Source organism: Pieris napi, chromosome 3 (genome assembly GCF_905475465.1).
Source record: "Pieris napi chromosome 3, ilPieNapi1.2, whole genome shotgun sequence".
NCBI lineage: Eukaryota > Metazoa > Arthropoda > Insecta > Lepidoptera > Pieridae > Pieris > Pieris napi.
Window position 1 is genome coordinate 5,132,091 of NC_062236.1, and position 71,151 is coordinate 5,203,241.

Here is a 71,151-nt window from a genome sequence, read left to right on the forward strand (position 1 = left end):
CCGGATGTTGCGGCGTGCACATACAGGATGGAGCTTTCCCTAGTAAACTAAATTTACCAACAATTCTATTTAGAACCTGCACCCGCCTACGTTTATTGAATTTCCTTTGATTATTTATTCGGAATATTCTCTTGCATGTGGTATGTACATGTAAACCAAATGTTTACGACCTCTCCACACTCGCTTACATTAATAATGAAAAAGATTCTACGGTTGGTCTAAAAAAAAATTGGCGTTAGTGGGTTGAGTCTTTCTCAGGACCTGGAACAACGAATCCCTCTAATTTTTGCTTTCTAGATAAACTAACTGGAGACTCATAAATAATTAATATCTAAACAGAAACAGTTGCTGTATTTATATAATTTCATAGCACAATATTATGCCAACATAGTACAATTTAATTCTATTTTTTCCTTATACTAACAAAGGTCCAAAGTCCAAGTTCACACTTCAACATAAAGGTCATCTAAAACACTTTTACCGCCAACAAAATGGTCTCAAAACTCGGAAACAATGCCAGCTTTCAAATTCTCATGAGACTCCGAAGGCTCGTTATCACAGCTTGTATTTGTTCACGCCAGACTGCCAAGTACCTACCCATATTCTCTTATTCACTCGAGACGTCAGCACACAAATGGAATCAAAATAGAGGTATAATAGTATGTAGTAAAATTTAAGTATTATTCTTTAATGTTGTAAATATGTTTAATTTATTATTATATTTTATTTAATTGAAATATTAGCCTTATTCTAATACTCGAAAAACATATAAATCGTACCACTTAGGGTCTGTTTCACAATGTACGGATAAGTTCTGCATAAGTTCCAAATTAGCTATTTATTACTTATTGGTAGGATAAACACTATTATTGCGTTTCATGACTGTCGGATAGCGCTATTCGTCACATTAAGTCCATTATAAGTTATGAGTCGATGAAGTGTCAAATAGCACAATTTACCTTCCATAACTAATGTGTTGCATAGCTATTTGGTACTTTATCCATACATTGTGAACAAACCCTAAAATATTAAACGACATTATGACATTATGACATTATCTCAAACATTTTGCGTTGTATATATTTGTAATAATTTAATAAGATATATACTAAATAAACTAACATTGTTGTTGTAAGTACATCTTCCACTAAGGCAAATGTTTTAAAAGCCTAAATTATAAAGCGAAATCCGAAAAGCCTGCATTGAAAACGTCTCGTGTAAGCTGTTTGCTGTGCAAGTGAATGCACAGAAACAATCAACACAGGCTAACGAGTGAAGGGTGTTTATTTCAAAGGTGTACAACGAAGAGTGGCTTTGATGAAAAAAATTTACGTTGTCAAACTCATATAGACATGCTGGTACATTCAAATCAAAGCGTCTACCTAGGTGTATTTATTTACAAAGCTATGTGAGAAAATAATTGGCAATTCAGGATTCCGCTTTGAAATGCCAGGTTGCTTGTTTATGTCAAATATTGTAGTTTTATATTCAGGTTATAGGCAACATTTCTAATAAAAATTTCAAGGCTTACAAACCTGTTTACTACAGGAAAATGATTACTATAAATCTTCCGAAGTTGACCTATATAAAAAATCTCTTATCTGTTTTATATTATATATTAAACCAAAAATATCGTGTATATATATATATATATACTAGCTGATCCGGCAAACGTCGTTTTGCCATGTATATCATTTAAAGTAAAAAAATATGGGTTGATCGTAGAGGAGTGAAAATTAGGGGTTGTATGTATTTTTTAACGTAAATAAAAATACATAATCATAAAAAAATAAAAACAGAAAAAAATATCTAAAAATAAAAAATAAAAATTTAGGGGTGGACTACCCTAAACATTTAGGGGGATGAAAAATAGATGTTGTCCGATTCTCAGACATACCCAATAAGCACACAAAATTTCATGAGAATCGGTTGAGCCGTTTCGGAGGAGTATGGCAACGAAAACTCTGACACGAGAATTTTATACCTAGAACAAACTTTAACTTGATTTTTCACGATTTTCTTGTACATCAAGTGCATATAATATAATTACTAGATTAATGTGTATACAATATGTTGCAATTATTTTGTCATGTCAGGTTTAATAATAGACACTAACTTAAAAGTTTATAAATTGAGTTCCTTCTCTGTGCCAATTAGTTTAGTCGGGCGGGCTTTAAGCTGATTAAACTCTATATATCTCTAATCTTTTATCCTCTATGACTAGACCGAGGACGGTCCAGAGGTCTCCTAATCGAGTCGTTGCGCCGTTGCGATTTCCGTTAAGTTTCCACCGTTTGGTGGGTTATGCTAAAATTTATCTATAAGTATGTTCAAAGAGAGTTTCTTTGACGGTGGTATGCCTATGCCCCGTAGGAAAGAGCTAGCCCTGTCCCCACCAGAGAGGTATGTTAGGGCTTAAACTCTGAGCAGTCCTCTGTTTAAAGTTCGCGAATTTCGCGTAAAGCAAATTCAGCTCGCAATCAAATACAGTGGTAGTAGGAATAATTAAAAAATTTCATTGATAAATTCTTTATTCAATAAACACGTTTTACTCATTCAACTCTTACAATACTGAGATTACACAACTTGTAATTACAATTTGATTCCGATTCCAAATATTTGGTTTAAACATTTGGTTAAATTATATTGTCATACATTCTTATTAGCCACATAAACGTAGGTTGAAGCCATTATTCTTTAAAATCTAATTCACAATTTCAACGATTATTTCAAGCTTCCAATAGATTTGGTATTTTATTACTTAGAATGTAATTTTACATAATTCAAACAATTTACCTAATTGATCTGTTGATAAAAGCTTATGAATGATGAGGTGACAATACTATAAATGGTGGATATTATATTATTTTAAACTATAATAACTTACAAAAATTATGTACACTTATGTAGGTATTAAGACAGTCGATGCACCGTAAATTATTTTAAGCACACTCATATATTTACATGTAAAAATGAATTACCGAAAAGGGTATTAACGATAGAAATATTTATGGAAAACGATAAGTTTAATGTTACCAACATATGAATATAATACATATATTTTATATAAATATTAATTTCCCTTTCTATGGTTACTAAATTAAGTCTATAATTGAAGATAATATGGAATGTCTAATATGATTAAATCTATATGAGAAATAAACCTAAATAAATAATTGATTTAGAAATATAATTTCATAAATAATTCTTTACAAGGCACGCAATACGAACAAGTTATATTAGAGAATTTATATTAAAAAACAGTTATATTTGATAAAAATTCTTTTTTTCTAGAATCTGAGGACCTGGAAACTATTATAATGTATGAACACAAAAAAATATCTACCTAATAATAGAATGCGACTATAATAAAGAATCCAGGAAAATGAAGAAAGCTATTATTGAAAGCGGCTCAGAGCTCTTTAGTTATGATACTCCGTGGGCGCTACTATAACCTAAATCATAACCTACATACATTTAACAGTAAGGTGAAACTAGGGAATGTCATGACTTGACATTTCCCGACCTACGTCCAACTCGAAATTGCTTTTGTAGCCCCTTCACTGAAAGTATGGGCATGGTGACTTGTAGTTGTAACCTAACAAGCACTTAGGGAGAAAACTTTACCTAAACTTGTATTGGGTATAATTTTAACTACGACCTCATTAAAGTAAGGGTCCCAAGCCAACAGAATACCAATATATGGAACCATTTCGAACAATAAGCTTTTTCTTTACTGAGTAAAGAGTTTTTAACAAATCTGGCAGTGTGTTTATAGAAATACTTGCCAAATACGGAACAATAACTATAAAATGCTTACTTTCTAGACATGTAGACGAGATTCATTATAATAGGATTAATATCAAATGCTGTATTACGAATACACACATAATAATTGATAAATTCGCTATACAGTTTCATTACCGAGTTTTTTTTCATATACCTACGTTCTAGTGTTAAATAAGTTTCTCAAAAATTTACATATACCCCTAACATTACAATCATTTCAAATTTTACTAAGATAAAGGGAGCGTTAAAAGTTTACAAGTATTACAAAACACACGAATAACTTCTTGGATTAAACGTCATGTGTCAAAGAAGTATATATCCCCAGATTACAATAACGAAAAAAAAACTAAAATCACAAACCGGTATTAAATTGAAATTTATTCTTCAATGATTCTAACGAAAAGGAAGGACATCAGTAGAACAGCGAGGCTGTGTGTCAATGCGCGTGCGTCGCCTGTAGCCCTTATATCACTTTCAAGGACGAAGGGCTCATCGAGAACGTGAATGATACCATTAGTGCACTCCACGTCCGGGCGGAACACGTGTATCCAATGCCCGTTCCATTCCACGTAGTAATCTGTTCCAATTATATCATTTCAATCAAGTGAAACAAATTAAACTAATATGCGTATGACACATATCTTATAAATTGATCAAGATTTAGCTTTACTTTACGAGAATTATACTATACATCAAATATTGCCTAAAAATTAGTTTTAAATCAAGGCTTCAATTCAATGCGGCAATCAAGTTTCGAAAAACGAATTTTTTTACAATTTTAACCATAAATAATATTGAAAGATTTAAAAGCAATATAGCAATCAAATATTTTATTTAAACTATGAACAAACTAAAACGAAAGCCATGTAAAATTTATTTCAGCGTCTATAGATAGATTTTTTTAAACTCTTGGACTAAACGTAAAAAAGTAATTTTTATTTACTCTAAATAAAAATTACTAGTAAAAGGTGTCTAAAAAATGTAAATGGAAGTCCAAAGCTACTTACTTTTGTCCGACTCCTTGACTCGTAGTCTGAGTGGGTCCCGCGCTGTAGGCAGAACAAAGGGATGCGTTTCATTCGCTAGTACTTTGAGGTCCGAAATTGTGTATGCCCGACCCGCACGAATTAGATGTCTCTCCAATATCTGTTTGGTCTAAATAAAAAAAATATACACGTATTAGTATTTCGATTTTCAATTTAAATTTAGAATTCTCAATTTAAATTTAGAATTCCAAAAATTATTTAGCCAGTTAAGTTTTATTTCCTTCTCGATAATTATATTGCAAGATGTGTAATCTATCGCTAAGTATACTCGTAGTAAGTAGTCTATAGTTACTGTTATACAAAAGCACATTTATTTCGTATAACATAATTTAGATTTTATGGATATCAAGATAATCCGGTTGCTACATAGCTAAAAATGCATGAAAAGCGACCAAAAAATAAATTCACTTTACAGAACATTGCGGTTTAGAATTAATAGTTGATGCAAAGTTGGAACGGTGCGGCTGATGTAAATTATAAATCTATACTTAAAGTAATTAAAAACTAAATCATTTTATTCTTAGAAGTACCGTATTTTTTGTTAATTAATTTATTCCTCGTTGTGACTAAATATTATAGGGAAGGAACCGTTTTAATGTTTATATATCATGTACGTCTCTATGTTCGTGTTTGTCATAAAATGTTATGTAAATAAAATGGACGTACGACTAGGACACGAAATAGATTTATTTCGTAGTTACTCATAAATTATCTTATCAAAGTTGTCGGTATAAATAAAAACAAATGCTGTCTCAGTTTTAGCCATAACCGCTACCAAGTGAGTCTGTCTTTCAAATTATTAATATATTCGACAATGTAAATAAAAAGTGAAATATGAATGTTTATGTAAAAGCTGAAAATGTAGCAGACATAAAATGCAGACCATGTTGTACATTTTACTCACGCGTAGCATTTTTGCACCGTCACATTATTGTTTGACAAATCGCTGAGAGCTTTTACGTAAATACTTTTAAAATAAAACCGAATTTAAAAATTTGGAAAGAGATTTAAGCAACGAATTCAAGAAGCATAGATGTAAATGTGTTATACGAGTAAGCTAATTATTTATCTTCTTTTACATATGATTTTTTAAAGTTTTTGTTGCATCATACAAAAAACTGTCTCATACAAAATATTTCATTATAGTAGTATTATCTTAAGTGTATTAATATGAATACGATCATCTGTACAAATAGGAACCATGTAATTTTACTTTATAAAATAAAAGTATTTAAGAAAAAAATTGTCTGAGATAGCTAAGACATACAGTTTATAAGTCTGGGTATTATTTTCTCTTAAATTAGTTTTTAATAACTAAAAAACATTTAATATTTTAACGTTGACGCGACTTAAATAAAATAAAAAAAAATAGTTTCTCTTCTTCCAAGTAAAAATTAAACCCCTCAATTTTAAAACTTCGAAGCAACATACATATATACATTCACATACAAACTTATAGCATTCCTGTAACATTTCATTAATATTTAACTTTATATTTTAGTAAAAAATCCCAACTAACTGCTTTTATTCATCTCTTTAGTATTTTAGTGTTGACATGCAAATAGGAAAAAGTTGTACCCATACTTACATAGTACCCAAAATCTTCTTTAAATAATGCGTTGTATGCTGAGGGATGTTTTATTTGGAATTTGAGCCATGCGTGGTCTCGTGGTACGAAGTATGTGTATCGATGCTCCAGGTCATTTAATTGGTGGTTAAACATCTGCCGTTTGCCGAGCTTGTAGGTTACACTAAAAGGTTTTATAATCAATTTAATAATTTTGGAAATGGAACGAAAAGTCATTGTATTTGGAAATAATACAATGTGAGCTCTAAAATGGAATTGTATGAAGTTTTCGCCATACATGAATTTGAATAGTAACACGATTCAGTAGATATTGTAAGTATAACAATGGAATCAATCTGGAACATTTCAAATATCACCGAACACGGAATAGAAATCAAACAGTACGGTGTGCAGTAAATTACAGCTTGACAAACTTGAAACTTACCCAAGAACGGTTTGCTTTAATATACTGAGAAAGATATTAATTATCATAGCTGTACTATCAAATAAACATTACAAAGTTGTCAAGTTTGAGAGAATAAATACAATAAAAAGACTGTAATTAAGGAAATACGTTTATTGTTCTATTTTCGTTTGTATTCTCATTTCTGTTGTTTGCTTGTAAAACAAAGGACATTCTTCATTAAATCACTAAGGTTTACGTAAATAAAAATGTGACCACTATATTTTTATTCAACATTCAAAATAGCTCACGAATTTTTAGAATTATTAATTAATACAGAAGTAAAAATTCAATTAAATTGATTTGTAATATTGTATTTAATTTACCTTTGTGTAAATTTGGTTTAAATTACCTTTATCTTGCAGTAACCATCATTCATAAAAAAATGTGTAGAATACTAATCGCATTATTATTACTTACTTTAGCATGGGATCAGTCTTCATTTTCTCAAACACCGTAGTATATGGGACTCCCAGCACGCGGTCTATGATATGTACGAAGCCATTGGTAGCTGCTATATTCGGTTGCGTCACTGTAGCATTCACACCACCACCCTCTACAGTCAAGGTCTGATTGTTCCCAGCGTTCAGTACGTTAAAGTATAGGTACTTTCTTGGAAAAGCTGTCGGGGCTTGATATATCTATGAAAATAACATTTTGCTATTTAAATACGTAATGTATGATATATGGTTTTGATTATAACTTTTTTTGTGCTTTAAACATAGATTAAATATGATAAGTATTGTTCCGTTCACTGTTATTTTCCGCTTGAGTAACTTCATGTAAGGAATTTTCACATCGAATAGCTACAAATTTCATGCTACAGCCGACCGGCTACGGGCAAGAGCTACGACGTAGAGCCCGCGTCAATATGCAAGGAAACATGGAGCATGCACAGACAATACGTCTAAATTAACAACGTTGACATGCTCAAAATCTATATCGTCCGGTCTTTAGGCAAGCTATTCGAAATTGTCGAACCAAACGCTAGATATTCAACTCTTTAAATTACAGTCAAACTCTCTGTAAACGACTATATTGACTATAGGTTATATTAAGATTATTTATTAATATCTAGCCAATGGTCAAATTTTTTTGAATTATTTGGTATTGGATACAGGGACAACCGATGTCTAAAAGCTTTATTAAACACATAGTATCTGCTTAGTTTGAACATACATTTTCTGGAAGCTGTTCCGAGCAGCAATAATTCGAAAATATAATATTATAAAATACACAAATTGAATACTCGCAATTTGTATATGCGTGTCCACGTTAATGATGTTTAAAATATAATTAGATTAAATTCACTGACCTGATTCATGTTATTCTGTATAATAACGTCGAGCGGCAATCTCTCTCGTACCAAATGTAGGCTCAAAATTTCTCGCAGCTTTTGATGGTCCCTAATGATATAGAAATTGTTATTAAATAAATCTTATGGTGAGGGGTACCGGGTTCGATTCCCGGTTCGAGGGCAAGTTTTAATTTAATTTAAATTTCTTCTCGGCCTTTGGGAGGGTTGTGCGGTACCGGGCGAGTGCCTAAACCGTACATGGAGGACACGGTCGAATTTTTAAAGACAAGCACGAATTATAAAAAATCCTATACTTGACGCTGGCTAATGCACAAATCGTGCCAGAGCCATAAAAAAAATCTTATAATTTTAATTAAGTCACTTAATTTTTACACTTAAAGAACTACAATTTTAACAGGTAACGCATACATTATAATAGTTTTTAGAAGTCGATAAAATATATAAATCAATATATAGTGAATATAAATATTCACACTTTGACCACCGACTGTTTAATAATAATTAAAAATGACTTGTGATTTGTGTGTTTATAGATTTCATACAATTTAAGTAAATAGAATAGGAAATGTGGAAATGTCTCAAACAAGTGCGAAAATATTCCCCCTGTAATTAAGCGATGATGCCTTGCTTGATACAAGTTTCTTCCGGGCCGCACCTTTTGACACTAATGGTTGCATTGAGGTTATATAATCACGTATTAAAATGGGATATATATGTGTTATCATTCACGCAGATAAGAGCTAGTAATTTAAAAAAAAACTTACTCTGCAGAAAAGGAATCGTTTAAGCTTTATTACAAAAAATTATCGATAACCTTTTGTTTAAGTTGGTGAATTCTCGTGAAAATAAAGAATTTATTACTTAAAAATTTTGTTCGAGTTTTCGTCCAATTTTATCGTAACGATGATTGCAAGACTGAAAGTTTTCTTTCCGATTGCGTTCAGAAAGTTTACACAGTACAACGGCAATGTTAGCCTTCTAAATTAAATTGTTATGGAAATGTATTTTTAATGTTGGTATTTCATTCAAATTTCACGCTTTCTTTAAGTTAACGTAATAATACGTAAAGTATATTATTTAATCAATTACCAAAAGCAAAAGGTGGGCATGGGGCTGTCACTGTTTAGAACACTAATAAGAAGTTATAGCTTTTATTACACGCTTTATATTAGCTTCACCTGTATGTGTGTATGTATGTATGTATGTAACCGACTCCTTCGGACTCGATTTTGACCCACTTTTAACTGACAGATTTAATTCAAACTTTGCGCACCTGTCAAAGATCGATGACAATGCAATAATCCGAAAAAAAAATAAAAAATAATAAACTAAAAAATACTACTCTGTGCCATATTTTTCGTCTATCGAGCAACCCACGCTTTTTCACAATAATACCAGTATTTTTTGTTCATTACCATTTTCAGCCTAAATTAGGAATTATTTTTCACTTTTTAGTTTAATGTGCTTTAAAAGCGTGTGTTCTAGTTTTTTTAAACTATTATTTATTATACTACCGGCCACCCCACCTAGTACATGTGTGCGTACGTAGTGCCTTTTTAATTTTATTTCCGACAAAATCAATTACTGAAATTACGTTGTATTTTAAAATTCCAGGAAAATTGATGCAGTTTCAATATAGGGAAGGAAAGGGGTGGAAACAAATGTTTGTGTTACCTGAGTATATTCTGAACACTGTTTTCATTCCAAGCATCGTTGGAGGGAGCGAACAGAGTTATATCTTTCGCCAGGTTGAGTTCGTTGAGGAACTGATTCTTTTCCCCCAAATCCATTATTACTTCGTAAAATTTACATAGCGGACCATCTTCCTTTTCCTGAGTATAGAAAGATAATTAAAATACATGTGATACATCTATGTTTAAATATGACGAAATGTATTAATGAGTTTTAGACTCATATCCTGAAAATATACAAACGATTTAGCAACATTTAAAGTTATATTTTTTTTAACAGGTTCATCAAACTATTTTATACTTTTAAATTAATTTAACATACTATTTTTAAACGAGTATACTGTAGTTTAAATTGATGCTTGAATAAAAGTAGTGTCAGTTAACCTCTAACCTGGAGTGTTTCATAATTCTCAAAAAAGTTAAAAGCTACTGCAAAGTCATGCAAAATATACTCACAATGCCCTAAAGTTGGTAATTCATGCAGGATCCAAGAGTTTGCACAAACATAATATGAAATTCATATAATACACATACAAAGTTACTATATGAGAATGGTAAAACGCGTGTATATTAGCGTATACACCCAGGGTAGCATATGCATCAGATCCTAGCACTTCAATAGGGCTGCCATAAATCGTATTTAAGAACGATTCAAACTATATTGGATTGTTGAGTAAATATAACCATTTCATATGTGAAATTGAAATTCATGCGAAATTAAAACCTAGTTCTGGAAAACGAAGAAAAAAGAAAATCCCGGCATGAATTTATTTTCGCGCGTGCATTTAAATGCTCGGAAAGCACTTAAACCTCGTTGAGTCCGAGCACTATCGAGGCGGGTTCTATTCGAGAGCTTACTTTAAAAGGATGGCAACCCTACCTTTAAAGCAAGGGCGTGCTCTATCAGGATTTATCAGTCTCACGTCTGTCTAGCGAGTCGTACAAGTGAATTTAAAACGCCGGTCGAGATTTTATGACATGAAAATCTGGCATTATAGGCTTAAAGCGTTATGGTAATTAATGCCATCAGACGAATTTATATTTTAATACTGTTACAATTTGTATTCCTCCCTAGCGACCAACATTTGTACAACAATGTAAATTAACACTGATCGTTAGTGATATTGTGTTATTGCGTTTAAATTGCGTTAGCTATATTAATGATATGACAATGACGATAGGAACATTCTAGAATATTAATGGAAAACGTGGAGTTGTCATGTTTAAAAAAGGAATCAGTTATGCCCCGAAGGCTCTCAAGGCGCGCCCCACAGTTCAAGCAAACATGTCACGTTTGATGAATGACGACGAGTCGGGCGCATTCTATGAGTGATTACATAATATGAGTGTGTCTGACAATTGCAGGATGCAGTGAAGAGGTTCCCTATATACCGATGTAACATCTCCTATGTTTTAGTGACATTCGGCAGTGCCTTAATTAAATAATTAATAGGAATAACAAGCCTTACCTTATGCCATTATAAAAGTAAAAGATAAAAGTGTTAACATGAACGTGTTTTTTTTAAATTATAATAAATACTTAGATACTAAGGATTTTAATGTATAATAATTTTTCATGGGTTTCAAGGTAACTACTGGGTTTTAGCAGTTACCGCTTACCAATGTTTCATTTTGTTCTTCAGAATCACATGCAGACTAAAAAGTATAACTTTTCAAATGCAGAATCTTATACTAAAGGATTGATCGTTCTTACGAATAAAATACAAATTACATAATTGGTACGTGCTGAAATAAAATAGAGCATAACAAGGGAGAAAAAAAATATTTTATTTTACCTTCATAGCCTGGTTTCCGAATAATGGAGCCAAAAGGTAACGAAAGATTCAAAAACTTTGTTATTCAATTACGTGCCGAAGACCGATCGTTTTAAAACAAGAATTGAATAAAGAACAAAGTAATAAGATCTTGAAAATTTAACGAAAAACTTTGCAAAGATGGAAACAATTGAGTTGGACTTTGAACTAAATATACTCATTGACGGCTACAATATAACGCTTAATAATTACGATATTACCTACTTAATGTATTCGAAGTTGATTGCTTGTTTAATATTACTAACTTATAGTTAGATGTTCCAAAGAATAATTAACTCAACCTTACAAACATACGTTAAACGCACAGTTGCGTATTCATAATAAATTTTTGAAAAGTGTTATTATATTGAGACAGATGTTTGCTACTCCTTTGAAGGAAAAACTTCTGTTTGTAATGTATATTTTATGCACCATATCGCTTCACACTTGGCTAGTGTAGGGTAAGCCCTGGGTTCGAATGCCCATTAAACATTACGGGTCAGAAAACACAGATTAATCAACAAAACAGCCTCAGGCAAGTTCTCTTTTGGTTTGGTATCCATATAATCAATACATGTTGCGGTTATTAGTAATATAATAAACTCACCTTCAAGAAATCAACAACTGTAGTGTCGACGACCATAAGTGGTCTCTGAATGAGGTGTACGACTCCATTCTTCACTGGGATGTTAGCTCTCACAATCTCAGCTAAAACCACGCCACGGGTGTGTTTCGTATCTCCTGCTACTGTGTTTGACTTTACGTAAGCTGTAAAAATTTATTCCAATTAAAACGACGCATAGGTAGGTATATCATACAAAATAATGTTTGCAGAGATTATGACATTTAACTTAGACTCGAAAAGGTATTGTAGAGCTGATGTTCGAAAACAAATGTTCAATTCACTTATGTTGTTGGCCCGTAAAAACCTATACTTAATATCAGACTATAAGCCATATTAATCTCAAGTGAAGCCTTTTTCACAGCCAACGTTAATATAATTAATTTAATAACACCGGTGTAACGAAGAAAATCCAATATAATTCGTAAATGAAATTTAATTAACATTTTAATAAATCTTATTTATTTTATACATCAAAGACTAATCTCGAGTTTTATATCAACGCCACGTTCAACCTGGCGTTGGTTAGGTTAGTAAGTCAAATAATGACTTGAAACTGTTTCGTCGAAGAGAAACGCATATTATAGATTGTTTCTGTCACTGTGTTCAAACTTCAACACAAACTCAGACGCGTAACGTATCTTGTTCTAGATAATAAAGGTTTATTATTGGTTTTATTCATCCTCTATTTCTCTTTGTATTCATTGATTGCTTTTTATTGGATATGTTCTTCCAATCTCATTAAGGATGTCGTTAATAAGTATAAATTATTTTACAAAAAACCGATTCCAAGGTAAAATATAATTAAACTTTCACTGCTCTCTGTTCTGTACCACTTCCCGCCATTTGCTGGCTTTCAGCAGCACGGGCCAGCTGCAGCTTATGTATGCTTCCTTCACTGGCCGATCTTGGCCCATACGATCAAGGGAACATTTAGGTTCACAGAGCCAGCGGAGACAGTATAATACAAGAATCTGTGTGTAAATATGATGTATTGCTATAATAAGGTGTCCTTAAATGGGCCCACAGACAGTTATGCTTTAACTTAAAAAAAAAAAATGCGTGACATTCAGCTTTGCCTTATTTAAATTCTGTTAAATAGCCTATTACACGGTACGCCACTGAAGCCAACACTAAGTAATAGTATGCAATAACACCAAATTCACAAGCAGCTTATTCCAATCATCTCACAGTTCTCATTTCCCACAGAAAAATTACTTCAAACATATATTTCACATTTAAATTTTAAAATCCAAAGTGTTATTTTTTCTTCTCGAGTGATATTATTTATTCAAATCCTTAGCTTTGCATTTCCGCGCGCGATGGAAATTACAACAACTGAAATAACTCACAATTTTTTTACTCTCCAAGTGTGCTTTCCCTCGTATGTTGGTACTACGTAAATAATGTTTGGATATGTCTAAATTTCCACGAAAATAAAATTCATAGTTGAGACTTTTTTTCAAATATATCAATCTAACTTATGCATAATTATATTATAAAACGACTTGTTTAAGTTGAACGTGCTAATCGTAATAACTGCATTGAATTGAAAAACTTGTTTTGTGTGTTAATAGTCAATTTATTAATAACAGTCAAGAAGGAAATAAAAGTATACGCCTAGAAGTACAAGACTAGGCTGGAAAATCATCCTAACCATCTAGCTGTTCAACTCACTCTACCGGAGGAGTATATAAACCGATTCAAAAGACGAAGAACCTTCGAGCTGAGCAGCATTGACTGAGCTAATATTACTATGGTAGATATTCCTAATGAGGAATATTTCCACCCGCAAATCATCCTACAACTAATCTGCTCGATGCGCTCTATAATAAAAAAAATAGTCAATTTACTGAGGAAGGTTACACGCTACGACCAAAGTAAGGCAGGCGAAAAAGCGGGACGTAGTCAATGCTTTTAATAACGTCTAAAAGACAAATGGTTTACTTTAGGTTATTTAAGCTACGAATTATGTATTTAACGCTTTGATCAAAAATTAGAGGGGTGTATTGTCAAATAATCGTATAATGATGAATATATCTTTTTGTAGTAAAGTACAGACATTATAGATAAAATGTTATGTTTCGTAACGAAACGTATAAGCTATAACATTAGCCTTTACTTTGGTATATTCTAAATATTATTAGCAAAATAACCGTACATTTCTAAAGCATTATGATATGGCGTGAAGTGCTTACAATATAAGCACTCTCGTGCGTGCTTATATTTGTATTTACATACAAATTAGGTGTCAGAGTCAACGATACACCTAATACATGGCCATATATTTTGAAATTCGAATATAACTTGAATAGAAATCTTCAGTTTTATTCTGTTTTGTATATTGATTTATATGTAGCTCATAAATTAGTAAATTAAATGTTCGAAGAAACAGTGTTGTAAGATACAAACTATTGTATCTTTCTTTATATTAATAGAGAAAGACTATGAATTATTATGAAAATCTTAAATATAACTGGAAAAATATACGCAAAATAATTTTTTTTTAGTGAGTAATACAGATTATTTATCTAAAATATGTTCTATTACATTGATTTTTCCTGAGAACGAGGTGTCGAATTAGCTCATTCATAATTACATTTCAAAGTAACTTTTAATTACAAAACAAATTCATTAGCTAATGAGTCCTGAACTTAAGAACTTTATTTACAGCGCCACCGTAAACACTAAGTTCTTTGTATTACGAAACTGGCATTGGGTTATTAATGTTTAAAGAGGGGCGTTTCTTCGCCCCTTATTTTCAACGAAATTTACAGTAACATAATGCTTGCAATAAAACAGTAATCTTGGTTTGTAGTATGTATTTTTAGAATTATTTGTTTAGTTGGTTTCATTGTCTGTTTAGTTAAACGTCTTAATATAATATAGTTGACATTTTGTTTGCATTAAAAACTGATTCGAATTGTAAAATTATTTCCATACCTATCAGATATTTAATTTATACGTGCCGCTATGGCCGAATTAACAAGCCACAGGTCAGTTTGACCAAACATAATCGATTACGACTTATTTTTACTCCATTTAAAAGTATTAATTATTCTGCTATGGAATTTCTTACCTATTCATATCAGACGAGCTCAATCTTTAAATTTATTTAAAAATCTCCTATTTGATCATCTTTTTTCTGCTTCGTGATTAGCTACTACTTTTGTATATTAATTATTGTGACTCAATTAACCTTAAGCTGAGCTTTTACATGTCTGTTTATACATACTATTATTTATACAATTTCTTTAGATTTTATTTTATTTAATTTTAGTTATAGTTGCATGTTATTTTTAGTATCTTTTTGTTAATTAATTAGGCATCTCTTGTACTTTACCCTCTGTAGGTGTTTCTTTTTTTTATATTGTTCCGTTTTAGGGTTGCCTGGAAGAAATCGCTTGTTAGCGATAAGGCTGCCCTTTGCCTAATAACTTGTGTAACCTACTTACTTTTTGTTTTTTTTTCTATATGTATATCTATGTGTATTATGGCAATGAAGTGTAAATAAATAAAGACATCCAGCGGCGCTACAATCTCTCTCTCTTGGTCTCTGATTTCTGTAAGTTTGTTTTGTGCTCATTTTCCTTTTCTTCTGCTGTGTCGGACACACTCCATTTTTTGGTCTAAGGCAAGTCGGTTCTTGCGGTGTTTTCCTTCACCGTAACAAATACAATCAATTGATGCATAAACGTGCTTGGTCAGGGATGAGAGTCGCTCGATCAAGCCCCTACCCCAAGACTGTTCGTAAAAGTATCAAAAACACTTACTCAACTCCTCTTTGCCATTCATCGCAGTGCTGAAGGATATGATGACCTTGACATTGTCGCTAAACGCCATGCTTTCGAAATCCTTGCTGTCGGGGGTCGCATGTGTGAACAGTACTTGTTGCGGTATCACGTGGCCGTCGACCACTTTCGCATCTATTAGGTCCGAACGCGTGGTAGGCTTTAAAACAAAAAGTAAGAAATATTTTATCATGTTTGTATTAACATTGTCATAATTATTATGCATATTTTTCTAAACAGAAATGTGGAATAAATTTTCAGCGTGTGACGTCCCAAAATGGTATGTATGCTTTTGGGTGGTACACTAAAACATGAAATTCTTGAAACATTTTGGTAATTAGTGTCAAAACTAGATTGTGAAATGTCTCTGAATAATGTAGTTAACGTTTACATAACTACTATTTCAATAAAAATTGAGATTTTTCTAAAACAAACAGAAACCTTTAATATATTAGAGCAACCCGTGAACATTTTTTTGATATTCCTTTACAAGGGAATGTTTTGCTTTCATTTATAAGAGTTACAATTAGTATTAGGATTTTAAACTGTGGTAAATAGGAACTATCCTATTATAATAGTTTACAATATAAACAAGAAGCACTATAGTTATAGGCTGGGTTTCAATTACGGTTTCCACATAAATGAATATAAATATTATTCTTCTAATTAACTCTTAACCCGAGGATTCATATATAATTTCAGTTAAATTATGTGTATGTGTAATTATGTTACGGGTCACTATGAATACTATATTATAGCAAACTATATATAAATCATAATGTGTAAGTACATTTCAGGGAATATTTTACGATAGTTTCAATCTTTATTTTGATGGAATATGCTCACGGGATCTCCCTCGGGTAAATTCCTAGGATTGTTGATAAGATATTAAAGAGGATACTTCTGGATAACCATTTTAGCAATGATGGAGCGTTTAAACACAAGAATCATACAATAATAACATAAGCATAGATTTTCCTCTTCTCAAACAAAAGTTATTCTACGAGTTTCATATACACTTTAGTTTTTCACAATCTAGTTTAAAATGCTAAAATATTACCTTAAATCCTTCATCTACGGGAATAAAGAAAGTGTGTCGTCCGTCGGCGTTGAAAACGTCTTTCTTTTGCAGTTGATTAACTTTTTGCCGGAACGACCTAGGTTAAATGAACAATTTAACATAAATATTCATAAATACGCTTTTGTTCATACACTGTATTTAGATTTAGTTTATTGTGATAAAATAGAATTCGAATATCTTTATATTATAGCAAATATAAAGAGCTTTGAAAAGAGTTTCATTATCAACTAAGAAGTCGTTCGTCGTGCGTTCGAACCCGCATGCATAAAGTGATATGTCTTTCCGTGTGCTGCTACACTGCTCTGAGAGTCTGGCTAATGAAAGAAGATAACGAAACAGCGCGGCAAATTAAAAAAAAATTGTATGGTATCCCTAAAAGTTTGATATATTTTGTGGATTAAACTTACTTGATACTTGATTTTATTTTATTATTTTTTACATTGATAGTAACTGTATTTCTATGAAATTAAATACTATACGTATTTAGTCTTTTACTATTGATACTTAAAATTTGATTATTTGCATTGCATGGAAAACTAAAACTAAATTTATTATAAAACACAACTTTATTCGGAATAATCAAATTCTGCGAAAGAAACGAAATATTCTATCAAATAAAACAAAGTTTAGACTATTATACCTGTTAACTTTTCGGAAAAAATATATAATAGAACTAAAAATGAGTAATTGCCTGAAGACAATAAATCATACTAACCTAATAAATTCAATGACATTCTGTGTTGCCATCCGAAAGTTTTCAAATAATTCAATTATCTTCTTTCATTAGCCAGATTCTATGGGGGTAGTAGATAGGTAGGTAGGTAGGTAGTAGGAAAGCATCGCGAAGACACCTGCCTAATAGACTAACATTGGGTTATATTCTCATTGGCTCAACATTCCGAAAATCGGAATACAATAATAGGCAGTGGATGTTAGCTGTATTGAAGATCACGATAGTTTAAAAATAGTGTTTAAGGTACAGAATAATTAACAAGAAAACTAACATCATATAATTTTGCCTTAAATTAAAAGCGTGTTATTTTTTAACTTCCATACAGAAGCTGTTGAAAAACAGATTTACATTATAAGTTCCGTCGGCGTTGGTTTAACAAAAGCGAGTCTGTTTAATCTCCCTAATCGGACCATAGCTCTTTAATATTTCCCAAATTAGACATTAATAACCTCGATTCCCTTGAAAGTATGAATAACCGTATTAAAATGGAATTAAAAATAATTGCCGTAAATTCACTAAAAGATGCCAAACTTAATTGTACACGGAAAGCGATGCTTGATTTACCTGTTTATTATTCCGCGTAAAATATTATTCAGTTGGAAATTTTAAATTGGTTTATTGTGAAGTTTCGAGTAATTGAAATATACAAGAGCGTGTAATTATGCTAACGCATTTACGCGTAGTGCCACGTACAGATTGATTAATAATATTACTGTAAAACAACCTCTTTCGTTGCTCATTCCATTGTTTGGTTATAGCGGGTGCAATGGGTTTTAGTCATGTTTGTGGTGTCGTATTCGATTCTAAGGAAAAATATAGAGACGTATTTCGGGTGAGACGGTACGAGGGTAAGCCAAATCGATGGCCTTTTCCTTATGTACGACTATAGATGCTTTTAATAAAACAATTTTTAACCGGATTGAAGTTATGTATTTACAATTTTTTTACATAATTTTACATTTAACCGACGTTTCGCGTGCTTTACAGCGTGCGTGGTCACGGTGACTTAACTAACTAATATATAATAACTTAAATCCGGTTAAAAATTGTTTTATTAAATGTGTAAAAGGTATGTCAATAAAAGACAAGACTATAGATGCTATTGACCAATCACAATTAAATCAAACACGGCATCGGTAATAATAAATAATGGATCAAAACAATTCAATTATTTATAACGTAACATGTATTTCGTATTTACTTCTCCCCAGTAACATCATCTTGATATATGCGACGATTCTACATAATGTGTTCACCCCATACGCGGAGAATTATACTATACTATATTATATATTGTAACAAAACACTTAAAGAGGCATTTTCGCACGCATTCTTGCGTCGAGCGTTTTCAGTTGTTGTTACACGATTTTTTGCATAAAAATTTCAGTAGTTTTTAAATTATACAGAAAAAAGTATTTAAATTTAGTTTTCAGTTTGTATAATGTATATTGCAATGATACATTAATGTTCATTTCACTAATACGAACACGGCAAATAAACTTCTAACTCGCTTGACTGCAGTCTAAATCTAATCAGAGTAGTGAAAAGTTGGTACGTAGTGTAGTTAACTTAAAGTAAAAGTTTTATACAGTTATGAATGAAATAATGGAAAGCTTTTTGTCTGCATACCAAGTTATTTAGGTTCGAATTCTTGGTTCGCAAGAACTAATTAATTATAAAAATACTTGTAAATGAATCTTAGTACTCGTTCGACTGGTTACGTTCACTTTTTACTATTTGACCAAATGGTAGTATCGAACTTACCGTCTAGTACATTTTTTAACGAAACAATGTTTATGTTTCCAGAATCAGAGGATTAGGATCGGAATGAACCATAGTTCATTCTTTATTTCGTTGCGTTTTCGCGGTTTAGATTTTGAGAGGGTTTTTTGTCTACGAATAAAGTTGATTATTTTTCCGACCCAAATATCGGCCAATAGAATTGCACCATTCGACGTCACGTGGTACAACCTACATGGTATTATACTGAAAATTTTTTGTGAAAATTTTCTCTGGTCGTTGCTTCAAGAAAAGTATTAAGTAGTTGTTTTATTCATTATGAAATTCTTATTTGTTAACTGTACATTTCGTCTCATGGTGCAATTCTATTGGCCGACATTTGGGTCGGAAAAATAATCCCCCGAATACCACACGAGCTTCAAAATTATGTGGTATTATAAGTGAAAAACAAATAAATAAATAACACTTTCAATTTAAATATAATTTCTCTATATTCCGTCATCGTGCTATAGTTCATTTTTAATGAATTTATTATTTTATTTATTTGCACTAAGATTATTTGATAATTAGTGAGATGTTTTGTAAATGGTTAAAAATATCTCTTTATCATAAAATAATTTATTCTTATGATTCCCGTTAGATTGTCCAAATCTCTCAATGAATTCAAATTAAATATGTTTTCATAACCAGAAACATATCATATACCTTTAAAAATTCAACGTTTTAGTAAAAATTGCAATGTTTACCTTAGACGATGTTGACTTATATCAAAGACATCTGAGTGTTCCAGGAACTGGTATGCATTAGGATTGTAAACAGGTGAACCAATAGAGCTGGGTCCATGCGGTAATAGCGGTCGCAGTACTTGATCAATGACATGAAGAACCTAAAAAAATACAACATTAACCTATTTATATCAATTTCGGTATCTGTGGCTTTGTTTGTTCAACGTGATTTATGAAGGTTTACAAGACCTAAAGGCAATAAAAAGTAATGTATCGCAGATTACTTTTTATGCGCGGAAACATATATACTATATCATTATTATGCTATTTATTTACTTTTCATGTAATTAACGAGTCTGTTTTGTTTTAAACGTTGTAGCGACATCCACAATCTGCGCTAACAAATCGCTGCGATGCCGTAAGACCCTTAAAGGTTTGGTCAAACAGCGGACGGGGCGGGACGGCGTCGCGTCACCGTCGCGACCGATGGTATGGTGATGGTTGTGTTATATGGGTATTCGTTGTAGTTAGTCAAACAGATAGCTGGACGCGACGCGTCGCGCCCGCGTGTAGGTACTCGACTACAAAAATGGACATGGAAGAGTGGAAAACTAATCGAGCCTGTTCGAGCACTGTTTTTCTATGATTTGGGCCTTTCCCAATACAAAATTGCGAGCTTGAAATCAGCGATTGGGAATTAATAGGAAGAAATCTCAAAGAGCTTGTTGCAAAATGCTCGAGAAATCACGCCGAGTGCGGCGGGTCGGTCGACGCGACGCTTGCAGGATCATCACTTCCGCAGTGTGACATCCACGCCGCATCACCGTCCGGCCAGCGTCGCGTCACCGTCTCGCCCCGTCCACTGTTTGACCAAATGTCATATACAACTTCTAGTCCATAGCCACTGAGTCTTTCGGGTCGGCTTATAGTTACTACACTAGAGGAACTACACCATCCTTCCTCCACAACATGCTTTGTGGTCCAAAACAAAGATCTAAGAGTCACAGTAAGCTCTGGAATCGGATATTACCTTTTGACAAAGACCTGTTAATGTATTCGTTCTGAATAAAAGTTTAACGGCACGGCTAATAAGATTTTATTAGTTGCAATGTATGTGAGAGTTGGAAAATTGCTAGTTGAAAGTTTATAGAGTTACGTGCGGTGCATATTAAGCGTAATGAGCCCGTGTGCAAATCACACTCAAAGGTACAAAGCAACAATTTGTGCCTCTAGAAATGTAATTAAATAACTTTATTCGTTATCTCGGTACGAACAAGCACCTAATTAGATGTTTGAGTCTCGCTTTGATTGGAATAAAATTCTTTGCTTTATTTATCTGTAATTTGAAGAGAACAGTGTTATAATTTCGAATGTTTACAGTTGTTAGCAATATCAATTTAAATTTGTTATATTAAACGGGTAAAGATTCTTTAGCTTTCTATCTCCATTCGCCCTCTGCATATGCTTTTATATTTTCTATTCACCTTTTTCGAGGAGGTTAGAGAATAGTGTTACGTCATTGTTAACAGTGCGCTCAAATGCATCTTTGCTATCAGTATGAAAATAAAATCGCCAGCATACTTTTAACTCAAATATTAACGGTGTGTGTACATTTCCTTTGATTTACAAACAAACAAATTAAGATAAAATAAATTTATATATTACATATTTGTAAGTTTAGATTTTACTAGGGAGCTTTATAACTTTACGCAAAATGTCCTAATAGTGTAATGAACTAAAAAATAAAAAACTACTACTATTAAATATATTATTTTTCACATTCACAATTTCATCACAAACGTAATGTTTTTTAAGGTATATGCTTTATAAATTATCGTTATCTGGCCTATTTATAATGATTAAAATCGACTGAATGATATATCTCCATTTAACAACGCGCGATATTCCCTATAAATAGGGCATCGGCTTGATTTATATAACCTACTTGAATGTATTAAATTAAATTGAAAAGCTATGATTGTAAAAACTATATAATAGCTAATTGACTTCTAGTTCCTTTGTGAATATTGAAATATCGTCATAAACCTAATTCCTTTCTAACTAGATAAATAGTCTGTGATCTTTTTCAATGTCACGTTTCTACAAAAACCGCTTTTACAATACATTATTACTCACAAAAAATCGCACAGCCGTTCAATAACTAGAAGGACCGAATAAGTGTGAATATGCTGGATAGAAAATTATAGAAACAGATAGACTACTCCATGCTACATTGCTGACCCTGACGCTTAGACATCAGCTACCGACATAAGAGAATCTCTTCAGAAATTACAGATAAATATAGGCAAATTTAAGTTGTCGGGCGCTCATTAGCTGTTAAATCTATTTGATTTTAGAATAAATAGATAAACTTTTAAAATATCTTTTTTAATCTAATTTAATATCTCTTTTTAAATCTGGGCAGCGGCAGTATGCAATAAAACTAACTTAATCCACAATACGTGTATGCTAGGTTGATCCTACGACAGTCGGATTAACTTACTAAACTGTGTTTGCAAAATATTTATTTAGAAAGAGCGAACAATTCTCTGTATGACACAATTCACCTGACCTGAATTACTTTGTCATGACGTTATAACTTTATAATATACAATATTAAATCTATATTATATATATTATATATAAATTTAAGCCTTGATGTTGCTTGCATTCCAGAGACAATAAGTCAGGTTAAGGTCAAAGTGCTAAAGAAAAACAAAATGTACAAACACTTTATACATTTCTCACTTATTTTGTATTTATAATTTGATTGTCAATTTGTTTTGAAAGATTCTCTAAAAAAAAATTAACCTTAATAAAAGCAGTAAATATTGAAATAAAATGTTTTTAATTTGTAAAAATTAAATTCATTTTATAAATCTTATTCTCATAGAGACGGGAATAAATAGCTTAATTGTTACAAATTTTCAATTTTCATATATTTTTGTTACTGAGCAAAATCATGAAGTAATCATTTCATAATGAACAGTTTCGTGTTTTTGTTTCAAAATTGTCTTACTTTTTTTTACTATCGCAATTTAATCGTAGAAGCAAAATCAGTTTTTTGCGTTTTTAATTTACATAAACTGTTTTTACCATAGTAAACGATGTTCTAAAATTCCTAACAAGAAAGTTTCAATAACAAAACAATTTTGAAGTGGTTCGATATTTCGGTTATAGTGCAACTTTGTATATTAAACGATATCCCAAAAATATATATATAGCCTAAAAAGAAAGTTTGACTGACAAGTGACTGAGCCCCTTGACAATGTGAAATGAATAAAAGCAAATATGACGTGAATATTACCTGTCTCTTGCCGTTTCTATTAGTGGCTTGATACGATCTCGACACGTCTACTTTAGCGTTATTGACGTAAATGTCATCATGAAGTCGATCCCGACGTCTCGTTACCCACAAGGGAGGGTTGCCGTCGAGTTCCGACGATATTGAGTAGTCCAAATTTGACAGGGTTGTGGCTAGATTTGCTGGGAAAATATTAAACTTTGAACATTTCATTTCACTTTGGATTTATTTGGTTTTATGCAGAGGTAGTAAAAAAAAATTCCTTTTGGCTCGGGCACGGTTTGTGAATTAGCCAGCGTCATTTACAGTTTATGAATAATTAAAAAACGAAATAAACTAATCGCGTCATTACATAAATGATTGAAAAAGCATTAAATTTATAAAAATATCAGAATAATTACATAAGGGGTAACATAAATCAAAATTATAGTTTAATATTATTATTTACAATAAACATAATTATAATACTATATACAAGGGGATTTAAATCTCGAAGAAGTAAAGAAATATTGTTAGGAAGAGGTAGTAATTTAATTGTTAAATCCTCTTCTTAATTTTAAAATATATTAAAAGATAATATTTTGTCACAGACTATATAAGATATACGTCAATATTGGCAGGTTACGTTTTTTGCTATAGTCTATAGACGACGCATCGTCGAACACAATCTCATATTTTATTCACTCGCTGAATTAATTAATTATGCAGATTCCGAAAGGTTTGGTTCAAATAAAGCTACTATTTTATCTTTCAAATTTTCCTTTTTAAATGTATTCTTCGGTATTGAAGACATTGTTTCTACAATACAGAACATTTTAAACAATCCTTGATAAAAAATATATAATACACTCTTCATAACTATAATGTTATGAATTACATTCTTTATTTGTTAAATATGTTTTGTCCCGTTATAAAAATAAGCATTAAACAATGAATCACTACTTGAGGTAAATTGTACGATTTTGAAGGCGTTATTACTTCCACCCAAACGTATACCAGACATGGACAATAGTTTAGCATTAAAATGTACTTACATATGTGATATAGGACTAGAAAGTCATCCATCTCTCGGTTGTATTTCTGGAATGCGGCGTTAGTGGGCGCGAATAACGTCATTTGACGATACTGCAGGCTTGTGTTTGCCACCACATTGCTCTCTAATAACGCCAGGAACTGAAAAAGACGTTTAAATGTTAGGCATTGGGAACATATACAAGTATAACTAACCATTTACTACCACATTTATGGCAAGGATGCATATTTAACGCGCAATTTACTAAGAAATTTAATTCCGTACATCAATTGTTTAATTCATTAAGTAAATAAAGTAATTTAAATGCAATTAAATCGTATGAATATTTATATAATAACGTGTAAAAAATAGAAGGAAATCGCAACTCGTGTTATTTTTTAAAATTAAATCAATTATTGAAATTTTATTTAAAGTTTTATCTTCAAAAAACGTTTTACTGATATTAACAATACCGTAAGTAACTTAATTAATATTTTTGTACTACTTCAACAATTATATCATGAGATTTAATTAGTTCAATAGCTTATAGTTTCTAAGTCACAGGTGTAAAATTGTTTTAATAAACTTAGAATAGCTTATAATAAACACATATGACTTCACCACTGAGTAATTGAAAGCCTAGTACCGACCGTGTAATACTACTGCTAGTAGTAATATACGACAAATAAGTAAGAAACACATTGCGTTTTATTGTATCGAACAAATAAATGTATAGTGAGATAAAAATAATAAATTGCCATTAGTAGATAAAAAGCGATTTGTGTAGATTCACGAACAAATAATTATATCAGTAATTTGTCTAAGGGTGAGATCTATAGTCCGCACTTGGACTTTACTCTGACTTAACTATCGAGCTAAGACACAGTCGGTATTTATAGAGCAAACTGCGAATCCCTCCCTAGTGTTGGCTTAGCTTAATCTCAAGTCCACGAAATCGACGACTTACCAAAAACTTTGACTATAAGCCTAACAAAAATAATGGCCTAAAATTTGCTCTACCATCATATCTTTTACTGGACTTTTTATTTTTGTCGGTTTTTAATGAACGGTGTTGCCATTTGGTATCAGAGTTCCATAGACTTTGGGAAAAATAGAATTTGAATTCAAAGAAATTTTAAATGATCTTGATAAATACCTATGAAATGCATGAAATAAAATAATTATACATTATTATGGTATCTATTGTTGTTTATTTACATTATTTATATAAGTGTTCAACCCCATTTTTGAGAGATCTTATAAATAACTGGTGTGATATCGTATCTGTCACCTGGCAGCCCTGGCATATTATAGTGACAACGAAATTCAAACTATAACCTAACCGATGACTCTCGCTTCACATCTGTTATTTTCGTTTCCCTGAATCTTCTACCATTTATTACCTGACTACCCTAAAAAATTTGAGATAGGAATGGAACATATAAAATTAAAAAATCTGTTAGAAATAGAATTTCTTCAACAAAAATATAAATTAGTATTAGAAATATGTATTACACTCAAAAAAAGAATCAGAAAATAAATGTTTAAAATGAAACAAGTTTTGTTTTGATATTCTTTATTACCGAACAAATTACCTAGTTAAATTGTGCAATCACAGATTGCCGGAATGCTAGACCTGTAGGAGATCTTTCATTGTTTCTGTGTTACTCAACTTCTGCTGTCAGCAAGATCACCATCATCATAAGCATAGGGGATGCTTATGACTCTATATACCTATATTATGCAATACAGCACAAGCTATAATTATATATAACTAGTATATTTTGTCAATTTTGACTGTAGTCCTAGCTGTAAACATGGAAATTTCCTTTTCTACACTCCAAAAACCCTTTCAACAATATGCCTAGTTCTTATTTGAGAATAATTATAATTATTGTCAGCTCTTGTCGTTGGATATAAAAGTGTTGTTAACATGAAGTTAAGTGCCGGATAACCGCTGTCACCTTCTAAAACTCCTTCTAGTTCACCATTTAGCAGCCTTGCATACGCCTGGCAGTTTCTAAATATCCTGCTGTCGTGTGAACTGCCAGGCCACCTGGTCACTATATCAAATATTTCCATATCAGGCCCTATTATTGCTTGCACATTTACAGAAAATTACCCTTTTTTATTTCTGTATGCTTCAGAGTGAGCGATACCTTTGGGTCTATTAATTTTTATATGGGTGCAGTCAATAGCTCTGATTATACTGTTAAGGTCATGGTGAGTATTAGATCTTATTAATTCTTCAAACTTCCTTTTGGCTGTGTTCATATTTCTTGGAAAATTTACAAATCTAGGAAGTAATTTACTCAACTCTGCAGAGACTTTATTTATAATTAAACAGACTGTAGATTGGCTTATTCTGTTCAGATCACCACACACCATCTGTAATGTCAATGAATTATTATTAGTTACATATATGTTATGTTTCTGAAAGTCAGAAGACAAATGTCTTCAACATATAATGTATTTAAAATCATTTGAGAATACATAGGTACCTATAATATTCAAATCGAAAAACCATACATATTTATGAACACAATATTACCTGAAAACATCCAGTTGCATTTTTATGCCTTAATGCAAAAAGTATTTGTAATTGCGGTAGGTTTGGCGATCCTCTGTTGTTATAAGGTTGCAAGTTTGTAATGATCAGTGGCAGGATCACATTTAATACCGTGTGTTTCAAAATACGGTTCCTTCTTTTGAATTCATTCTCACCGTACAGGATGGAAGGATTTTGGTTGTATTCGTTCCGAACATATACAACACTTTAGGCAAAATTTTCAATTGTTGATATTTGATACAAGTGCTCTGTTGCTGTTGTCAAAACAATGCGATCCGTTCTACGTAACAAAATTATTGTCATCTTTAAATAATTAATACATTTTCTAAAGGTTACTCGTAAATTTCTAGTTATTGCAATAATAAAATAAATGAATACATAAATAACAATAAATTGAAGATATATGTGTACCGTTTTAGATGTTTAAATATTTGTTATTGTTTACTTTTTTAAAGGATAATAAACAAAGTATTGCATGAACTGAAACATCAATTTGTATTTTGACATTTGCTGTCTTAGCTTGGGCTTAGCTTAATCTCACCGTTAAAATGTCTATAAATACGAAATCATAGTTTAACCTTAGGGTACACTAAGCAAAGTTTTTCGTAAGGTAAGTCTGAGCAAAGTCCAAGTGCGGACTATAGATCTCACCCTAAGCATATATTTGTGCACTAAACATTAGTAAATTATTCATACGAGTTCTCTTGACTTTACTCATATAACTCGGGCGATAAGTTCTATTGATTGAAAATATAACTTTCCTCGGATAGACTTTAAAATTAATCGTAGCCTGTCTATTAAAAACCTCATTAATTATGGACGCCGAAGACCGCGCCGTGGATCCTCATTCCGGCTAGCGTTTCGGGAATAATATAGAGGGAAATAATGTTCTGAAAGAAATTTAAGGCTCATTTATTATTCGGCGATACGACCGACTGAGTAGTGTGTTAATTTTTTATTTCGGGACTTATACGTGATACATTTTACATTCTTTCACTTGGAATGTGATGTTTTGTCTCTATTATTGTAATACAATTTTACAAATTTACAAAGTTGCATTAGGGTAATATGTTGCTTTATTTAAAAAAATATTCATGACACATAAATAACTGTCATATATTGAATTAAATAGCATTTGCAATATATATGCATAATATTATTTAATATTCAACTCATATTTGAGTTGTTTCTTCAGAATAATAGACAGACTACTAAAATATTCTTACTCCACATATTCAAATAAGCAGTAACGAATTCTGTGAAACAATAATGTGAATATAATGCCCTGTTTTTATTTTGTAATCTACAAACAAAAAATGTATATAGTTGACTTGGTTTATCAATCTTTTATTTTTAGGACTAACTAGACAATATTATGGATCTATCAAGGTAGTGTTGACCTGGCTTAAGCGTGCGATTCCCATCCCTGAGGTTGTAGGGTCGAACCCCGGCTGTGCAATTTCTATGTGCGCATTCAACATTCGCTCGTACGGTGGAAAACATCGTTTGGAAACCGCCATACTTAGACTCAAAAAGTCGGCAAGTGTGAGGCACAGAAGGGTTGATTACCAATTTGCCTATTCACACAAAATAGTATTATTATAGTATAGGCCTAGTATTATTTTTTTATCACATTAGTACCAACAAGGTAAGACTGGATAAGCTTATTTATTATATCTATCTCTGTCAATTTAACATAGGTATAAAATAAATTTGGCCTAATCCAACTTTCAGCGGAGAAATAATGTCTTTTAATGACCTGAAAATGTACCCCAAATGATAGTCGTAAACTCAATAATACCAGGGGAGCATGACCTCTATAAATCCAGATTTTGGCAACGAAAATAGAACGCTGTAGAAACAAGGGAAGCTGGTTTGTACGGCGACGGCATGGCGCCGAATTCGTTTGACTAGACAGATTGGGTTAGAACAATCAGCTAACTTAACTAGAAACTTTTGTCCATTGATAATGTTTGGAACTATTTCTTTCAATGACCATGAATAATTGGAGGCGAGTAATTATTACAAATCTTTCAATAGCCGAAAGCTTCATTATTCCATATATCCAACATCCATTTAACATTTGGTCTATAGAGCGGATTGATGATATTTTACCATGCGTTACCAACTAAATAGGTTACATTTTTTTTTACCAAATCACGTTAGACCGTCTCATAGGACCTAAAAATTACATACAGAAAATATGGTTTTGAAAGTTGACCGAAGTTGCTTGCATTTTCGCTTTTGCAATGCGTAGTAAAAATTGTTGTTAACTATAAAGTGCAAACAAGAATTGTTTTATTTCATAAAAGCATTTCTATAACTTTTATCACGTACAATCAGGAAAATACAATATAATTCTTTGTTCAAGAGTTACTCATAATATAACGATAGCTTTGTTCGCGAAGCCGTAAGGCATAAACAGAGAGCCTTCTAATTAGAAAACACGAGGCTATGCGACGTGTGGCCGGCGATGGTAACCGCAGAGTTGTCCTTCGCTTGTAATGAACAATGGTTAGCTTCTAATAAGGCACCGCAATGGATGCAAACTTCTCTAAGTAGCACCCCCATTGGATTTCATTAAAACATTTAAAATCAGTTTTCGGGTAAAATATACCGCCCAATCGGAGAATTATAATTTTAAATAAATGATTCACCGATCATATCATATTTGTTCCATTGGGTGAGTTTCTCTTCGTCCTCTTCCTAATCTAATTAATCTTATATGAAAGATTTGACGCGACATTTTGGAGGAAGTGATAATCTATATAATAATAAAATGCAAATTGCAGATGCGTCAATCGAGTCGACTTGTTTTCCCAATCTTGGAATCCTAATGGAGGCTCTATTTTGTCATTGTACAGGACATTAAATAAAAAAAATAAATGAATGAGAGTTTACTTTTTACATATCATATATTTTTGTGGTAGAGTCAACTCCAGATAATTTGAATCTCTAGATAATTTTTAAAAAATCGGTCCTTTGAAAAATTCTCGTTAGATTGAATAAAATCAAAGCTTGGAATTGAATAAAAGCAAATTGGTCCCCTCAGTAATTTAAAGTTGAAGAAATAGTATCTTGCTCGGCAACATGCGATGCTCTATAATTTGAAGTGTTTATATACACACATATCATGTGTATACATAGGTACATACACAGGTCTGTATGTGTCTATTGTTTTTTAAAATTCTTTGGACAATGATAGACTAGAAAACCTCTCTCAAAAAAGATTACGGACTTCTTTTCGAAATAAAAATTTGTGATAAATTGTATGTAATTGTTAATTTACATAATAAATCACAAATTTTCTCTCACTCGTGGTTATTTACACACCTTATCTCGGAGTTATAGGTACAGTCCTATCACTAAACAATAGAACGGATTCTCTTTTATGTAATTTCTCTTATAAGTTAGTTGAAGGTGTGTGAATATATAATTATTATGCTAGGCAGACTTTTCTATTACGTGTGCATGTTAACATTAGGGTAACGTTTACTTCGCCATGTGTCAAAAATTAAGTTTATAAACGGCGGTCAACTTGCTGCAACTACCCCAATACAGTAGCGATAAAATCAGTTCGCACCCCTATGTTGTACTTTTCAATTCGCTTTTGTTGACAGTTTTGTATTCAAACGTTAAAATTGTATTGTTATACCCTAATCTTGATAACAATGCTTTCACAAATCGTTTTCAAAGGCTAAGTGTTAATCTGATTTAAACTCAGCGGGTGATAAATGCAGTATTATTAGACCTTAGCTGGGTGTCTGTTAAATAAATATAACATATAAGGTGCTATTTATTTACGTATGCAGTTTTTATTGTTATTTTAATTATATAAACTATAATCTAAATATTGTATGAGATCGTGGACACCGCAAAAAAATAGCGCAGACAAATTATTGCGTCGATTTCATTCATAATTTTTCTTAAGAGGTAATAAAAGCTTTCTGTACCTGACTGGTACGAATTTCCTTACGATGATTTCCTTAATCGTACCAGAAATGTTTATTGTGCGCATAAAAATCTATTGGTAAAGCGGTTACAAACGCACTACCTGGTTTTATGTCTGTAAGTCGCACGCTTTACCAAAAGTCTAACACGGCTCCAATCGTCAAAGTATTTATTACCACATCAAAGAAAAATCCCTCGACCAAGCAAACTAAGAGTAGTTTTTAATATTTTCTATAGCTTATAAAACTTTAATGCACATTAGTTTTAATAGGAATTCGCGCAATATTTTGCCCAAAACGTTTTATAAACGCTTAAGTTTAAATTAAATCATCGCTGCAAAATATGTCAACTTTAAAAAGCAAAGTTTTGATTTACTAAAGATTTATTTGATTCAAGTTTATTCGTGAATAATATTATTTGACCGCTTGCTTTATTAATATATATATATATATATATACATAGATTTTCCAAATTGAGATGAAAAGTAAAAGTAAGGATTTTTGGTAAGTATCCCAATTATTTATAAAGTAATCAGTATGCATTCTTTTAATTAAACTCTTTCGTCTCTTTCTTTCAAATTGTGTTTACGCTGTGATGAAAAGGGACAGATTAGTGCTTTAGTTCAACTTTTACCTGCCTTAGTTCCTACCAGTCAGGGCAAACAAAACAGTTTCTGGGTATTCTACCCAAAGATTTTATACTGAATTCAATTTTAAAAACCTAGAAGGCATGCCTTATAATGAATCAATATAAAAAAGACTAAAGCAGAATCGGACATATTCAGTTATAGATTTTCTTAATGTATAGCTGTTTTCTTATTAAATACATATTTAATACTCAAAAGATGCCGCGTTGTTATTCCCTGAGGAGACTATTGGATTTTAAATGAGTAATTAGCATAAAGTCACCCAAAAATTACGGCGTCCATCAACATGATTAGCGTAAAGTAACGAGAGGCTGGATGAAATATTTATGAGGCTCATCTGTATATAAGTTATCATCTTTTATATTATTTACAAGAACGATGAAAAAATAAATAAAAAATTTCATTTAAAGAAAGCTATCCACTCGGTCCGCCCGTCCACTTGTTGTTCAAGTTTTCACTAAAATTCATATAATATTTAGCCCACAAAAGAGAGAGTGATTTTTAAGAATAACAATCTACCGTGTACAATAATAATGAGAGGTAAGTAAAATTATGATGACTTAATTTTTTACAACACTTGTACTTTACTTTATCTTGTGTTCATTAACAGTCTTAGTGTTCTACTGTGTTTTATTATCAATGTATGTACTTGCACTTATTCTTTAGGCGTCATATATTCTAAATGTAGATATTCATTTTATGTCTACATTTTACAATATATATTTTTTTGTTTTGCATGCATTGTAGTAAGTAGTTTATATTTATTTTACATTATTATTTTCTTTGTCACTTTAAGTAATTTCATTTGTTATTATTTATAATGCAATGTAACCATAAAAAAGCAATTCCCGTGGCATATTAAATACATATATCTTCACATTGAATAATTTTGTAGATCACGTCCAGTGTCCGCCAGTAAATTGGGTTCAGTTTCACCATGGACCACGGGCCACGTTCTAAATGTTATTTATTGTCAAGTATTTTCCGTGGAAACGTCAGCAGTAAACAATGGACGTCTGTTATTATTATTTGTATTATTCTGTACCATGAATATCCTTAATTCTTTAATTCTCACCCAGAATTCGTTCGTGTAAAAATCCACAATATTTGTTGGTCTTTCAGCAGTGGTACTCTGAAGTCTAAAGTCATGCATTCGACAGGCACTTCTTAACTCAAAAATCTACATAAATAAGTACATAAGTGTTACGACTATATACTTGTTTAATTAGATATATCAAAATATCCTTAGTCTACTACTGATACCAATATTTTTTTTGTCTTTAATACATTTATTAACCTCATGACGAAGTGAATGCCAAAGCGAAATATTCTTCGCCTTTCAAAGAAGATATTCTTTAGAAAACAAATTCATTTTCAAATTCCTAGTAACGAACGGAATTCTTTGAAGGCACATCAAGGTAAAATTAAACCTGACTTGGTACTAAGATATTCAAAGATATTTTATCTGTATCTAGTATATAATTGCGGAATCGTTTTATGCAGTAAAATAATTACGGCGAGAACTTTTCACTTTGCGGGTACAATTGCTTTCTGAATTTTGACAATTGGTTAAATTTATAATAAATATTTTTAAATTACGATATCTTAAATTAATGAAAAAAATAAATCTATGTATCTAAAATAAATCCTAGTATTAATGAAATTTTGAGCGACAGTTATTTACCACAGAGTTTAAATACTTGGTAGAAAGACCTACCACAAATCAAATACAGAAATATGTCTACCCCATGTTCCATTATTATAAAATTTAATTAAATATCCATGAATCACAGTCACTTAATTAAAGTATCTAGCTACAGTCACCTAAAACATTACACAAAAATATAGAACTTAAAGAAGTAAATATACCTCAACAATCATTTCCTATATATGTCTATAAAGTTTAAATCCATCTGGACCATCAAGACAATGTGAGCCCATATTTTTTAAAATACAAAACCTCGTGAATCACTGATTATTCCCACCGTAGTCGTTGTCTGGAAAACGACTTCTATTTATTCCATACACCGCCACAGATTACAATACACAACACCAATTTTCTTTTTATTACTCTGATACGTTTTCATTGCGTACTTAATCAAAGGTAGAATCAATTGTCAAAAGTCAAATGTCAAACAACCCAAAACACATCGGACTAAAGTCTCATATTTGCGTCCTGATTGTCTGTTATTGACATATGTCAAACCACTCTACGTACTACAAAATACCGAATTAAATTTATTTGGATCACTGGGCTTAATCAGATTTGAATACATAAATATGTATATAACATTATGGTGCCTACAGCTATGTCAAATAAGAAATATGTAAATTTATAAAATAAGATTGACGCACTTCCGAGCCCTCTGGCAGCGGTATCACTTAACATCAAGTGAGCCTAATGCCCGTATGCCCTTTGATGGTAAAAAAAACAAATACTAGATGAAGTCTATTACTATGGAATGATCATAGAGCTTGGGTGGAACACAGATTATGTTGCGTAAGTTCTTACTTAAAAAAACGCTAGAATAAAAACTCCATAACATAAGTTGTAGAACATTGTAAACCTTTTTGATGTGTTTGTATCACAAAAAATTGTATAACATTTTTTTTTTATTTCTTATTTATTTTATCTTTTTTATCTATTGAATTGCTGACCCTTAAAATTGCCCTAAGAAAGACATTGTGCCCGGGCTTGTGTGTTTACTAACAGATTTCGAGTAAAACTAGTTTTAAATGCAAATCCATGTTAAGAATACATATTATTCACCCCTCGTGGATTAACTTTGATACAAGCTGACGTTTGCACAAAGACTAAACAGTAAACACAGTATAATCTCGATGATAATCTCATTAATGTATTAAAAATATGGCATTCGTGAATATTGTTACTTTATCTTTTATTGGAGTATTAATATCATATATTTTCTAATATATAGTCATAAATATTTGTGAGGTAACTGTAGGAATATAAGGCAAGAAGTGTCGAAGCTTTCGAGATGTGTAATGAACTGGATTATATAGGAATAACGCTAAGCTTAGATAGTCTGTGATATAATCTGCATAATATTTATGGACAAAAACATTACAAGAGATGAGAAACTTCCATTTTAACTGGTGATCTTTTTTGCCGCGCACCACCTCTATGTGGATCCAGCTACACACTGAAGTATTTCCAAAATAATTCAATTTAGGGTTCCGAAATAAAAGAGCGTACCAGTTCTTAAAACAACGAAATTGCGAATCAGTGCGAAAGTCTAAGTGTACTTAACATCAGTCTCAGCCGTTCGCCCGTGTTCTTTAAGAAAATATATACGTGATTCTAATTTTCCAAAACCAACCCAAGAAAAATAGCCTGTTCAATATACGTACGAATTGAACTAAAGTAAACGTCAATAGACTCCGGCGATCGTCCTTTGTTTACGTTGGAAAATGTATTCATTTTAAAAATTAAAAAGACATATTCATTACTTCAAAAATAACATTCAGGCATTATTATCATGATTCTGAGTGTATTCATTAGATGAGTTCAGTTCAATACACAATAATATTGTTAGACTTAGTATGCGATACCAGAGAAGCTTAATTAACAATTCAAACAGATAGATTACGAACCGAACCATGCGCTCAGTGAGTACGCACTGAATACTCTACAGATAGAAATGTACCTACTTAATCAAGACGTTGAACAAGAATGTGTTCTGATGAGATCCACAGATAATATAAATAATATATCCTTATTCATAAGGACGAAATCAGTGTAATTGAATTTTTTTAACTAATGTTTCATCTCTCACTGTCAAATTGTGTTTACGCTGTGATGAAGCGAGATATAAGAGTAGGCTGTTGCTTATTCATAAAATTATCTTTGAAGTGCTTTTACTATCGAAGCTCATAATTTTAGCAGAGATATACCATAGTCTGGCACGACAAATATTCATACTTTTTCTTATTATTTTGAGCACAGACAGGCAACATCTAATACATAAATGGTAAGAAATCTTACAATAACATATAAATTATACAGTACGAATAAATACTTTTAACTAATTAGATAGATTTAGTATATATGACACCGGAAGGTAACAAAATCCGCAAATTTATAAATTTCCTAGGAATTTTCGTAGGATTCTAGACGAAACTATTTAAATTTATCTAAATTTATCTAAATTCTCATTCTCATTCTCATTCTCATAACTTCCACATTTTTAAAAGTTTATAATTTCCTAGGAATTTATTTTGCTGATTTTGTTATATTCCGGTGACATATATAAGCTACTATTTCAATTGCTGAGCCAATGTACTAAGCTATTAAAGATTATTCAGAATAAATGATTAAGTGCCAATTGGCCTATTTAAATAGGCGTTCGAATAATCCCGTTAAAAATGAAAGAATGTAACAAAATTCAGCGAAAACAGATCCATATTTGTGTTAGGACTAACAAAAAGGTTTTCATATAATTTTGATCAAATTATACGCGCGCGGCCTGGCACGAAATAACATACCAAAGATGTAAAGTAATTCAACACAACATAATGTTAGCTTTCAGTTACATGAAGGTTGAATAATAATATTTGATACGATAAAGGCCTTAGCGATATTAGATAGAATCGTATACTGTATGAGATTTTTATATGATCGAAATTCCTATTTCCAGCTTAGTTTAATATTTTGGAAACAACTAATAATAAGACAAATCAAATTAAATTATGATTCTTAAAAGAAATAGAATGAATCTCAATTACCAAATCAACAATAAAAATCTAAGGTTAATTGACTCGATCAGATGTTTGGATGTTTCGGGTTTTATCTAACTATGTCACCAATTATGAGGATATTGATATTTTCCACCTCACCAAAGAAGATGTGAGAAAGTATTTAAAGAGGCGGGAAGACTCTGATTTTGTTTAAGCAGTAATTTGAAATATTAAGTATTATTTGTTGTTTTAAATGTTAAATTTCAGTTTTCTATATATAGTTTTGTCTATTAATATACTTATTTGTTTTCTGTTTCGTATGTATTGTTTATCTATGTAATCTGTTTTGGCTTTTGTATTGTCATTTCATAAGTACAATCTGTAATCTGCTACGAAGTTACAATAGGTTAATTGCCATTTTCTATTGTGGAATGGATGGACTGGACGTCATACATATAAAATAGATTAATAAACAATTGTTTAACGTTAACACTGGCTCTCGTACGTCGTAAATGTACTGGATTTTTACATACGGGAGATTTTCGCGCTCCCGCATGAATCCTTTTATTTTAATCCGTTTTAAATTTAACACATAACATTACGGTCATATTTTTTCCTTGTTTTTATTTATTCTTTAATGTTAGTTTTACTAAAACCTAACCTGAAGCTAATCAACAAGCGCATCCAATAATTGTTGTAAAGTCTAGTTTGTTTACATGAGACTTTGTACAATTATATCATAAACGAAATCTTATTTTAATGTCAATTCTTTATTAATAAAAGAAGGAATTAGTTCAAGAGCAGCTAATGTGAACTTCCTAACAGGTCATGGTTACATCTCCCCTTTTAATATTTTAATATTACAGCTGTCTGACATGTTATTAATGTATGTTGTACTCAGTAGCATTTCATAACATGTAAAACAAAATAAACATTTTATATATAGTTTATATATAAATCTCGACTATATTCCGCTCAAATATAGCTTCATAATTAAAAAATATTCCTAAGCTCTGACAGATAGACAAATTAATGCAACTGGGCTTCACACCAACTTGACTCATATTAAAAAAAAATGAAATATGAAAGAACGTTAGCGGTGGAGCTTCTATTAATGGATAACTTTACACCCGTCCATCAAAAGTTTCACGATCAATGTCATAGCCTAATTATTCGACCAATTTCCGCAGTTTCGTATTTCCAAGAGTGACGGCGCCAGGATGTCGCGACTGAGAGAGCCATCCCGTCGCCAAATATTCAGACTGTTTACATGGGGTCTACGAACTCGGATAATACAGATTATATAGAGGAGAAACACTCATTTTATTAAAAGGGAAAAACAAGTTGGCGGGTTGATTTTTTGTTTTGAATTTTTGTTTCTGGCATTTTTTTTATTTTTTTTACTTTTGTAATTAATAGGTATCGATCATAGTTTTAAGAAATTAATGAAAATCTTATAATAAAAATAAAAATTATCTAAATTTTATTTAAAATTAACTAAGTATATTGTCTACAGATTGTATGTTGAATTACGCGTGATTGAATTTGGTGTACTTAAAATACACAAAACATGTATACATTTCTTTTTTTCATATATCACAATTACTTTATCATTCAAACCTCATACGAAATATAACGGTTAATTTAACTTAAGTAATATTGTTTTTATCTGCGTCCGTAATACGTTTTGCGGAGCTCAAGAGCCTCTCGTAGGACTTCAAAGGTTTTATTAAAGGGCAGGTACTTGTCATAGCTTTATTCATAACGCTTATTTCAAAAGGCACTTTATTATCTCTTAAAACCCTTGTGACATTATGACATGAATTACGCATCTACGATTATCTTTTCATAGGACGATAATTAAACAAATTACACGATGTTCACTTTGTCGTCAGAAGAAGCTTTGTTTCATTGAAATCAAAAGACTTTGCACACAGCCACACACCATTGTACGTAAAATTTAAATACGTATAAAAATACTATCTGTCAGTCTCGAACAGGGTGGGTTATATTATCTATGGTAAAAACTCTTTTCAATAAGGCAATTTATAAAAATGTGTCCATCATTAAGCTGTCTATAAATTAAAACATCTATAGATTATTGTTAGTGAGTTTTGCAAGAAGTCAGTGCTTAGAGGTCTGCTATTGGAGGATTTTTTCAAAATTTGTTATAAGACTTGGAAAACTTTAAAAAAATTACCTGTTATGCATATTCTTATTCTGTCCTTATCCGTTTCGTATCAAAGTGAAACGTGATACCCAAATAAATTAAAGACAAATAGACCAGGTTTTTTCAAAGTAATTTACGTAAGTACGATTAAACATATAACGGTTTCTAAAATGGGAAATCTATTAATTTTAACTATTTATTCACCTTTTACGGTATTATTGTATTTATGCTATAATTAAAAGAAACAGATCAATAGAGCTAACCAGTCTAAAATGCAGGCATTTTCAATTAAGAGTAGAAATTCAAATAAGTATTTAACAAGTTAATACACTGATCAGTGTTTCGCATTACAATAATTATTCGAATTCCTTTATCCAGCATTTATTTAGAGAATTTGAAATATTAATGAACATTCATGTTCGTCAAATTTGCCTAACCTTGTTAACTTAGTAAAATTAAGTTTATAAAAAAAAGTTTTGTGTTATAAATCTATAATTCCATCCGAAAATGTTATAACACTTAAATTTATCCATATAACAATAATGTTTTATACTTACCTAAACCCTTGCTTAGACTATAGTGATGAAGACACATGCCATAACTTGTTTGAGTATTTTTCCATGTAGTACACATTTTTAAAACTACTGGAACAATCGTTGATAAACCAGAAACGCACATTACAAACAGAAAAATATACACTTGTCAGTCAGGTTTTTGATAATAATTATTCCTTTAAAGCTATGATCGCTTAAGCTAAGATATTAATTACTGAAATCTATCAAATATGTCTTACATACAACTTTAGTTTAAATATTTTTGAGTTAATATATAAAGTACAAACGAACCTTAATGGTCAAAGTCAAAATGACAGATAAATGGCACTGGTGTCATATGACAGTCTTTTTTTGTGACATAACACAAAGTTGTCAAGTTTAAGAATATGCTACAAAAGAATTAGAACATTATTTTAGTTTAATTTTAATTAAAAATATCTCAAGACAACCATTTGAAAATATAATTATGATAGTGATAGTTATTGATGCATTTATTTTTTCACAGAATTTTCAAACTCTAACATTTCATGTAATTTTTAGTAAGCCGCAAAACGGGTTTCTAAAAAAGTTTACATTACTTAATCATCCATCATCCCTTCGCATCTTACTTTGGTCGTTCACTGTACTATAATTTATAACAAGTAAAACACATCCCTCACAACTGTAGTCGCTGGACTTTAGAAAAAAAAGTCGTTTAAAATTAAAAACGTGATTATCTTGCCTTGAAAGCCGAAATATGTATAACCAAAACCTAATTCAAGATCTTCAGGCCTTATGTCTAAAAATTGATTGAATAACATGTCTAGTGATGTAACGTGAAATTTACAATAAAACATATTTCCGTACTTTTGTTACGGTTTCCGCGATGACATACAAAAACAGTTATTACACATACGTTGAGGCACAATAGGAAGCCGTACTCATCACACATAGTTTTCATCTTACACAATGGTTATGTACATACTCTGAATGCTTGGAAGTACGATAATTTGTTTTATACGCGTAGTTGTCACTCAAACCTTAAATACAGTTGAAATAAATTTGAATTCAGAATATCTTTGAAATGTCATTACGTTTTGACAATCATTTCGTGATAAGGGTTACGTCATAAACTGATCAAGGATCTACTTTTCATAGAATGTTATAGTGTTCACATGGTGTAATGGTTGCAGCTCCTTACACAACGTTTGTGTAAAAAAAAAACATGGCGATTAAAAAGTGGCGGAGAGTTTATTGCCAGTTCTTCTCTTCCGTTCTACGCCCTTGATTTGAGAACTGGGACTAAATGTTAAATTAGAAGCATTAATATGTATTTCTTTACTGACAAGTCATAAGTGTACAATGTGTTACCTATATGATTAAATGATTTTTGAATTTTGAATTTTGTTGTTGTAGTCCATATACTCGTAGTATAAAGTACTAGGTATAGTAAAAGTACGGTACGGATGAAATCGATGGAATTCATGCCATTGAAGTGCGTTTATTTTATTTATAAACCCGATTTATTTTTAAATTTAGCGTTATCGTATTCATAAAAATAATATATTCAAAAACATAAGTTAGATAAAATCTTATATAACGTAACTATAACATATTATCGGAAACAAATATTTAATTATCTAATACTCTCATTTTTATTATATACATATATACAAAAATCTGTATAGCAAATTTATCATCGTAAATAAACTGAAATCCCTAATTAAACGTAATAACCTATGGATTAGTAAGTGTATAGCGCTGGCTAATTCCCCGAACGTAAATCAACTGCAGCATGGATATGGTACCTCCTGATTAATTTTGCACGAGCAATCGTCCCTGGCTATTGTTCGCTAGATCTGCGCTTCCACGTTGAATGAAACATAAGTCGGCAGACTTTCAACGCCAATATGCCCTTTGTAGGTACAATGAATACAGAAGCGTTGGGGACGAACTTTATTGTTCCACAAATTGGCAATATATCATTTTATTCGATTGTTTTAGGGAACAAATCGAATTTGCTAAGGGGCAAACTGGCGCAAATCGTAGGGAATGTTTTCTTATATTATCAAATAACTTACGTATCACAGTTAAAAAGAGTTTACATAACTAATTTATGTAAAATCTACAAAAATAGAATTCATTTCTATGAACATAGATGTCGCTATTATTATTCTGTAACACAGATAATAATGTCTGAGTAGAAAAGCAACAGCCTTAAATTTTTAAGTCGTTATATCTGGATATGTTTTTCAAAATCGCGCAACAATCGAAAATAGTAAAAAAAAAATTAAGTTTATTTATTATAGGTACATGTTCCTTATAGATAAGATAAGATCGTGGCATAAAGGATTTTATTAAGTCTATTATGTAAAATCTGAACGATATGGGTTAAAATGAAAATATATTGAATAGCGTGACTAAGCATAATGTTCCGTAGCGGTTTCGGATCGTTGTACTAATATAATTATAATTTTAGATACATTTTCGTCTTATAAACAGATACTTACTTTTATGTCCTTTGATTTTAGAGTACCTAACAGTCAAAAAGAAGTTATTTTAAAAAAAGGGAGTTATTTTTTGTAAGAAATTTACTGAACTAGAATAAGAAGCTGCTAATCTCTCGTAAAGAGCGCACTTAACACTATATTAATATATTTTGATTTTTTGCTTGTTATACGAAAGATTAATATATATGTATATAAAATGTTATGTTGGATTGTGTACGCTTCAAAAACTCAAAGAGTTCTGCACCGATCGAGCTGAAATTTTAACATGATCCGCATCAAGGATTGTTTTTATCTATCTATTTTTTTCATTTTTTTTCCACAAGTATTGCAAAATTAAACTTATATGAAATGTTTTCTTTGTTTTGTTTCTCATTTCTCCACCATTCAATCACAATGTGGCGAATGTGCCACAGCGAAGCGTGGCAGGGAACAGCTAGTTCAATAATAAAAAAGATTCACGTAGGTATGTACTTGCCATCAAATAATAAACACTATATTTTAACAAAATTTGGTATTTAAATATAATGCCGGAGTAAAATCCAACATTTTAAATTCCACGTTTCATCAAAAGTCAAACAATTTATTTACATTACTGTTATAGAAAATACACCCTAAAACTTTAGATTTATGTGCGAATGTTAGTTGTTAATATGATTCATTCATAAATAATTGTTCTACTTCCAGACATAAAGAGGATTATTTTTTGCACACAAATGTTCACTGAATAATAACGTTTATTTAATATTAATACAGCGTGGTATGTCAGACCACCATGCGCCAAGCTGTTAAAGGCAGGCCTGTGATACGATATCAATCAGACGCGCACGGCTGCATTCAATATGAACCGCTTAAACAAAGAAACTCTTGTATTTTTCACATTCTTCGCTTCTGTAGCTTTTTATCAAATAACTAGGTTATGCGCTAATGTATCTTTTGCTTCGGTAATATTAAACGCATAACAAAAGCTTTGTCTTCTTCAGTCGCGCTCTTCACTTCTAAACGGCGTGTGTTCTAGTAGTGCCGCACTTCTTTCTTCACTCTCTCCTGTCTTCGCAAGCCTCTGCGATTCGGTGATGGTAAAACCTATGAGGGGCTTTACTTGATTGGTCCAGCAAGTAGGAGAGTTTCTGAAGGATTAATATATTTTTTACATGATACAGTTATAATGGGAAATTCTAAACCTCGAAAATCAAAGTGACCTCGAAGGCACTGCAATGCGGCCGCATTAAAGATATTCGTAGTTGATTAAGTACCTCACCCTTACGATAGGGCACCCGATTCTCTTCGTAGGTTGAATCTTAGGGTGAGATTCAGAACTTAGCGCGAACTATGACATTCCAATACATTTTTGACGTACGTGAGTCAACCTAAAGTTTAGATTCTAGTTATTCTTTAGAAGAATAGAATAATACTTAACCTTTAGATTCTAAACATTAAGTCTTTTCTGAACTCTTATCTGTAACCTTCACTGTGTGGTGGATATATCTATGATATGATTTATCTGATATCTAGATAGTATAGAAAATCGTATATTTGGTTTTTTTTACTGGTAAGTGCTTAATATTTGTTCGTTTTTTTCGGAAGCGTCTAGTCACTCATAACACAGAAATTTCCTGATGTAGGGACCAGCATGTGTAAAATATTGCAAGAATTGAATAAGGTTAAATGAAGTTTTATTTATTATAATTATAGAATTCGAAATTCACATTTTTATACCAATCTTGTGTATTTTCCACAGATATAACAAATGCTATAGAAACATTCTGTACCTCATTATTACCGCGACACAATTCAATCCAATTCCTTCGGCTTTCAAGTACAACTGTGGTTTTCAATAACCGACTCTATCAAACGAAAAGATTGCTTTTATCTTTATTTCAGGCTAACATTTTGCTAGACAACTAAAATACGTGTTTCATCATTATTTTTGTGCGTAGTAATGTTAGTTCTCTTTTAAAGAACAGCGACATTCACAATAGGAATACAAGAAATAAGGGAAAACTTTTCCAGCCGTCTTACAGGTTGCAGAAAATAAATACTTCATTTATGGGCCTAAGTGTACGCTGCTATAACATGATTCCTAGTGAAATATTGGAACTGCCTTTAAACAGATTCAAAACACATATCAAAAAAACCTTAATGTGTAAAGGTTACTACACAGTCAATGACTACCTGGAAGATAAAAATGCTTGGCAATAGCTCTAATTATGTATGAATATGTGTGTAATGGTGAATGTGGTAAATCACAGAACAGATTTTTATTTTTTTTTACTTATGTAACTTTAATGACGTTGTGGTTTATGACATTTTCCTTTGAATAATTGTAATGTAAAGGGAGGGCAAAACTTGCTGAGTTTCTTGCCCGTTCTTCTCAGAACAAGGCCTCCTGGTAGTTTTGCGAACGGATGGCGTAGTCCTGCTCTTTCGTGAATTTTGTAAACGTTGTTGACATTCATAAGCATGCTCTAAGAAGCATCTAAATTGAATTAACGTATTTTGATTTGATTTGTTATATTTTAATCAGTTGTTAAGATTGTGTTAGAGATCTGACTAAATATCCCCAAATATCACATTTTAAATTATAGAGAAGACAAATTATGACATAATAACTCGGTCCTCCAATCTATATGTTGTAAAGAATTACGTGAACTTATCTAAAGCGAAGGTGGTGTGATGAAGTGGAGTGAACATATCCGCTTCTAAAAGACCTCCAAACTTTATCTATTATAAATATTACGTTTCTCTTATCTAACATGGGCGTCCACGGGTTGCGACAGCTTCCCTTTATGGCCTTTCCATTTGCCCCCCCCCCTCAACCCCCGTGTCCCCCATAATGGCAACAGACAAACCCATTTCTGTGTCTGGAAAAAGGGGTCTTCTGTTCCGATCCGGAACAATTATTCTTTCGCCAGGAATCGATGAACTAAGCCACGTAGTCCTTTACTGCTCTACATCGGTATTTGTCATACTATAATAATTATATTTGAAACTGTTATATCAAATCTGTGAGGGACTCTGGTGTCATACGGGAGTTCACATCTACAAAGAGTGTTACTTAAGTTCTACCATAAACAATATAATTACGTTGAAACAATACAGCATAGTGAGGGGTTTAAAACAGCGAGTGTCTCCATAGGTAACCACTAAGCGGAAGCCGTAGTCGGGCTGCCTCGAAACCGGAACACGCCCTTAACAGGCTTCCGTCAATTTATCCACTTTTTATGAAACACTGCATTCGCATTGTCCTTGCCCAAACTTTGCAAAGCATCCCCTAATTTAAGTGTATGAGTCATTCGTAGATAAGCAAAAAATTACGCAGTTTAAAGAATTCACAGTGTAATCTCAAAATAGTTGTTCAATAATATATACCAGTTAGATTTTTGTGAAGCCTCACGGATTCATCCAATAAAGTGGTTACTGCAGTATGGATCATGCATCTAAAGATCCATGGGTCTGTTTCTGCGAAGAGACTTTGGTTTTGCCTTGACATCTTCTCTTTTGATATGCCAATTACAAGTACATATGAGGTTTTTTAAAATATAGTTCTCGCCACTTTAATTGAGGAGTTAAGGAGTCCTTAGATACGTAAATAAAGTAAAGTAATGAATAATTCAAATCAATTAAAGAAACTTAAAAATAAAATATGGTAATTATAATTACATATTGGCACAATATACATTGTATATATAATTATACTTAGACAATAGACATGTCCAGAAAAGTGTGGATACCCATATATCAAAAAAGCTTGATTAAGTCATTGATATTCTCGATATAACATTAAGTATCCGATAAATTTTTTAACGAACATACGTATATAACACAAATCTTAGTTTGGAAGCCTACATAGATCATCTTATCAATGATCAATTCCAACAAAATACATGGAGGTATAATATCATATATTTATTTACTGATAAGTGATAACCTGATTTTTGAAGTCTGAAGAAGACTTCCACATGCACCAAACACACGATTAAATACTTTCTTAATCACTTAATAAACTATTTTATCGTATTATAAAGTGTTAACTTACTAGACTACATGTATTTTAGTCCTTTTACAAAATCATTCATGAATTGATTTCGGTCCCAAAATATTGATAATACCAGCATAACAAAGGAGAGCTATTGTTATATATCAGGGGTCTTCATACAATCGCTAGTTGCTAAACATGCGTTATATTTACATCGCGAACAAAAAATAAGTCCGCTGTAGGGCGAAACGTTTTACTATGACAAATAATTCGAGCGAAGTAGGTTGCATTACGCTTCCCTGCTTATTTTTTGTTCAATTATCGTAACAATGTTTGTACTTTATATAATGGCACCGAATCATGGTTCACCGAAAGTTAATACCGAAAGCTTTATGATTTACGAGACAACATTTGGGGACGATTCTGAATAGGATTGATGTTACATGTGTCTAATAGACGTGATATGTATAAAAATAGTAAATGTTATTAGCTTCATAAATATATTTATAAGAATTCACATATTCAAAAACTCCATTGTATTGCATATCAAAGTCAAAGTAAAAAATCATTTATTATTTAGGTAACACAATGTACACTTATGAACGTCACAAAAGAAATATACATTAAATGCTTCTAATTTTACATTTACTGCCAGTTCTCAAATCAAGGGCCTAGAACGGAAGGGAAGAACTGGCAAAAAATCTCCAAAGACGGTAAAACTTTAACAAACATCTATTAAGTATGTATAAGTAAAAGTTTTGTTATTATTTTGTTGTTGTCACTACGAACTTCAAACTGATATACGACTATTTCAGTCGTATAAATAATTTTTAAACATTTAAAACATCTTTAAAACATTTTTTAAAGATGATTTAAATGAATTTGAACTGTGACATTTAATTTTATTGGTGTTTGTTATATGTATTCGAAGAAATTGGAACAAAACTATTACTAAACACAAAATACAAACCTTTTACAAAAGAATGGAATATTTGCTGTAAACAAAATCTATATTGAGCTTTTCAAATATTTAAGAGCAGTCCAACTTTAAGCATAAAACTAGAAATAGGTAGTAGTGTACAATGCATTTTCTTAGTTTTACTTTATGTATTGTTAGTTAGAGTTTACGTATTGGTAAAACGTAAAAAGCATTCAGATTATAGGTATAATATTCCGTAAAGTCCCCTGTAAGTCTGTGAGTGAACCAAGAACCTACAACGTTCAGCTACACACCAATAACCATATTTTGTCGTTTATATTTTAACTACCTTCAATAAGGGTATGTCAATTCAAAATATTAAGAAATTCCCAAATTCAAATTCAGTTTAATTGTGTTTTAATTTACTCTAGGGTTTTTAAATAACAGAGATTCAATTTTAAACCGCCGCAATAAAAAATAAATTGAAAAGTTATTTGACACTAATATTGTGTGACACCTATATTACAGTGAAAGAGCTCGAATACCTAGGCCAAACTAAAATTGCTTCATAAAAGTTAAACTAACGCTCAACAATGTTGCAAAAGCGATTCCAATGAATGTTACATCAAACGTACAAAGTTTGTCTATTCCACTTTAGAAAATATTGTACATTGTTGACGTGGTACAAAAATGCCGATATTTGACCAAAACTTTGACTATACAACTGTCATTATAATGACATTAGCGAGAAAGTTAATATAAGCGAAATGGGTTTAACATGCTACGTGATTTTAAAATGTTCAGCATTAACTTGACATACAAGAACTTTGAAGTGTACTAGTGTGCATAAAAGTACCATGGTAAACCTACTTATTGTCCCAAGGGGGCTGCGCCAGCGTCGATGGATTTCTACGTGTTGGTATCCTTACGTCGTCAGGCTTTCCCTCCACCTACTTAAGACTCATGAAGTGATACTAACGTATCGAAGACTATAATAAAATATTTTCTTTGTATATTCATTCTTACTAATAGTTTTCGATTTATATCGTTGATTTCGAAAATATATAAAAAAAACTTTTATTTAAGAGAGAAGAGTTGCCGAGTTATGAAAGTTATTAACACAGACAATAAATAATTTATCTAGAGTATAACGTGGTTCTGTAAACATAGTATCTTGCTCAAAGTGAGTTTATTCACTTGGAAGCTCATTAATTTTGATCGTGACCTCACCGTTATGCTTTAATATGTATCAGGGTGTAATGGACAAAGTTTCTAACTCCCAAAGAACATTAATGTGATACACTTAAATTAAATATCTTTGAATTATTACTGCTTTCAACCAACATCCAAAAATAATGGCGTTAATGAGTTTTTCGACTGAGCTTCAGTCTGTGGAGCAGTTGAGATATATATTAAATAATTTAGTTTAACCGAAATAATTAGACTAAACAGTGCAATTTATTTAGAATTTCACACTCGCTCGTACGGCGAAGGAAAACATCGCGAGTCGACGGCATGTGTATGGTACAGAGATCCCTTGTCTATTTGAAAAACAATTGATCACGTAATAGATACAAAAATCTGAGGGCCAGACCTAAAAGGTTATAGCGCCGCTGTATTATTCGATAGCATACTTAAAGGTCCCGTTAAGTGGGACGTGAGGCGTGAAGCATTGTTTATGTCAGTAGACATTCCAAAGAGATGTACTTTACTATTTTCCTTTAATGAAAAGTCACCGAGCTAAATTGCCTTGAAGACGCTTTAAAGATATTAATTATCATAAAATGTGATATGGTTCACCTACTTATTATCGAGGCTGAATCAGGTGTCAGTCACGTATTAACCACAGTTATTATAGAAACATAAATTATTATTTATAATTAATATCTATTACAAGAACAGTACAATTTTTCAATGCGACCTTTGGCCTTTATCGGTCCCCGAAAATTTGATGTGTTTTCAGATAATTCAATTTGACAAAATCGGGCTGGTTATGGGTAATAAATAATAGTAACATTGATCTGATATCAAAAAATTAATTGATTTATATTTGATCAAACTACGAACATTCAAAATGTTATATTTCCATAATATTGAATGACGATGAATCAAGAATTTCGTTATTAATCCATGAATATTTTGTTTCAATACATTACTCGTGTTAATAAAACACAAAACTGTATTGTTAATTGAATTAAGCGATTAAATTAATAATTTCACTAAATGTAGGCGCGTAAAATAGTACGAGTATAACTAATAAACATTGTTTTTCATTGAACAATTTTGTTTTAACAAAATTGTTTTGTTTGTTTTAACCTAATATTTTAAACATTTATTACCGATCTTAATCATACTTCACTTAAGAAAAAATATAATAATGAATCAAAACTTTTAATAAGTATAGAGTAGAATAATTTTACTTGTTAATTCCGATAAATATCAAGAGAGCTAGTACTAGCTAGCAGCCGCGATAAAAGCAATAACATAGAGTTATTCATCAAACGAACGGCTAAATAAACTTAAAGAGCATAAAGGCAGTTGCAAGCAATTCATTTAAATTGCAAATTCTCTAATCGGCCAGGCTATTTACATCGTTGAATGGAAAAGGAGCCGGGAAGCCTGCGGCGAGTTTCGCTACTTTACATAATATGTGAGTACCAGATCTCATCAACCCTTGCTTGTGACGTACAGCCGTTTGAGTCCACTGAAACATATTTAATATAGTTTTTATCCAATAACTCAGGGATACAGGTACATCAGAGGAATTAATAATCGCATTTCCGAGTATAATATTGAGTGAAACGTCGAAATTCGTGGAAAAGAGTAATATTGTACCAATGTTATCAAATAAACCAGTTCGGGATACATTCTGACTTTACGCTGGAATTGATTCAATTCGTAGGAATTTGATATTCAATAAAATCAATTCAGCCTTATTAGTGAAGACTCATAAAGATCACGGCTCATCTACTTTCATTGGGGGAAGAGAACCAGCGATAAATTAGATACGATGACAGATTTAATGTTCCGTGGTCGTATTTGCTTTTAAAATTTACAAAAATCTCTCGTTACCCTAGATGATTGAGTAGAGAGTTTAGTTTTCGCGCTAAATAAACCATGCCACTAGACATGGTTTATGAACCTTATCTTCCGTGAAATATAACGCGCAGATTCATAGACAAACAAGGTTTATGTAAATAATAAAAAAATACAAAGTAAGCTCGTATTTATGACACTTCAGTTTTGTTACTATTTCAATCGTATGACGTAAACAGAAGATTATTTTTACATGCTTTTTCTCAATAAAAATATATTATTGAAGTGAAACTTCTTTATCGGGGTTAGAAAAAAATTTGTGTAACATTTTTTCGTTACGCGTCACATTTTTCCGTTACGGCGCCATCTTTTGAAGGCAAACTTCTTTATCGGCGTTGGAAAAAAATTTACACACATTTGTCACATTTTTCGGTTACGCGCCATCTTTTTCTTGTCCCTACCACGGTTGATCCGAAGAGATTCGAAGCCATTAGTAAGCCATTAACAAAAATATATAATAACGATAACAATGATAGTAATACTAATAATTCTATTACAATTAATGAAATTCTGTAATAATCTTAGTACTACATAGTAGTACAGTAATAAGTTAAAATGAAATAATTGTATTTGTATTCATGTCTATGATAATAAAAGCCTTTTGTTAAACTTTATCTAATTTAACTTTATTTAACCAATTTCTGTAAAGTTGCATATAGTAGATCATTTTTCGAAAAATAAGGTCATAAAGAAGTTTCACTACTTACGTGTGTACACCTAGTACACGCACACATTTTTAAATACTTCACTGTGAGAGAGTTTAATGGTATATTTCATTATTAGCATCTGTTTATCCAATAGAGCGTTCACCGCAAAACAAAGGGTTAGATCATTAAATGTAATTATCCGGTCATTGCGGGTAGAAAATGATTAGGTGGACACTTTGCGGGGGTTTAGCGTGTAGCAGCCATATAAAGCGAAGGTAACGCGATAAGCCCTCTGTTGCTACTAAAGACAATAGAATGTACGCGTTTCGTCACGTTCACGATACACGTCAATTCATCAATATACAAAACATGTCACGATTTCAGCGTACACCTATTTTTCCTGACTCATCTCTCATATATTTCAACGCGAATCGTAAATTCCTGTTGTGTTATATATATAGTCTTGGCAACCTAAGAGGAATATGGATTTAATTTTGCATTTTCATTGAAAGCACCACAAATGTATTTGAGGTCGATAAGCGATTACACAACTGTCATTAAATAAAACAGATACACTCGTATTACGAATAACATTATAACGAACTTATTCAGTTTAATCACGGTAGTGAACAAAAGCTGGGTTTTATTAAGCAATATTCATGATGTATCATAGTTTTGTCACTACTTATATCGATATTTACAATAACTTATTGTTTCAAAATACAGAGCGAACAAACCCACAAATTTATATGACGAATTATTATTATTGTAACAAAAATACGCTTTGATGAAGCTGTATACAATTTTATGATAAACGTTGAAACGGCGCTTTGTTTCAGGGAACTTTGCTTACAATATCTGAAATGGAATCTTTTGAAATACACGTTCAAAGACTTCAGTGTAATTTTCAAAATTAGTGTTTTATCTTTATTACATTTAATACTCAAAGACCTCTAGTAAATTATGCTGCATGCAGGTTATGTATAAACAGTGATATATATCCACACGAATAAATAAATTAAACAATTCTAATAGATATTTAATACGTATTTCTGTTTTGACTAAAGCTACACACCGCACTTAAATATTACATAATATGAAGACATTCACGAGTCATATAGTCGTGAATGCGAATCGATTGCATGATAATAATATATTCGATAATAAAATTTCTTTCGTATTAGAGAAGTATAAGTTAGAAAGGAAAAAATCTGTTTTTTGACTGATTTCATATTAAAGTAAAATATGGTACAATAATTGTTGTAATATTTTTTTATATATATAAAAAAAACTCGATCTTTCCTCCAACTTCGATTTTGTTCCCTTTGAAGTAAAAACTCTTGGGCCGTGGGGTTCAAGTGCCCAGGCGCTTATTAAAGATTTAAGTTGGCGCCTAGTAGATAGTACCGGTGACCCCAGAGCTGGCACTTTCCTTGCTCAACGAATAAGTATCGCAGCGAGGAAATGCTGCCAGCGTTAAAGGTACACTGCCACAGGGACCAAACTTTTTAAATCTGTTTTGATTTTCTTTTAAATATTTTTAAATTATTTTTATTATTACTTTGTAGGTTAAGAAAATTGTAAATACTGTATACTCGATAATAAATAATTATGAAATATGTTTAAACAAAAAAAATCTGGTTTAAAACTAGATACAAGTCATATGCCATTTCAGTTTTTCTTCGGACCAAATAATACTAGTTAAAATTAAACTGTTCCTAGCTAATAAGCCTCTAAAAGTAACAAACGATTATTTTTGGTATCACTTAGTTGCCGTCTAAGTTTATTAGTTTTTAAATGTTAAAAGACGTCGATTTACGACAGTGTCGAACGATGATTCATGATTGGAATAATAAATAGGCTGAGATGGTGAGCCCGCATCCAGATGCCTATATTAAATTCCACACCAATTGTTATTTACAGGAAGCCAGGAAATGGAGACAGGATATTTTTTACACCTCCCAGAATTACTTAATTAGCATGGCGTCGGTGTTAACAGATTCAGCAGGCGTAATTTCGTTACTCAATATTTTTCCTGGAAGTGTTTGCAAGAGATTTTGCTATAACGTTTGATAAATCTAAAAACTAATAATTGATTATTAATATTTCTGTTTCTCTCGAATGCTTTACCGTGGACAGCTAGATACATCAACTTTTCTAACTTAATATTAATGATTAAAGTATTGATGAAAAAATGTTGCCATACCTATTGCTTAAAATAACAAACTTTAAATACCTACAAAAAGCCTAAAAGGGAATTGCGTACAAAGATATCTGACAATTGAAACTTCGTTTACTTAACTGCCTTTGAGTTTCTCGGTGTCTGGAGTTTCCTCGGTTTGGGTTATTAAAATTTTGAGAATTTTAGCACAATACGCCACGGTGGATTACAATTTAATTACGAATACCAAAGCGAATGCGCAAAACAATTTTCATTAGACATTTTTCACCGTTATTTTTGAAATTGATGATACACAAATTAAACTGTATCATTTCTGGCGGTATTCTGTAATTGAAAGTTAATTTTTATATGGTACTAATAAATCGTAAAATTCTGGAAGCTTCATTAAGGCGTCCGTTATAAAGGAGTGGTTGTCCATAATAATTAGTTTTGAGGAAGCGGTAACTTGAGAAGCGTTGATGAATAAAACGAATTCATTCGGTTTTAGACCATTAAGATATCGTTAGATATTAAATTAAAGCCAGCAGTATATGAATCAGAACCTAGACTTAAAGATACATATGAATCCCTTATATCAAAAACATTTTACCCATAAACACACAATTCTTATACATTGTGGTGATCGGAACACCAGCAGACTTTTTTGTTTTGTAACAATTCATACTCGCACGTACAATGAAACAAAAACATCGCAAGGAAACCAGCATATTTAGAAAAATGTTCACCTATGAGTACATGCCAGTAAGGAATGCAGAAATTTGAAGCCAATTGATCTCTTTAGACTTTTTTTTTTATACGTGATAATAGACAAGGGCAGAGCATATTGTTTCCGTTATCTTAACCTTAAACCTTATTACAATTTATTATAAGGTACAAAACCCTATATTAGACCTGGCCCTTTATCCCACTTGGCGACAAGGTCCGTAAGATAAGCGGATGCAACCGTTTGAGACAGCTCAATTAACGGGAACTTGGCGTATAAGTGGTGCGATATAATGATATGTTCTCAAATTGCAGATTTAAAATTAGAAAACATAGACTATACCACAATAAACACAGACCAAATATTTATAACAAACGATAAAAATCTATATAGTAAGTGCGGAAGCATTTGCGGTCGCTATACTAAATTACCTTTTTTTTCCGTTATGTTGACAACACAGTAATAATCTTGATACTTTACAATATTGAATAGAAAAAGTGGCGCTACAGCTATTTACAGTCTGGGCCACAGACTTCTGTATCTGTTTGGTGATATTTTTATTTTGTTTGTGTCAGCCTTTTATGCCTGACACAATCCATCGACTTTTCGTATCTAAGGCGTGCCGGTTTCACGATGTTTTCCTTCACCGTATGAGCGAATGTTAAATGGGCACCGACAGATATCGATTGTTGCACATTCGGTGTTCGAACCTACGACCTCACGGTTGAGTGTCGTAAGCTGTAGCCACTAGTCCAACGGTTTTTTTAAATAACACTGCTTATTTACAATAATTAATTTTATAAAGAATGACATGATAATCAAAAAGTTAGTAGTGTAGTTTGCATAACCGCCAGGCCGGTTCTCATTCCGCAAAGACTCTACCGAGGTTATAAAGTTATAAAGCTGATGATTGATTGAGCGCGCTAATCTCAAAATTCAAGTACGAAGTAAAAAATGCTTTATGACTATGTATAGTATATATACAGTCTGTTTACTGAGGAAGACTTAAGGTTATAACATCACTTTACCACCGAAATAACGCCGGTGACAGCGCAGAGAACAGCTTATGTATAAGATATACCCCAGTAATAAATAAATAGATTTTCTTGTGTTCACTGGTCATTTTGGTCCAAAGGGTGATTTGATTTTAATTCCGTTCTTATCAAACACTATTCCTTGTAGTTAATATTTGTTTGAGTTCGTGGACTGGGTATTGTAATGTTATACTGATTATTCTTTGATTACATGCTTTTTATAGATAGCCTAGCGCTTAGGTGCGCTGTTCTCAACCATGAGGATTAGTTTTAAACCCGGAACACTAGAGATTTCTTTTGAAGTGTAAAATTAATTTTCTGTCGTACACCAACACGCAAATGTTTTGTGATGTAGACGTTTAATTGTACTTATGTTACCTTTGAAATGAATAGAGCTACCTTAAAACTAATGGTCATCAAATATAACTTTCGTGCACTGTAAAGTTAATCTAAACGCAAAGTAATAATACAATACTACTAATTGGCAGTCGTAGTAGAAACAATAAAGACAAGCGCTTTAATAATTATCATACATATTTAATAGACAAACAACTGTTTGCAAACTTAAACACATTCTACTTGAAGTTTCCTTGTATAAAGTTTAGAATCCCATAAGTTTTCTTATGGAGTGACTACGTCTAAATTTGTGATTGCCCCGAGCGCTACTAGCTTCTTGAATTCTCTTCACTTTAATTGTTCTCTAATTTTCATAATTGTTATCACAAATTTTATTTCATTAAAGGTTATAAAGGCACATCTTTAAAAAAAGATGATAATAAATTAATTAAAATCAAATCGATTAAAGCATCTAACTCTTAGTAAATAGTATGGCATTTATACAGTTGCACATACCAGTACCGTAGTAGTGAAAGATGTTTTAAAGTAGAACAATCGATGAAGTTGGTATAAAATTAATTAACCTGATTGGGTGAAACATTTGCTATAATATGCATCAGTAGATTTTGTTTGTCACCCCTTTGTCTACGTTTGAGTCAGATTTATACGTTGATTTCGACTTCTCGACTTCAGAATACAACGAAATGAATATATGAATATAACTAGCAAACTCGGCGAACTCCGTTTCGCCACCAGATGGCTTCGTTTGGTGATCCCGCTTTTCTGTTGAAATTTTTCCTGAATTTTCTTTGCTATACCTCATGGAGCCCGAGACCTTTCCAACGCATGCAAAACCGTGGAAATCGGTTCGTGCGTTCTGGAGTTATAGCGTCAGGAAGGAAAACCCGACTTATTTTTATATAGTAGATATATGATACTAACCAAACATTTTTTAGTTATATTTCAGTACAGTTTGTTACGCATATGACGATATATATTTCAGGTTTTTATAAAACCTTTGCTAAATTCGATCTTAGTTTTATATACACAGATTACTATAATTATTGCCAGAGAAGGTTTCTCCAGATATCCATCTTCCGAATCTGATGAATCTTGATGTTCATGAGAATACTCAACATAGAAACTATAACCTGTACACAAGAATGGGACCTTTACACGAGTAATAGGGAAACATACATAAAAAAGATTTCGTTATAGCCAGAGAAGGTCCCAGGTTTCTCCAGATATCCATTTTCCGAATCTAATGAATCTGGATGTTCATGAGAATATCTAACCTAGAAACTATAACACAAGAATGGGACCTTTACACGAGTAATAGGGAATCATACATAAAAAAGATTTCGATCCTCCATTTTCGCAGTAAAAAATTGAGCTGACTCTGAAATCTAAAATATATAGTTAGTTGTAGAGTACAACTAACATCAATATTCAGTATTGTTTTACGTTAGACAAGGGTTTTAAATTAAGATAGATGTTCCACATGATGTCCCGACTCCCGCATATTGGGAAGGGCTTGTCTTGACCCAACTGAAAAAGGGTTGGACGGCCTTGGCTTTCTTTACTTTTACAATATTTTTGCAAAAATAGGAAATTTCTAGAGGTTAGGCGATTTTAAGTAAATAATTTTATATTTTAACATATATAATGTTGAGACCTTTCATAATGCACAACGATTTTTTATGGTAGCACCACAGATTAATTATTGACACAAAAAAGTTACCACGTTTTTGTGTAATGTCTAAAAATAATCATCTCATTTTGTAAAATAAGCTTATTACATATAGTAATCTATATCGTTTGGCATTTTAACGCCTATCGGCGCCTGAATATATCTAAATGCAATTAATTGAACCAGCGTATAAAAGGACAAAGAAATCGCGTAGGAATGCTCCTATTAGCATACCGTAGGTGAGTCACTATAACCGTCCACTGTCTGCGCATGACCTGCTCCTAACAAGATAAGAATTAACTTAATCTCATTAGAGCCGCAAGGGCAGCTTTTTAGCGCAAATACACTGCAGAGGATTACATTGAATATTGTCACGAACCAAGGATTTTTCATTGCATAGGTAAATTAAATTACTGATGTCGCACGCTAAAAAATGTAGTGAATTCAGCTGATATAGAATAGTACCATAATCATAATTTTTATCCCTTTGGTAGAGAACGTCAATACGCAAAATTTCTGCGTCTACGACGTAACTAAGAGCTTTAATACCATTAGTGAGACACATCGTTGCTTAGGAGAATCAAAGGCAAACAGTGTTAGGACTTTTCAGTCTAAGTATGTTTATAGAGCGCTAGGCTCACTAATCCGAATAAAACCTTCGTATGCCACCCCAAAGTAAAATTCATATTAAATGCGTTGATGCATTTTTAAAACTCATATGAACTTAAAAAGCACTTTAAGTTTAGTGAAGTCAAAACTTACCGCAGACAAATGTTTTGCTTAAATTGAAAGTTGCGAGAAACTTTAGTAAATACCTGTGAGAGGTCCGCATCTTCCCTAAGTTTTTCTGCTATCGTCGGCTTCCTGTCGGCTAAGACGGTGCCTAATAACATCACTAATATTAACACGTTTTGTCCACCCATTTTTAAAGCATCCTAATACACAGTTTCACTAAACACACGCGGAATTCATCTGCAAAGTGAGGACGCGCGCTGCTATGGGGCACGCGAGAATAAATGCCGGATGGTTGCCGCGAAGGCAGGCGGTAACGCGTTGACGCACATACCTCCTTCCCGCTCACGCACAATGTGGTCACACTGGTCGTCGTGACCATGGTCCATTCAAAAAGTAACGACTTAAGGCTTAGTCACTTTAACGGTTTTATCGTACTTTAAATAGGTGACCCTTTGCTAATTAAATTGACAGAAATGCAACTAAATTTATTTTATTTATAAATAAATATAATAGTTCAAGAGTTAATTCGTTGTTATATTTATACAAATAATTAATAAACTAACTTGTATAAAATATTTAAAACGTGTATTTTAACCAATTATATAACATGCAAAACTAAATTTACAATCTTTGTTTGAATTTAAATTTTTATTAGATTTTACTTATTACCCGCATATGTCCTTGCATTTTAAAAAGACATAGTTACTAAAAAAATCCTTTAAAGACAAATTTATATAGAAATAACAAAGTGATATAACAGAATATGAGTATTCAAAGTATCTGTACTTTGATATGTTTACTATTAATTCTAAATGAATAATTAAACACTTACAGGTAATTAAGATTAATTTAAGATTTTTTAAAGAAAATATTTTTATTATTGTTTTAACGGTCCTGATTTATTATAATTTGAATTCAAAATAAATAAACGTAAAAATGCAAGGATGAAACGAGTTTTAATTCAGCAATATGTGTTTACTTGTAATTGTGATAATGATGTACATTTAATTCTTTACTCAAAATCTCGTAAAAAAAAATATCTTAATTCTGATATACACTACTTAACACTAAATTAAATATTATGTTATTATTTAAAGAGACTTAATACTAAGGCGTTAGCTTCTACAAAAATATTATACACATTTTTAATGCTATGAAACTGTAAATATTCAAACATAAAAAATGGTCTTGAAATATGGATTTATCTTTTGAAAATTTTGCTTCGCTTACCGCAAGATTTCAAGATTTTACCAAAAGACTCTGGATTAGTTTTTACCTGCTCGATCGAGAATAGGGGACGTGACAAGCATACCTATGGCCCATTGTTCCTTATCTATAATCTTCCCTTAAGCACTTTAGTTTACACCCTTGTATTGTGTGATTATTGCATTTCAAGTTTGTACACGAGATTTAGTGGACTCTACAAACAAGCAAATGGCGCTTGGATTTAATTTTAGAGTGGCAAATTTCATTTCACATTTCGGATTCACAGGCAGGCATTATTCTATGCAATTGTATTAATTTTTAATTATTAATAATTAATAATTATTAATTTTTACCAGACATCGTGTCTCTGAAGTATATAATTGAAGTTGATCAACATATTTTGCAGATGTTGGAAAAAGCAATAATTAAATTTTGTATAATATAAGAATGAGACAATGATTGGAGCGAATGGAAGAAGAGAATAAGCGGTACTAGGTAGGATATTTGTTTTGTACATTACTGTTTTGCTGGCTTTACGAAATTAGTACGGTTTCAAAGCACAAAAGACCGCTAAAACCACTAGGTAATATGCTTTGTTCGTACAATCATGATTTAACCTTTATGGTTGAACTCCGAGGGCGACTTCCAGATCCTTCCTCACTCTTTACATCAAAAATATATCACAGTCAAAATTACTATCGTTCGCAATTACGTCAATAACAGAAAATAAACGTAAAGATAATTTGTAGTATATTTTCTGTAGGAGTTAACTACTTGTCGGCCTGTAACGATTTAAATTAGAAAATACGGGTGTTTATCAGTTGTAATTTCAATTTAGATTGCTATCCATCATTTGGCGATGACGCCACGGCACGGAGTATTATATTTAAATAACAACTATTGGTTATAGTTTGGTAAGGATTAACTTGGTCATCATTGTGTTGTTTTCCACATATTTATGTTAATAATTTTAATCTTTAATATTTATATAGATCGAACTCTCTAATTAAACTAATTTAACTAATACTAATCTTTGCTAAGGATATTACGAAAATAATATTTATTAACAAACTCTATTTCACAAGCTTATATTATTGTTATAACTTTTATACCCTTAGAATGTTTTTTGCAGCTTACTTACAGCTTACTTTACTATAATTTTAAATCAAACCGCTAATTAAAAGGTTTACAGACTAAACATAAAATTCTCGTAATACCTATACAAAGAGAATTCGTGTAGGGTGTGGGAGTGTATTTGTGTATGTAAAAAGCCTGTGTGTTGAAATCGGCTTGACTTAGTGATATTTTAAAGTGTCTTGAAAGTAAAGGGAAAATGTGCAAAATTTGTTCGAGCTATAAAACTTCATTTTCTCACTTATTACGGCGGATGTCCGGATAAATAATATATTTAGATTTTGAACTGTCAATGTCAGGTTTAAAACCCACTATAACATTATGAACGACAATCGTTGATGAATATAGAAGTAAATTTGATCTACACAATAAACAGTTGTATCAGTAAATTACTAGTTCACCGTTCACAATTAATCTGTTAATAAATTAATGTAAAAACGATATTATGACACTATTATTATTCACAGATATTATTTGTTATATAGAAATACATCAAAAATAGAGTGTGCAGTTCATTCAACCAAGCAAGTTCTTTTTAGAAAATGACTTCAGCAACAAATATTACGACTCGATAGACGACGTTCAAAGTTGAAGATGCGCATTTATTTTCTTTAAAAGTTTATCGTTCAAGCGTTATCGGTACGCATTTTGGCCGAACGCCAGCCCAGCAGCCTCGGCTAACAACTTTATTATGCATTACCCGGTGTCGTGTTAACCTAAATAAGCAACAGTTCACTTGCCAAGTTTCGGCTTTACATTTTCATTAGATGATGGCTCTGTCATCACGCGCACCCAATTAACAGCCTTGCGAGAAGTTTTTAATTGTGATCGAGACTGAAATAATAATTGGATAATGCGTGATTTGAATAATAGCTTAGTATAATCATTCCTAAGGGTCCCCGCACATGGGCCACCGGCCACAACCACAAAACGCCGCCACTGGCATATTTCCTGTAATTTTCATACATTTTATATGGACTCGCCGCACACGGTGGCGCCGGTGTCGGCCACACGCTACAAATCGTCGCAGCTTGCTTCTTGTGGCTCGCACCGGCCACTAAACGCCGACACAAAAAGCCGCCACACGCCACTCGCGCGATTCCGCGCCCCTCTCTCCCTTACCTCAGTTAACCTGAAGTCGACGGTAACGCACGCACGTAGTCTGTGTTTCATATAGGTAGATAAATATGGATATAGAATTATTTATATCAGAGATACAATCCCGTCCTGCGATTTGGGATTCAAAAAGTGATAGTTTTAGTAATAGAGGAGAAAAATTGTGGGCCTGGGAAGAAATCTGCTAATTGTTTGTGGGAATTTTTTCGAATACAACTGCCAAAGAAAAGAACATTGAAGTTAAGTTTAATAAAATAATATAAAACCATATATTTATATTCTATTTTCTTGCCACGCTATTGCTACTTTATTCATAAAATAATCTTTTAACGTATCTCTTGCTCGCTCGTGTTACTGGCCAGCCTGTATTTTGTATATTTTCGAGTCCCACTATTTTCAAAGTGTGACGAAAATTGAAACCATCCCTTTTGCGAATAAAATTGTGCAAAATGCAACAAGATTTCACAATGTCTTCTGAGAAATGAACAGAAGTGTTTAATAGGCGATGTAATATTCTCCATTTGTTTGCTAGTACGCCGAAGATACATTCAATGCAACGTCTGGCACGGCTTAACCTATAATTGAAAACTTTTTTGTCTAAGTCCAAATATTTTCCAGAATATGGCCTCATCATATTTTCACTGAGGCCAAATGCTTCATCATGTATAGTTCAATGGTAGTCGATTACCGACCTGTCGTGGTGAGGGGATATTTAATGTCTTTCTGTTTATCCAATAACTATGGGTTCGCCTTCTACGACGACGTCTTTATATCAAAAGTAGCGCAATTAAACCTTCTTCGTCAGAGTACATTATGATACTGCAGGCAAGGGTTAAAAAAAGTAGCAGCCACCGACCGCAAGTGTCGACCACCGGCCACAAGTGGCTGTCGCGCGCTTCAGCTACCTTTGTAGCCGCTTCTAGCTTCTCGTGGCGGCGTTTGTGGCTGTGGCGTGTGGCCCGTGTGCGGCGACAGTAAATAGTATTACGAGCAGAGGCGGCTTTGTGTCAATGTACAACTTAATTTATTTTATCTCTTTTATTCGCTTACGAAGTTTGATAGGTTTAGTTTTTTTACTTTATCACTTATCAATCGACTTGAGAATTAATAAACTTTTATACGGAACCCTACATATACGATATTCAACAACGAACCATATACATGTACTGCAAATAATGGAGATATACAGGGAGTTTACTAAGCCACTTTACATCGCTTTCATCGATTATGCCACAGCGTTTGACACAATATATCACGAGGCTATTTGGGAAGCCCTTAAAAATGCCACATTAACAAGAACTATGTAAGAGTACTGAAAAATAGATATTTTTCAGGATATTTTCAGAGAGTACCGTAAGCCAAGTAAAACTAGAGACACGAAGTCCGGTTATACTGATTGGCCGAGGTGTGACCAAGCTGTTCATAATGATACTACAACAAATTTTCGAAATCCGTAACTGGCAGTCCGGAGGGATAAGAGTTAACCAGGATCGACTTACATACCTCAGAATCGCTGACGATATTATCTTATTCGCTGAAACAAGTAGGGAACTAGAAAAGATAATAATTAACTTAAACGAAGAAAGTGAAAAAGTAGGCCTTAAATGAACGATAACAAAACTAAAATAACGACAAACTGCGCGGTTGCCACAAACACTGCAGTATACCTTAACGGAAAGCCTCTGAGCAATCTGTGTCCCTAGTGTGGGGACTAGCGATATATGAATTCTGTCAGAACCCTTTTGTCATAAATAAAGTTTTTATTATTATTATTAATGTAAAAACTACATATATATACTTAGGTAAACAATTAGCGTTCGAAGATAAAAATAAAGAACTTGAGTTAGAGCGGCGAATTAATATGAGCTAGAAAAGGTTTTGGTTCCTGAAGGAAATCTTAAAAGGGCAATTTCACCTAAAGAAAATTGTCTTGGAAACTTGTATCTTACCTACTCTCCCATACTGCTGCCAAACAAAGTTAGGTCTGCTAATCGGACAACGTCTATTTTTCATCCCCCTAAATGTTAAAGGTGGGTCCACCCCTAAATTTTTATTTTTATTTTTAGACTTTTTTTTTTTTGTTTATTATGATACAGTATACAAAAATACATACAACCCTTAATTTTCACCCGTCTACGATGAAACCCTATTTTTACTATAGTAGATAGTTATTTTAATTGAACTAAAAACATATTTCGTAGAAATAATATACATGGCAAAACAACGTTTGCCGGGTCAGCTAGTATACAAATAAAATTACACGTCGAATTGAAAATCACAAAGTACATCGTGTTGTCGCGTGTCCAGCTTGGTAGTTAAGTCTCAGTGAGTACATTATCTTTATTTTTGTCGTCCCTTGAGATTTCTTTCAGCAAATCTGAGGTCTTTGTAAAAATACGACAAGCTTTTAAAAGGTCGTATATATTTCGTTCAGCTGAAGCGTTAGATTAGGCGGATCTACGGCTCAAAAGATTTATGAAGGCAATACTAACTCCGAATAGAGTAAGTGGGCACACCAATAGAATACGAGATATTATTTACAAGATGTATTCGTTTTAATACTAGCAATAAAACTATGTAGAAAGTTTTCTACAAACGTCCAATTTTTTCTGCATTGTGGATTGTAGTGTTTGAATCTCGAAATGAAAGATCAATAGGGAATTCCGCAAGTATAGGACAGACATACTTCTGTTTTACTCCCGAAAATCAAACCTAGGTCCTAGTGGTAAGCGCACTTAGTATTATCTAGCTGTGCTACAGTGTAAGATGAGAATCGTACCAATTAATAATACTAAGCACAACATGATCAATGACAGAAACAAGCAATAAATTACGTTCCTCCATAGAATGAATATTTAAAACTCTACTAGAATAATAACTGAATGACCCATATTAGTTACCTACATTACCCATTTTGAATGAACAACAATGAATTTTAATATTCCAGAAAATTTTCATATTAATATTAAAACTGTGCTCTTTTCATTTCATTTGTTTTTTTTATGGCTCTGGCACGGTTTGTCCATTAGCCAGCGTCAAGTATAAGATTTTTTTTATAATTCGTGCTTTTTGCCTTAGAAATTCGACCATGTCCTCCATGTACGGTTTAGGCACTCGCCCGGTACCGCACAACCCTCCCAAAGGCCGAGAACAAATTTAAATTAAATTAAAATTTGCCCTCGAACCGGGAATCGAACCCGGTACCCCTCACCTAGCTGCCACTTAATAAGACCGCTAGGCTATGAGGCCCCTATTTCATTTGTTTATTCATCAAGTTTTTTTTTCTAGTTTAATGTAACTCTATTCTCTTTGTTAACCAGTTGTTCACAGAGTATTTGATTTAAGACATCGCGCTTAATCGTATTAGTAAAGATTTAAATTAGTTAATCATAGATCCGATTGGACACTAAATAGGTTTTTAATATGCTTTCTTAAATCAAGCGTATGTAACAATTTATTGTTTTGTAGCTGGGTAATACCGAATAGTCAAATAAGTAGCTATTAGATAATATAACAACAATTGTACAATTTAAGATCAATATAAAATGTAATTAAATGGAATTTTTCCTTCTCTTTTTAAATTTTCGTGTTGTTAAATTATCTTGTACCTATATACAGTTTGTTTTAATATTTCTTATTACGTGCATAAATAAAGATAGAATGTTGAGTAGCCAGGTATAAAATCCGCTAACCTATTACCAAAACAAATGATCATAGTTTTAGGTATTTTATATATATTGTTACCGAAAAATCCACCAATTTTCCTTTTTAGCGCACATCGTGATCAAAGGACGAGCGCTGAGGCGACAAATTCATATCTGCTTAATGGGATACATTATTTCGCCTTTTTGATAGGTCACGTTACAAGCCATATTTAAAAAAAAATTTTAAGTTTTTAGAAACTATTTACATTTTACAACTAATGCTTACATAGTATATGAACCTAGAATCTTCTTGGTCGTACTTAAAAGTCGATAAAATGCTTTTTAGAAAACTCGAACAATTGTTGTCGAACGATCATAAACGCCATCTGTATGTGTACCTTTTTTACCTATGGAATTGCCTATTTTAACGTTTATACGGCTGTAGCGTCGGCGCCATTAGTGTGTTTTGTTTTATTTAAATTTGAAAATAGAATAAGATCGTGAGTAGTACCTATATCAAATTTTACTAACCAAAGCTTTTAATTTCATGTGCATTTTCATATATTCTATATCGAGATATTCTGTCCTCTTTAAATAAATCTAAAATTACTTGCTAATTTTTGAGTAAATCCAAACCGTATATACAGACAAAAAGTATCTGATCATACCATATCGATTCTCGGATGCTGCCGGTGTCAATCGGCTCCAATTACCCGTTTATTTCATAATGATACTAGTGGACCCGACAGACGTTGTCCTGCATGATATTTCAAGCAATTAGTAAAGCAAAGTATGAAAGTACCGACTGCAGCGCCATCTGCCGGGCTGATTTGTGAATCTAAACCATTCCCAGATCCCCTTGAACACACACAAAAAATTTCATCAAAATCGGTCCAGTCGTTTGAGAGAAGTTCAGTGACATACACACTCACAGAAGAATTATATATATATAAAGATAACTTAAGGCTTCCTGAGCCCCACTACAGCACACATTAAATTACTTAAACTAAAGACGAAAAAAAAATGAATAGAATAAATACAAAAACAAAAAACACAAATTCAATCTTATTATCTGAATTATCTATAAGCATATTAACACCTTAAAAAGGTTACCATGTACATTATAATTAATGATTAAAGTTACGAACAACCCTTGAAAAGCTAATAATCCAAATTTTAATTATTATTTCATGAGGTCTGTTATCTCAGCGTGCAGGAATTGGGTTACAGGTTAATTAAATCTTTAGTGTCTTATTAGAGTTAATATATGTTAATCTATATAGAGTTTTATTATACAAGCGAATTAACTTTGTTACCTTTCCAGACTTATTGACCTTTTCTTAATTAACGTTTGTCAGATTAGGTATGGTTAGTTTTGGATAATCTATATCTGCTATTAGTACTTAAATATCCATCTATCCATCCTATCCATCCATCAAATCTGTGTATTTATATATCATACAAAATATTAAAATTAAAGATAAAGTGGCATGTGAGAAGTCCGCGCGAGCGAGTGCGTTACAGAAATAAAAATACTTTATTTGTTTAAAATACAATTACTACACAAATTAAACTAATAATTGTTTATATTGTAGCTTTATTTACGTTAAAAAATATTGATTTGTCTGGACCGAAGCCGGTTTGAACGCAACAAATATACTACAAGTTACTGAAAAAAACAAATTTAAATTTTCCTTAAGAATGTCTTTTGTTAGCAAAATACTATTAAAGTTTATATCAAAGACGTTATCTAAAAGTGGCTGCGTTCTGTTATGAAGAATTTCTGTAAAGCGAGCGTACGGTTGTAGAAGAGGGAAATTGAAAACAAAAAGTTTTTACTATAAAAACAATTTGCATAAGAAATAAAGAGCATCTGGTTTTTGCAGCTTGAGAGAATACCGCGCAATTAGTTTGCAAGAACATAAACGTAACGAATTTTATACGTTTCAGTTATGTTAGTAATAAACCAACAAATTGTCGACCACTTAACTTCATCTCGTCTAAGATATCAAAATAACTCGTAATATTTAAATCGTTATTAAATTATAAGAGATAGCAAGATTTGCAGAATTGTCAAATACTCGCAATATCTATTACTAACGTGATTAGCATTCTGTGCCTGACACACGCCGCGCCGTCGTTTTTAAGTCTGAATACCCTTACAAGCGTACGAGCTAGTATTAACTGTTCACATAAAAGTCCATTGGTGCACACCCGTGATTCGAACGTACGACTTCAGGGTTGAGAGATACACGGTCAAGCCTTACGGCCAACACTGCTCATCAAAAGTCTTAAGGGCCTGTAACATAAAAACTTTTATTATACAAAAAAAAACTCATAAAGGCTTACTAACAATATTGGTAATTAAACGTAAAATCGTATTAATTCATACAGAACAAATTCAAATTCACACGTTTATTTCGTTTAATTTTACATGGAAACAGAATGCCTAATCATTTGTTATTCAACAGCGGTTAGCGCTCAATCTGCATTTGGCGTACCTTTTGAAAATTCAAATGAAAGCAGATTCGCATTCATAACTTGTATAATCACACAACATAATTTTGGTAAACTATATTAGACCAGTGCCGATAATTTTTGAAACCAAAAAAAATACAGTAGGATGGAACCCATTAGAAAAGCAGGGGAATATGATCAAAATGAAAGGAAAAATAAATTACGGTCGATCTGAGGTCGGGAAGGGGTAGGGGGGGGGAGTTTAAAGGGTAAAAAACGGTTTATCTCGATTTCCGGCAAAACTAAAAGTCCTATCGAAGAAAGCCTTTAGATGGGCTAAAATTTTCGTATTTCATAGAGAAGTAGGGAAGGGGATGATGGGTCTGGGCGTTACTGCATACGATTTTTTGCATTTTCCGAGAAGATTTACTATGGTAATATATATATATTTTTTTTTACCATAGGAAAGTAGAGATTTCAACGCACTGAAAGCACATCAACTTTTTGAAAAAAGCTGAAATTTTGACGTCAGAATTTTCGATTGAAAATTAGGGTGTTTTTTCGATATTAATTCAAAATAAGGTGAAAAAATAAATAGTTTTAATCAAATAAATTACAGTATATTTGGGACATAATAAGGTAAGTTTTCACCAAATTTCGTTTAAAAAAATAAATTTTTGTAAAAGATAGAAATAAAAAACCAAAAAGTTGGTTTTTTGAATTTTTCACCTAAATTTTGAGGTTATGTGAAAAATCTGCAAATACAAAAGTTGTAGATCTTTTTATTGCCAACAACTTTGCAATTTAACTTTCTTCGATAGGACTCTTAGTTTTGCCGGAAATCGAGATAAACCGTTTTTTACCCTTAAAACTAGGAAACTAGGAAAGCACCAGCTCTGTGGTCACCGGTACTATCTACCAGGCGCTAACATAAATCGTTAATAAGCGCATGTGCACTTGAACCCAACGGCCCAATAGTCTCTACTCCAATGGGAACTAAATCAAACTGTAATGTATTCCTATTCTTATATTACTATTAAATTTTACAATATTGTAACATGTATAAGCATAAGAGCGCGAGTATGTCAGGAATTACTGGTTTGAAATATAAAATTGTGTTAGACAGGCATTTGAACAGATAATTTCACGTAGTAGTGAAATTATCTACTTTTTGATTGTGTAGGTTATATTTGCATCAAATGGGAGATCGACACCAATTATTTACTGGAATTCCGGGGACATAAATTTTATATTTTGTACAGTGTGGCGCATACCGTCAACCAGAATATAAATTCAACATGCCGAGCCACAGCTGCTAACTGAATATTTTTAACAATTCTAAACACATTTACACTGAAATACGATATCTAAAGCAAAACCTTTGATACGTACCTATTGTTCAAAGTCAAAAAATACTGAAAAAAATAAAATGTTGTCATTTAAATGTTCTAAAGTATAATAAATAGTAAAACCTAAACCACTATTTTTAGCCACGATTTTTCCTATTTTTATAAGTATGTATGATACTTAAAAACACTTTTTAAATATTATAGGTTTGTATCTCTATACATTTTTATAATAAATCACACGGCTTATAAATCTTTAAACACAATTGAGAAATTTATTTAGCAACCAGATTCGTTACAAAATAGTTTTTATAAGGGTTAATACGTATTCAAAAAAAAACTTGACACATATTAGAAGGAACATATCCAGGTACCGTAATTTTGGAACCATAAAATGTATAGTATTTTTTTTAAATAAATGACTACATAATATGTAATACTAAAATTTAATTATAAGTATAATATTTAAGTAAAATTTAAGTATGTATAAGTATTTATATTTATTTTAAAGGCTGTAAGTATCATAAGACCTTTTTTTGGATCACCAAAAATTTTAACACCTGTCCCATTTAAATTCAAAGAGAGAAGCCGAAGAATAAGCAGCAATTAATTAATACTTCTCACAGCTGTATATAATGTACACATATTTAGAAAATCAGTACGCAAATGTTTCAATTATGAAAACTGAAACTAATTTGCGCTGAGGCTCTGCGCCAGCAACAAGAGCTTGAACTTTTTAATTAGTTCACCAACTTTCAAAGAAACATTAAAGCCTCCAATTGGTACCACTCCATTTATCACTTGCAGTAAAACGTGTAATATAAATATTGCAAATACTATGTGAGTTATTATTATTACCGCTCCGTTATTAACATTGTTCAATTTACCATGAGACGATAGATGACTGATTCAGTAATTTAGCTATTAGTAGTAGGAGTAGATAATGTATAGGTACTAGTATTATAAATTAGTGTGATGTATGATGTCTGATCTTAATAGTCCATTTATCGAGAAACGCTTTCACTCTAACATCACGCTACTAATAATAGGAACTGAGATATACATACAAATATCGCAAAAATGGGAAAAAATTTTTTTTTTGATAAATGACAGAATTGTTTTTCTTTCAACTTCTCAGAAGTACACGACAATCGTCCATCTTTGAAGGTTGCTGTAAACTTTTTTATCACAATTAAATTTGTTCAAAAGAAATTAACTAAATAAACTGTAAATATTAAAACAGCTTCGGAAATGATGAATTCATTTTCAAAGTTGCGTTTAAAAACATGATATCAATCCTTCATATGTATTTATTCACAAGTAATTAGGTTTAAATTACTCTTGACATAATTTAATTTCAACGGCGAAATCATAGTTTTAAACTCCGCAACTAAATAATATATAAGCATTATGCACAAATGTGCACGAGTCTTAAATTAACGCGCGGAACGGCTACATATAGTAAAGTAGATTCATATTATGTTGCAGAAATATATTATAGTCACATGAAATTAAAATAAAAACGTGGCCTAGAAACCCTGGTATGCTTCAACGAGTTGGTGAAAAAACGATTTTACGTCCGTTGGCTGTACATTTTTCTACCATATCTATATTAACCGTTTTAATTCAGCTTATACCTGAGTACATTTCTCTATGGATGTAATAATAATATATTTCAATATTGTTTTTATTACAAATATTCAGCAACTAATTATAGAAAGTGATACTCACCGACTATTACTTTACTGTATTTTTTTATGTGTAATTCATTAATTTGTCCAAAACGTAAATATCAATGAAGAATTCCTTAGATATCTGTTCGTGATAAAAGTCTATCAAACGCTACTGAATCAAGGCTAAATCCATAGGCAACGTTGGAATTTAATCAAAGACAATCAAACCCCGAAATTCTAGTTTACGGGATACAGTTGCCTGTTACGTACTGTTACTAACAAATTAAAAACATGCCATTCGCTGCAAGAAGTTAATAGGAAGCTTGCCCTTATTTTATACCTTTTAGAGTAGAATTTACTTAATAAGATATGTGATAAAAATACATTTTACTTATAAAATAATCTAGATGTCGAATTAATAAGCAGGATTTGTTTTAATAAGGATTCCCGCATGTTGGTAAGGACCACAACTATAAGCTATATAATTTATTACTAATTATTGGTTCAGTTTTGTAGGCTGTATTGAATATAAGGTAAATCATTTGTTTCCTATAGATACCCTCCCTCTCTAACTACATTACTAGAAGAAAGCCATAAGTATCGCCGTTTATTTCTAAGTCTAGTCTAGTAAAGCAGTAACATCTTGACCGCTTTGTTTGCAGGGTAAACATTCGCAGAATGACATCCTCGGTCAAGAGTGTTTTCAGGAATCCTTGAATTACGTGTAGGTGTATGCGAATGCGACCTTTTCTTTCAGACAATGGAAAAGAAGTAAGTATCAAGCGTCTATGGTACTTCTTACATCGTACTTAGCTTTTTGCTTACTTTAGGTTTCTCGATTTGAATGACACTGCAAATGACTTAATATAATAAAATGGTGAAATTGAAACTGAACTATGTCTACCACACTCCCTGCTACGTTATTCATGCGCCGGGTAATCTTCATGGTATGTTAGATAAGCACCGGTGTCACCACTATTAAAAGAATAGGAACGAGTTATGCGTGTTGAAGAAATCGAAATAAGTTAGATGAATATAAAGCAAAATAACAATAAAACTTAGTGGTTTTTCTAATGTTCTCGATTATTTCAAATGCCGTTAATTTTATTACCTAATGCAGGCGTTTAAAAATATATACACATTTTTAGTTCTCGAGTTAATTTAAGAAAAATGCTTACCAATTGTCGTTTTAATTGCGGTAGTTGCCAGTTGCTACCAATAAGTGTTGCGCATCAGATGTTAATTATTGCAACCGATTGGACTTTTAATTAAACATTAACTCCCGGTCGGAGTTGGTGTGATTTTAAATGCTCTTTTTAATCCGTTTAATATATGGCCATCAATAAAATAATCTCAATTTAAAAGTGGGAATATGAAATCTTTGACTTAGTTTTTTTATATCTATAATATTTGTAGTCCTCTATTTCCCCCCGCGTGCCTTATGTACTGATTAACATAGAGAGATTACATATTATGATAAGATT

At 32.0% G+C, this 71,151-nt stretch overlaps 1 protein-coding gene and 1 long non-coding RNA gene across 8 annotated transcripts; both read right to left on the reverse strand.

The window, feature by feature from the left end:
* Positions 1 to 2,513: 2,513 nt before the first annotated feature.
* Positions 2,514 to 57,382, reverse strand: LOC125063291 (fasciclin-1). Of its 7 annotated transcripts, XM_047669672.1 has the most exons (17): positions 57,172 to 57,382; positions 24,719 to 24,857; positions 23,688 to 23,866; positions 20,402 to 20,541; positions 17,162 to 17,258; positions 16,084 to 16,261; positions 12,296 to 12,456; positions 11,671 to 11,679; positions 11,495 to 11,530; positions 10,331 to 10,336; positions 9,858 to 10,015; positions 8,181 to 8,271; positions 8,045 to 8,056; positions 7,286 to 7,506; positions 6,424 to 6,586; positions 4,797 to 4,944; positions 2,514 to 4,366 (listed from the first exon to the last, which is right to left on the reverse strand). In XM_047669672.1, the coding sequence occupies exons 1-17, from the start codon at positions 57,277 to 57,279 to the stop codon at positions 4,167 to 4,169; spliced, it is 2,046 nt and encodes a 681-aa protein (XP_047525628.1). In that variant the 5' UTR covers positions 57,280 to 57,382; the 3' UTR covers positions 2,514 to 4,166. The 7 variants fall into 7 exon arrangements, with proteins under 7 accessions (XP_047525628.1, XP_047525629.1, XP_047525631.1 ...); XM_047669673.1 differs by lacking the exon at positions 11,671 to 11,679; XM_047669675.1 differs by lacking the exon at positions 11,495 to 11,530.
* On the reverse strand, positions 26,256 to 27,672 carry LOC125063293. Its single transcript, XR_007119494.1, has 2 exons — positions 27,248 to 27,672; positions 26,256 to 27,084 (listed from the first exon to the last, which is right to left on the reverse strand). It is a non-coding gene; the product is annotated as an uncharacterized LOC125063293 (long non-coding RNA).
* Positions 57,383 to 71,151: the final 13,769 nt, after the last annotated feature.

Bases quoted from the DNA above. Each gene is read 5' to 3' on its own strand.
- LOC125063291 (XM_047669672.1), bottom strand. From the start codon at position 57,279: ATGGGTGGACAAAACGTGTTAATATTAGTGATGTTATTAGGCACCGTC. The intron at 20,542-23,687 runs GTAATATTCACG...GTATTTTTTTAG, and splicing joins ATAGAAACGGCAAGAGACAG to GTTCTTCATGTCATTGATCA. The intron at 16,262-17,161 runs GTAATATTTTAG...TTTGTTTTAAAG, and splicing joins CCGTAGATGAAGGATTTAAG to CCTACCACGCGTTCGGACCT.